The sequence below is a fragment of the Salvia miltiorrhiza genome, chromosome 1, assembly GCF_028751815.1.
Source record: "Salvia miltiorrhiza cultivar Shanhuang (shh) chromosome 1, IMPLAD_Smil_shh, whole genome shotgun sequence".
NCBI classification, from domain to species: domain Eukaryota; kingdom Viridiplantae; phylum Streptophyta; class Magnoliopsida; order Lamiales; family Lamiaceae; genus Salvia; species Salvia miltiorrhiza.
Genome location: NC_080387.1, coordinates 47241166 through 47301609, shown reverse-complemented (window position 1 = coordinate 47301609; position 60444 = coordinate 47241166). Strand labels below are relative to the sequence as shown.

General features: G+C 39.2%; 4 protein-coding genes across 12 annotated transcripts; 3 read left to right on the top strand and 1 right to left on the bottom strand.

Annotated features, from left to right (window-relative positions):
• Positions 1-17537: 17537 nt before the first annotated feature.
• Positions 17538-19802, top strand: LOC130987776 (protein STRICTOSIDINE SYNTHASE-LIKE 4-like). The gene is made up of 5 exons (XM_057911446.1): positions 17538-18031; positions 18117-18184; positions 18993-19229; positions 19299-19431; positions 19509-19802. The coding sequence occupies exons 1-5, from the start codon at positions 17669-17671 to the stop codon at positions 19779-19781; spliced, it is 1074 nt and encodes a 357-aa protein (XP_057767429.1). The 5' UTR covers positions 17538-17668; the 3' UTR covers positions 19782-19802.
• Positions 19803-21359: 1557 nt separating this feature from the next.
• On the top strand, positions 21360-23019 carry LOC130987758 (40S ribosomal protein S29). 3 transcript variants are annotated; one of them, XM_057911434.1, is made up of 3 exons: positions 21360-21598; positions 21675-21774; positions 22829-23019. In XM_057911434.1, exons 1-3 carry the CDS (start codon positions 21537-21539, stop codon positions 22835-22837), a joined length of 171 nt encoding a protein of 56 aa, XP_057767417.1. In that variant the 5' UTR covers positions 21360-21536; the 3' UTR covers positions 22838-23019. The 3 variants fall into 3 exon arrangements, 2 of the variants coding, with proteins under 2 accessions (XP_057767417.1, XP_057767404.1); XR_009089847.1 differs by having other exon boundaries at positions 21413-21598; positions 21675-22157; positions 22203-23019; XM_057911421.1 differs by having other exon boundaries at positions 21413-21598; positions 21675-23019.
• Positions 23020-23755: 736 nt separating this feature from the next.
• Positions 23756-29194, bottom strand: LOC130987736 (pentatricopeptide repeat-containing protein At1g71210, mitochondrial). Of its 7 annotated transcripts, none has more exons than XR_009089845.1 (5): positions 29043-29194; positions 26254-28955; positions 25975-26131; positions 24583-24978; positions 23756-24284 (listed from the first exon to the last, which is right to left on the bottom strand). XR_009089845.1 is itself a non-coding variant. In XM_057911408.1 (2 exons), the coding sequence occupies exon 2, from the start codon at positions 28951-28953 to the stop codon at positions 26320-26322; it is 2634 nt and encodes an 877-aa protein (XP_057767391.1). In that variant the 5' UTR covers positions 28954-28955; positions 29043-29194; the 3' UTR covers positions 26126-26319. The 7 variants fall into 7 exon arrangements, 1 of the variants encoding a protein (XP_057767391.1); XR_009089841.1 differs by having other exon boundaries at positions 24583-24869; XR_009089842.1 differs by having other exon boundaries at positions 24583-24869; positions 25989-26131.
• Positions 29195-44506: 15312 nt separating this feature from the next.
• LOC130987726 (uncharacterized) lies at positions 44507-52334 on the top strand. Its single transcript, XM_057911376.1, is given in 14 exon segments — positions 44507-45173; positions 46114-46266; positions 46390-46602; positions 46700-46789; positions 47068-47184; positions 47418-47687; positions 47971-48075; positions 48077-48128; positions 48803-48880; positions 49341-49441; positions 49807-49977; positions 51008-51082; positions 51482-51580; positions 51837-52334. Coding segments are annotated over 14 exon segments (2262 nt in total). The 5' UTR covers positions 44507-44780; the 3' UTR covers positions 52182-52334.
• The last annotated feature ends 8110 nt before the right edge of the window (positions 52335-60444 follow it).

The window sequence follows — 60444 nt, the reverse complement described above, 5'->3', positions numbered from 1 at the left end:
CTGGCGTGGAGGACTTCTCTGACGTGGATGACTTCTCTGGCGTGGAGGACTTCTCTGACGTGGATGACTTCTCTGGCGTGGAGGACTTCTCTGATGGGGATGACTTCTCTGATAAGGGTGACCTCTCTGATGGAATTGACTTCTCTGGTAAGTGTATCTCTTCTGCTATATTCGTCCCGCCAGTGGGGTCGATTCCTCTGATTTGTATTCTTTCCCTACTCTGCACATATTACTCTTCATCAACCACTCCCCCCTCTAGTCTGGTTGAACCGGGTATTCTTCGTGTTCAACCATTGTAGTATTGTTAAAGCTGGTGCTATGATGTTTTCCCTGATCCCTGCAAGTCATGAAGATATAAACACTCTAATATTTTACGAAAATAAAGGTAAGTCCTGTAAGTTGCTCTCTGGTGTTTTTGTCACTCCCCCCCTGGTCTGGCTAGTTCACTTCTGGAATAGTGCAACTAGTCAGAGGATTCGCCCGCATGGATGACGTCACCTGCATTAAATGCCTGCCTGATCTACAGTGCTTTTTCCCGTACCCCGAGGTTACTTTTTAGCCTTTGCGTCTTTTCGCCTTTCCGTAGGGATTTTTAGCCGTCGATTTATTTCCGTATGCCACGTGTCGTTCATCCCGCATGTTGGTAGTTGCCCGCGTATATTTTTACTTAGTCGATTCGAACTCCCATTTTTCACTATTCTTCTTCTCCAGTTTTCTCAAATTCTTCTATCTGCAAATTCCGGCGCTTTTCTCCCTGTTCCGGCGTATTTCCCGCGATACCTCCGCTCCGGTTTTTACCGTCCATTTTTCTCTGCCCTAGGTAATTCGCGCATCTTCTTCTTCTCCTGCAGTTTTGTGCTTGGTACAAGTAGTTTCGAAATTTGTTGGTGCTCTGATTGAGTGTGTTTAGAAACCCTAGGATTTGAAATTTTTCGACAATGGCCTCTACTTCCGCTCCCCAACCCTCGCGCTCGCCTTCCCCTCAAAATTCTTTATCTTCTTCTCCCCAACCCCAGGAACTCGAAAACCTTCCTTCCTCCTCTTTCTCTCACAATTCCCAAGCTACTCCGAGTCCCTCTCCATCTAAAAAGAGAACCCGAAAGACGCCCCAGCCTCCCAAGCGTGTTCCTGAATCCCGTCTTGGTGTCGCAGCGGTGGAGAAACTGAAGAGTAAATGCCGACACCCCGAAGGTTTAAAATTCGAAACCTTCTCCAAAGGTTCAACACCCCCCGAAAGCCTTCGCCATCCCAAGGTGATAGTCATCTGGAAAGCCCAAATAGATGCTGGCCTAAGGCTCCCTCCTCCTACCCTTCTGGTTGATGTTTGTAACCATTTTCGCATCCCTTTCTTTCAAGTCACCCCCTCTGCTATCCGAAGGTTATATGCCTTCCATATTCTATGTCGAGCTCACGGTGTTGGGGATACCGCCAAACTGTTCTGTCAAACCCAATCTCTTCGCATGCAGGGCAGTCCCCTGTATAGTTTTGCTGGTCTTCCCAAATATCCTACTACCTTTCTTTCCTCTCTAAATTCCCTTGATAAGGGCTTTCTGAGCTATTACTGTTATGTGCGCACCCTCTTCGGCACTTGGCGCGATTATCACATTTCGGAGCTGGAGTGGCATAACCCTCGCACTACTTATAAACCAGCCTCTTCCGACGCCCCCTCAACCCGTGATCTGAGTATTATAGCTCATCTTAATGCTATGAACGAGGCCCAGCCCTTAGACTGTAAATATCTTGTTGAGAACAATTCGGCTCTGGCACACAATGATCTATTTCCCCTATATCCAAAGAAATCGATAGGTAAAAAATATAAATTAGAAAAATATATTAACTTTTGTTACCCGGATGCTAATGATGTAGCGTTTTAAATTGCAGACATGTCTTGGAGAAAGAAATGTGGGGACAATTTGCCTGCCATTGCTCCTCCCACTTGTAGTGGGGAGCATGGTATCGGGGGTTCTGCTTCTGGAACAGGCCCGTCAGAACAGCCAATTGGGGCCGAGCTGGTCGCCCTCCCTCCTGTGGTAGAAGTCCCAGAGGGGAATGTGGAAGCCTCCCCCCCTTTGATGTAGAAGAGGTTGATGCAGGCGCCCTTGTTCATAGGAGCAGGCGTCCCAGTACTGATGGTGCTTCTGGCACCTGTGAAAGGGATATCCAGATTGTGGATATTACTGACGAAGTTCCTTCGCCTGACTCGGTCCCCGGTGTCACCCTGACTGAACTTTCTAAGAAAAGGAAGAGGGGTTCCCTGATCTCCGTGGGGGAGAAGGAGAAACAAGAAGGCCTGAAGAAGGTCGGTCAGTCTAAGGAGCCAGCGAAGAAGTCCACTGGTGGTTCGAAGGTCCTTCCTTCCACCGGGGGAAAGGGTAGGGAACCAGCGAAGAAGCCTGCCGGTGGATTAAAGACCCTCCCCTCTGCAGGTGGAAAAAGGCAAGGGCAAAGCTGTGGCCTCTGCCGAAGAACCAGAGGATATTGTTCCTGGGCCGATTTCGAGTCTGTCGGGGTAGGCGTTAGTTGATGCCTTGATAGCTCGTGTCCATTCCAAGGACCAGGAGAAAGTGGAGAAGCTAACCCGGGGGGTTTTAGTTACTCAGTTGTGCCAGTTGGCTCTTCAGGTACCTTACTTTTTATACTTTTTATCATAGTAAAAACGAAATTACTAACCTCTTTATTGTTCTGTCGGAATCCTTTTTGTCTTCTTGCAGGTGGAGGCTCGGATGTGGGGAGCTGTTAAGTGTATTCATGACTATGATATGTCAGAAAAAGAAAGAGAGAAGGAGCAGGCGGACATCGCCAAGCGTGATGATGATGTCGCTGGGGTGGTGGAACGTCTGAGTAAGGCTGAAGCAGAGATAGCTGAGTTGAAGGCTCAGCTGGCCCAAGCAGATATGGAGAAGTCTTCCCTGGTTTCTGAACTAACAAGGGTAACCAAGGAAAGTCATGAGAACCTGGCTAGGTTCAAGGCTGGATATGAGGAAGCCTACAAGGCGACTCGGCGTGATTGGAAGAAGACGCTCGTGGAAGCGCAGAATCGTGCCTACGTCCTGGGGGCGCGAGATCAGCGCCTGGAGTATTTCTTGTCTCCGCAGGGTCAACACTTTCTGGGGTTGATGCTGGAAGGCACCTTGGCGGCCTTCAAGCGGACTCAAGAATACCTGGAGGATTTCGGACCCCTCTTTGCCTATGTGATACAGCAGTCCGCCTCCAAGGCGTTAGAAATGGCAGGGGCGACCTCGGAGCAGCTCGCTACCCTGGATTTGCATGCCCTGATGGATAACCTCAATGATGAGGAAATAAATAAGCTGATGGGGATCCCTGCGAATTCTCCGAAAAAACCAGAATGGTGGTATCCAGTGCTGGAGAGGGCTATTCCCTATTTCGCCTTTGGGGTTGGGTCTGCTTCAGTGCCCTCCGCTCCATTGTATGCGCCTGTTGTCTCTGCTTCCCTGGCGGGCTTTGTGAACCGGCTGCGGGATCCCACCAACAAAAGTACCCGGAGTTTTTCCCAGTATGGTGTGGTACCTCCTCTGCCCTCTGATTTGGCGGCCTCTGTTTCTGAAGATTCCGCTTCCTCCTCCTCTGCGATGGATCAGCTTTTTTCCCTGTATCGAGATGAAAAAACGTTTGTACAAGAAGCTGTGAAATTGCTGGACTTGGGGGTCCGTCTTCCCGCGGTGAAGGAAGCTAGCATGCTGCCCGTGTTCGCAGAGGGAGCCGTTTCTGGCCAAGTCTCTTCGAGTGGTGTTCCTCCCCCGGTTTCATCTGCCTCTGCTCCTGCCCCTTCTGCCATTGATAGAGATGCTTCCGTTCCTCCTGCCTGAGTTAATAAAATTTTTGTAATTTTTTGGTCTGTATGAACTTAATACTTACCTCTTGTTTTTGATATGCAACTATGCCTTCTTGGCCTGTTTATATGAAATTTCTTCCCTGCTTGTACTGCTTTTTCCCTTTCATTACTTGTGTTGTTTTTGTTGTTTTCACGTTCATGTTGGATTTGTGCTTGGCCTGGTTTGACTCATTGTGCTCGTTGTCGATGTTTCTTTGACTTTCTCCTTCGAGATTTCTCTGGTTTCCGCTGTGGGGGTTCTGTTGATTCCTTCGGACAAGAGCTTTGGTTGATTCTTCTGGAAAAGATTTCACCGCCTCCTCTGACGAGGATTTGATTGATTTCCCCCGGAAGGGATTTCACCGCTTCCTCTGGCGAGGATTTGGTTGATTCCTCTGGAAAGGATTTGGAAGGCTCCTCTGGCGAGGATTTTGGTTGACTCTTCTGACAAGAGTTTGGCGGACTCCTCTGACGAGGATTTCGCAGACTCCTCTGACGAAGATTTTGATTGACTCTTCTGGCAAGAGTTTAGCGGACTCCTCTGACGAGAATTTCGCAGACTCCTCTGGCGAGGATTTTGATTGACTCTTCTGGCAAAAGTTTAGCGGACTCCTCTGACGAGGATTTCGCAGACTCCTCTGGCGAGGATTTTGATGACCCTTCTGGTAAAAGCTTCACCGCCTCCTCTGACGAGGATTTGATTAACCTTTACGATAGGGATTTCACCGCCTCCTCTTCCGAGGATTTGGTTAATTTCTTTGTCAATGATTTCGCACTTCCCATCCAAGCTGCTTCCCATCCAGGCTTGAGCACTCTGCGCGGAGCATGGAGGACCCGGGGGGTGCAACCAACTTTCGCGGCTTACGATTAAATAGTAACCCTCTGCGTGGAGCATGGAAGGCCCGGGTGGCACAACCAACTTTCACGGCTTACGATTAAATAATAACCCTCTGCGTGGAGCATGGAAGGCCCGGGTGGCACGACCAACTTTCACGGCTTACGATTAAATAGTAACCCTCTGCGTGGAGCATGGAAGGCCCGGGTGGCACGACCAACTTTCACGGCTTACGATTAAATAGTAACCCCCTGCACGGAGCATGGAAAACCCGGGGGGTGCGACCAACTTCCGTGGCTTACGGTTAAGTGCAACCTCTGCACGGAGCATGGAGGACCCAGGAGGGGTGCAACCAACTTTCGTGGCTTACGATTATGTGCAACCTCTGCGCGGAGCATGGAAGGCCCGGATGGCACGACCAACTTTCGCGGCTTACGATTGAAAGAACACCCTGCACGGAGCATGGAAAACCCGGGGGGTGTGACCAGCTTTCGTGACTTACGGTTAAGGACAACCTCTGCGCGGAGCATGGAGGACCCGGGGGGTGTAACCAACTTTCGCGGCTTACGATTATGTGCCACCTCTGCGCGGAGCATGGAAGGCCCGGATGGCACGACCAACTTTCGCGGCTTACGATTGAAAGAACACCCTGCACGGAGCATGGAAAACCCGGGGGGTGCGACCAGCTTTCGTGACTTACGGTTAAGGACAACCTCTGCGCGGAGCATGAAGGACCCGGGGGGTGTAACCAACTTTCGCGGCTTACGACTATGTGCCACCTCTGCGCGGAGCATGGAAGGCCCGGATGGCACGACCAACTTTCGCGGCTTACGATTGAAAGAACACCCTGCACGGAGCATGGAAAACCCGGGGGGTGCGACCAGCTTTCGTGACTTACGGTTAAGGACAACCTCTGCGCGGAGCATGGAGGACCCGGGGGGTGTAACCAACTTTCGCGGCTTACGATTATGTGCCACCTCTGCGCGGAGCATGGAAGGCCCGGATGGCACGACCAACTTTCGCGGCTTACGATTAAATAGTATCCCTCCCTCTGCGCGGAGCATGGAAGGCCCGGATGGCGCAACCAACTTTCGCGGCTTATGAGCGCTTCCCTCCCTCTGCGCGGAGCATGGAAGGCCCGGATGGCGCAACCAACTTTCGCGGCTTACGAGCGCTTCCCTCTGCTCTGCTGGAGCGTGATCCCTCTGTTTTTCCCTTTACTTGTTGAGAAGTCATTTTTGAATTTGAAAATTGGGGATTACGGGTATACACCCTACTCCCCCCTCTGGTGACATGTGCAATACTCTGTTATGAACATGTTGACCCAATTACTTCTTACTCCCTTCTCCGGCCCATGAATTCGCATAAGCCCATTACCTCTTGGCCCCTTTCTCAGGCCCAATACCGTCTCTATATATACCCTTCTCCCCTTCATGACCTAGCTCAGAATCCCTTTTTTTCTTTTCGCCGCCCCCAAACTGTTCTCCTCTCAAACCCTAGATCTCCCGTCTTCTTGGCTCAAAATACCTTCCTATCTTGGTTGTAACGCCCTCAGTCGGGGGAGCGAGTCCTCTTGCGAAAGTACGCCGGCGCCCGTTGGTGACTGAAAAAACAGGACTCCCCCCCGCCTGAGGGTTTTATCTCCGAGATTCTTACAGGAGGCTCCCCCTGCTCTTTTCCACCTTCTTCTCAGACCCTAGATCTCCCGACCCTTTGTCTCTCCTTTCCTGTATCTTTCCCCATCTTGGTTGTAAAACTCTCAATCGGGGGAGCGAGTCCTGTTAAGAGGTTGTATATTGAAAAGACAGGACTCCCCCCCGCTTGGGAGTTTTATCTCCAGGGTTCCTGAAGAAAATTTCCTCCCTGAAGCATTCCTAGCTTGGTTGTAAGGTACTCAAATAAGGGAAGTTCCCCTCAGAACATTCATATCCTTGAAGGCTTTGCTTTTCCCTCTGTGCTTCCGATGCAGGTCTCTAGCTTTGTGATTGTGAGGAGGGGACTTCCCGAATTTGAGAGCATTATTACCGATTTCCCGAGATCTGGAAGTTGATTGGTCTTTTCCTCCGTATTCTTTCCCTCTGGCACTTTGACTTGTTGCTTTTCTTGGTATTCTGCAGGTGTGTGGTAAATCCGGAGTAGATCTGAGGTAGATCTGGCATGAATATCTCCCAACGGAGGAGAAAAGCTTGAAGTGTTGGCACATGGGGGCGAAGTTGTCAGCTCTTGATGTTTTGCTTTCCCTTTGACCTGCTAAGAAGCAGTTTTTGTATTTGTTTCTTCCTTATCCTGCTAAGAAGCAGTTTGTATTTTGAATTTGAAAATTGGGGATTACGGGTATCCACCCTACTCCCCCCTCTGGTGACATGTGCAATGCTCTGCATGAACATGTTAAACGGCATATGTAACGTAAGAAAACGATAATTGAAATAAACAAACACAACACCAGGGAATTCCCTAGAACCACATATCTGTTTTATTGATATCATGGCCCCGGACCTCGTTAAAACCCCTGTGGGGAAAAAGAGTATCCGGTCTACAAGTGATTATTCCTGCTAAGAAGCAGTTATACATAGAACTTTTTGAGTGTGTTTATATTCCATGGCCTGGGGAGAGTTCTGCCGTCTGAATCCGACAATATGTACGCTCCGCCACCCAAGACCTCTGTTACGATGAATGGTCCTTCCCAATTTGCTTCAAACTTGCCCACTGCCTTTAATGCGTCTGCTCTTTTCAATACTAGATCGCCCTTGACCAGCTTCCTTGCTCTGACCCTTTTGTCGTACCCTGCTTTGATGACACTTTTATACTTTGTTGCTCTGATTTGAGCTTCCTCCCGCTGTGCTTCCACAAGATCGAGCTCTGTTCTCCGGAGATTGGCGTTACGCTCTGTATCATAGGTGATGATACGGTATGACTCCAATCTGGCCTCTGCTGGTATTACTGCATTGGATCCGTATACCAGCGTGAAAGGGCCCTCCCCTGTTGCTGTCTTCGGGCTAGTTCGGTAGGCCCAGAGAACAGTGTCTAACTCCTCCACCCATTTCCCTCTGGTCTGGTTCAATCTCTTCTTAATCCCTTCGCAGATTGTTCTATTGGCTAATTCCACCTGACCATTTGCTTGTGGATGCGCCACTGAGACGAAGCGCTGAGTAATATCCATTCGATCACAGAAATCTGCTATCCTCTGCCCTGTGAACTGAGTCCCATTGTCGTACACAATGATTCTCGGTATTCTGAATCTGCAACAAATGTTCCTCCAAATAAAGCGTTCCACTGTAACTTCATCAATCTTGCCCACAGCCTCGGCCTCGACCCATTTAGAAAAATAATCTACTTTTTTTTTGGTAAGAAAAGATTTAATAAAGATTAAAAGACGGTACCAGAGGTACCAAGGTTCAGTTACAACAACCAAACCGAAAGAATACAAGACATCCAAGATTTCAAATTCACATCACTCTCAATGAAATTAAAGATTTTGTTCCAGCTCCACATCCTCGCCTTAATCTCCATGATTGCTTCCTTGACGTCCCAATTTTTTCCTTCCCACCTACTCTCATTTCTCCACTTCCAGATCAGCCAACACGTGCAACACCATACAGCTTCTAACAACTTTTCCGACCTCTTCCCCTTTCCGAGCTGGACGAACTGAGTGAAATGTGAGGCGACACAAGAAGGGCGGATGAAACAAATCCCCAACCACTGAACAATACCTTCCCAAACTTTTACCGTCTTTGGACAATGAAGAAAGGTGTGATTTGCTGTCTCCAGATTCAGGATGCAAGCGTTGCAGCTGCAATCCGTTTCCTCCACCAATATATTTCTTTTTTTTAAATTGTCACACGTTGGAAGTCGGTTTCTCAACAGCCTCCAAGCCAATACCATTGCTTTGTGAGGAACCGCCATGCCCCAAACCTTTTGCAGAATATCCTCGAGAGGGGGTTGGACTATCACTTCATTCTTTGTCTCTCTAATGGCTTCGTACGCCTCCTTCGTTGAGTAACATCCGTCCCTAGCACTGCTCCAACTCCAGCTATCAAGGATTCCTGCGCTTGGAGCAAAGTTAGTGATAAACTGAAGGAAATCATTAACTGCTACCTTCTCTCTCTCCAACAGTTCCCTTCTCCAGTTAAACTTCCACTCCCATCGCCCATCTTCCCACTTCCCCATTTCACTAACCAGCGCTTCTTTGTTAGTACTCATGTGAAAGAGTCTAGGGTAAGCGAGTTTAAGAGGTGTCGAAGAAAAATAATCTACTGCCACGATGAGAAAGCATTTCCCTCCCGGTGCTGTAGGCAACTTTCCGACTATATCAATGCCCCATTTGTCAAACGGACATGCCGCGTACATGACACCCATAGGCTCCCCTGGTACATTGATTCGCCCTGCATATCTCTGGCAAGCTTCGCACTTGCGGACGAACTCTCTGGCCTCCTTGTTGATGTGAGGCCAATAGAACCCGGCCCGGATAATTTTGCGCACAAGATCCCGAAATCCCGTATGCCCACCACAGCAACCTGCATGAATTTCTTGCAAAGCAAAATTAGCTTCCTCTGGAGATAAACATTTTAGCAAAGGTTGAGTGAAAGATCGTTTGAAGAGTTGGTCGTTGATTAAGCAGTAGTTCTCATAGCGAGCCCTCTGATTGGATTCTCTGCTCAGCCGCTCCCCTGTCTTCAGAAAGTGTATAATCGGAGCTCGCCAATCGTCCCTGATCTCTACCGAGAACACTTGCGAAGTCTCCATCTCTCTGGTATCACAGAGTAAGATAATCTCATCGTTCCAAGTTTGCTCTACTGCGCTAGCCATGCGCGCCAGTAGGTCGGCCTTCGTGTTTTCCTCCCGAGAAATCTGTTCGAGCTTAAATTCCATGAACTTTTCTTTCAATTCGCTAATTTTGGTATGGTACGCCCTCATCCTTTGATCCTTGATATTATAACCTCCCGAGAACTGTTGGGCAACCAACTGGGAATCTGTCTTTATGATGACGCACTCGGCTTTAAGCTCTGACAAGATATGAGCCCCTCTGACCACGGCCTCATATTCCGCTTCATTGTTGGATAACCGACAAGTGAATTTGATGGCGAACTGGTATGTCCCATAGCCCGGCGAAGTGATATAAACCCCGATTCCACACCCTTCTTTTGTTACTGATCCATCCACGAAAGCAACCCAGAACTCTGGCACGGGACGCCGAGTTGTTTCTTGTAGGAAATCTGCCAGCGCTTGCGCCTTGATCGCCGTTCTCGGTTCATAATCCACGTCATACTCCCCCAACTCCACAGCCCACTTAACCATTCTCCCTGACAAATCCGGGCGTCCCAAAACTTGTTTGAAAGGTAAAGCAGTGCGCACCACCACCCGATGTGACAAGAAGTAAGGTCTCAGTTTTCTTGCCGTAATCATGACTACCAGAGCAGCCTTCTCAATCTCTGTATAATTCAATTCGGAACCTTGAATAATTCGGCTGACGAAATAGATGGGCTTCTGATGGCTTCCTTCTTCCCTGATAAGCACAGAGCTGATGGCATCCTCTCCCACCGCTATATATAGATACAACGTTTCTCCCGGGACCGGCTTGGTCAGAGTAGGGAGTTTCGCTAGCTACGCTTTAAGATCCTCAAATGCCGCTCGGCATTCCTCTGTCCACAGAAACTTACTGCCCTTTCTCAATACTTTGAAAAACGGCATGCTCCGCTCTGCTGATCGCGAGATGAACCTGCTCAGAGCAGTGATGCGCCCATTCAGAGTCTGCACCTCCTTGATTCCTCTGGGCGGTGTCATTTCCATGATAGCTTTGACCTTTTCGGCGTTAACCTCAATTCTTGCAGGCGTGACTTTATATCCCAAGAACTTCCCTGTTGTGACCCCAAAGGTGCATTTTGCTGGATTCAACATAAGCCGATGGTCTCTGACCACCGTGAAGATCTCCTCCAGGTCAGAAACATGATCCTCTGCCCTCACACTCCGAACAAGCATATCATCCACGTATACTGAGATATTCTTAGCAAGTTGGTCTTTGAAAATTTTTTCCATCATTCGCTGATACGTGGCTCCCGCATTCTTCAGACCAAACGGCATACTCAACCACCCATATACTCCACAACAGACGGCAAAGGCCGTTTTGGCGATGTCTCCCCTGTTCATCTTTACCTGATGATACCCTTGGTATGCATCCATCATGGATAATAAGGCACATCCTGAAGTAGAGTCCACCAATTGATCAATCCTCGGCAGAGGATAGTGGTCCTTCGGACAAGCGGCGTTTAAATCTCTGAAATCCACACACATCCTCCAAGTGTTTGTTTTCTTGGGTACCATCACCGCGTTTGAGATCCACTCTGGATATTGTACCTCCTCAATATGCCCGGCTTTTAGTAACTCATAGACCTGCTCTCTGATTGCAGCGTCCTTTTCAGCCCCAAAATTCCTTGTCTGCTGTTTCACCGGCTTAACCTTGGGATCCACATTGAGGCAATGTTCTGCTAATTCTCTATCAATTCCTTTTAGATCTGCGGTGCTGAATGCGAATACATCCGCATTTCGCCGAAGACAGCTAATGAGCTCTTCTCTGACTTGATCACTCATGGTAGACCCAACCTTTGTCTGGAAACCCTCTTTTCCTGGAAATAATTCAATCATGTTGCAAACATCGCTGGTGGACACCAGCGCGGTTTTCTCTGTGGAGTCTCTGTCTTTTAATAAATCCGCCAACTCTTGGCGCTCCTCTGTTGGGGCATGCACCTCGCCTACTTTCCCCTTCTTCCGAGCGTCCGACCCCTCTGTCCGTCTTTCCCTTTTCTGCCCCGCTGACTGTGTGAGCATTTGCACGTGGCATGCTTTTGATGTCGTTTGATCGCCACAAACTTCTCCCACTCTTCCACCCTCGATTGGAAACTTCATTTTTAGGTGAAACAGAGAGATAACCGCCCTGAACGCCGTCAAGGCGGGCCGGCCGAGTATGACATTGTACGAGGGTTTAGGCATATCCACCACTAAGAACCGTACCATCCTTGTTTTGTTGCCCGCAACTGTACTGCCAAGAATCAATGGCAGCTCTACATATCCTAGAGGCATGACCATTTCTCCCCCGAATCCAAACAGAGGGGCGTTTGTCGGCTCAATATGAGCGTTGATTCCCATATTTTGAAGACACTCCTTATACAAGATGTTTACAGCGCTGCCCGAATCTACGAAAATACGGTGAATAATGCAGCCGGCAATGTCTGCCGTAATGACCAGCGCATCATCATGCGGGTACATCAATGTGCGTATATCTTCTGCTCCAAAAGTGATCGCAGGCTCTTCTGCTGCATTCGTAATTTCCATGACCCTTTTAGGATAGTACCCTGTTTTTACTGCTCTGACGACTTGTTTTTTGGCCCGATTTGATGTGGGCATCCCGTTCTCTCCGCAAATCATGTGAACTTCCCTCCTGTATGGGGGGGAGGAGGAGCTTGCCTGTCTGCCCCCTCTCTGCGATTATCGCGATTGTCATCAAGCCTGCGATCTCTGTCGTTCCCCTGCTCTTGTCGCCGATCCCGGTTATTTCTTTGATCCCTCTGATCTCGCTGATCCCTCTGATCCCTCTGATCCCGCTGATCTCTCTGATCAGTCCTCCTCTGGCCCTCATTTCCTCTGTCAATGAAGTGGTCGAGATATCCCTGACGCACCAGTAATTTCAATTGGTGTTTAAGATGTCCACAATATTTCGTGTAATGCCCGAAGGAATTGTGATATTCGCACAACTTATTATTAGGCCCCTCCTGTGGCGGCCCCGTCCGATAGGTTCCCGGTGCCCGAGAGAACGGCTGATCCTTTATCAAATGAAAAATTTCTTCTTGTGGTTTATTCAAGGGTGTGTACTCGGTAAACCGCGTAACTTCATTCACTGTGCGCTGCTGTTGAGACGGCATTCCTCCCTGGGGTGGCAATACCCTGGGAGGCAACCCTCTGAACGGGGCCCTTTCCTGATGTCTCTGTCTTTCGGGTGCTTCCTCAGCTTTCTTGACCTTATGCTTATCATTCTCTACTTTTCTTGCCATCTTGGCATCTTCCAACTGCAAATAACCTGGCAACCTTGCCATAATGTCATCAAAATCCCTTGCTGGCCGAATTTGCAATTCGTCAAAGAAGATTCCTGGCCTGAGTCCTCTGACATAGGCGCAATTCTTGATTTGCGATTCTGCCTCTGGCACCTCCAGAGCAGCGAGATTAAATCTTGCTGTATATTCCCGCAACGTTTCACCCTGATCTTGCTTGATATCCATTAGCGAAAGAGCCGATTTCCCTACCCTCCGCGAACTCGCGAACTGACGTAAAAAACGAGTTTGTAGATCCTCAAAGGAATGAATAGAGTTCGGGGGAAGCATCCCAAACCACAACTGAGCCGGGCCAGTAAGCGTAGTTGAAAATATGCGGCACTTGATGCCCTCCGTGTACATATGCAACGTGACTAACCTTTCAAACCGATTGAGGTGCACTTCTGGATCGGTAGTGCCATCATAATCCAGCGAGATAGGCTTGTAGCTTCTAGGTAGGGTATCTGCCAGAATATCCTCAGAGAAAGGACTACGGTTGCTGATGGGGTGAAATCGCGAAGTCTTGGCCCTCTTGTTCCCTGTATGCCTCCCCTGCTCCCTTCTGTCTCTGGGCGCATCACGAGCGTGGCGCTTGTGGATTCTATATTCAGGTCTACCAGAGCAGTACTCCGGTTCCCGTTCCTCTGACCTCTCTGTGTAGCGCGATTTTTCTGATCGATGGGACTTCTCTACCCGGTGCGATTTTCCTGACCTTTGTTCCCTATCCTCCCTTCGGGATTTCTGCCTCAGTGATTCCTCCAGATCCTGGAGTTGATGTTTCAGCTGGGACACTTGGTTTTTCAACCTTGCTTTTTCCTTCGGTCTCCCCTCTTCAAACACCAGGGAGACGGATTGACTATCAGACTCGTCAACCCGCTCTCTTCTGACCACACTGTTGAGTCTGACCCGGCTCCCCTCTGGTCTTCTTTCCACTTCCCTGTCAGCCGGGTCCCCTTGCATTTCCAGAGGCATCGCAGCCTGTTTGTTGATTGCTAAAGTGTTTACCTCCTGGGCAGTTGGAGGTGGGGCCTCAGTGCCCTGCGGGTTTGCTGCTCCAACCAGGGGCGCTACAGTAGGCATGATAGACAGCATCGGCGTTCCCATTGCCTGGCGCATGTTAGCGTAACTGAGCAAGGCCATCATCTGCTCTGCTATCCCAAAGTTAATCGATCCCCCACCAGATGTGGGGGCCAAGCTCGGCACCTCTGATCCTGGCGTCACCAGAGCAGACCTCTGGAAGTTACCATTCAATCCCATCAGCGGAGTAACCGAAACAGCGGGGAATCCTGGTGGCGTAGCGAAGGTTGTGTTGCCCTGCAAGTTGTTGAACAATGAGGTAGGCACCTCAGTGGTAAGCGCAGCGGAGTCGAACTCCTTTTCTAGGTTGCGGTGTGCATCAGAGGATCCCATGGTACCTACACATAAACAAAGTGAGAAACCATTCTAACGACGAAAGAATAAACCCCTTATTACCGATTGGAGTCCCGATATAAGAAATCCCGGCTACCGGTACAGAGACCATTAAAAAATTCCCCACGCCGTAACTCTATACCCTGGGAAATAAACCCAGGGCATAGATTAAGAAAACAGAGCCCGGATAACGGTGGTTTCCCCCGTGAACCCCCACCAAAGTTCGGCGGAGAAAACAGAGCACCCAGAGAACCAAAATAGGAAATCCAAAGACAAGCAAAAACAGGGCAACCACCAACAAACTTATTAGCGTAATACGTTAGAAATGATAGATAAACGAGAGCTATGTAAGGAAACGAACAAGATTAACACGGCAATCAACCCAAGATTAACATGATCCTGTCTTATAATAATCACAAAGCCTATAAACAACAGGATTATCACGACCGTCCCCCAAATTATTAGCGTAAAGCAGTATTCAACGCATAGGACGAAAATTAGTTTAAGCAAGCATGAAGGACATCCATAATTATTCTTTTAAACGCAAATTATCCACCCATCAGCAACACAAACCTCATGATAACAACACCAAAACACTAATCGACGTATTAATCGGTGCGAAACCCGTAAATTAACAGTAAAGAAGTTCATGAAAAAAGAGACAAAGTGCAAAATAATCTTTCATCAGTGCAAAGCCCCTAATTAACAACAAAACCTCACATCCTCCCAAAAACAGAATAATACTCAACAGCCCACAAGCATAATTTAAAGATTATCGGAGAAAACATGAAGATCACCCACAATTATCCCGTTTATACGTGAAACATCCGTATACTAACAGCATAAACCTAAGATACCGGAGATACGAGATCAATCCACAGTTCATCGACGCAAAACACTAGATCCGTAAGAAAAAAGCACCCAACATAATCAAAACAGAGCCTCACACCACAATTTTCCCATATAAAACGTTAGATCAGTGAAGAAAGCATCAATTCTACCAGGAAACCCTTCGTGCGTAAACAATTAACCCAAACAAACGGTGAATAAACGTAGAATTCCCCGATTCACGATTTGTGCCCGTCGCCACCTTTCCCCATGCACCAAAAACATAAATCAACGCACATCACAGCAGATTATCAGTATATTAAACCAGAAGACGCAATTAACCGATTAAAAACAGCTGGGTGTCCGAATTATCGGTTCGATTGGTGCCAACGCCCGCAAATCCGATTGTAATTTCAGATCTGCGTACGCCGGCGACCGCGATCTCACGTCCTAGCCCAGTGACTTTCCCACAGACGACGCCAGTTGGTGTTTAATGAAACCAACACCTAAACTACGGAATGAAAGACGTAAACTATACCTAGTAAAGTTGATCGGAAAGGATGAAGTAACAATCGGAGAATCGAGCACGAGAGCAAAATATAACTGTAGTATTCAAGAGCAAATGATAGCGTAAAAAATGTAATACACGAGCACGAGGCCTATTTATAGATTACAATTGAGGGTAAAAAGGTAAAATCGATGCTAGTGCATGCGTTTGACGTGATTGAAGGGTATATCAGGAATTTCATCTTCACGCGGGAAAATCCTCCGCGTCTTTGGCGATCCTTTTGAAAGAGGCGATCTCTCTGGCACGGATGACTTCCCTGGCGTGGAGGACTTCTCTGACGTGGATGACTTCTCTGGCGTGGAGGACTTCTCTGACGTGGATGACTTCTCTGGCGTGGAGGACTTCTCTGATGGGGATGACTTCTCTGATAAGGGTGACCTCTCTGATGGAATTGACTTCTCTGGTAAGTGTATCTCTTCTGCTATATTCGTCCCGCCAGTGGGGTCGATTCCTCTGATTTGTATTCTTTCCCTACTCTGCACATATTACTCCTCATCAGATGTCACATAGCATAGGCAAACACCATGTTTGATGATTTGCATGCATATAAAGATTGTGGTTTAGTTGATGGAGCAAGTAAAATTACAAATAAAATAAATTCTTGATGTTTCAGAGAAGCTCGCAAATAAATTCTTGATACAAATAAATTACATATAAAGAAATAAAAAAATTAACATCATTACTTAGACTATTTTGGCAATTACGTCGGTGATTTAATTTTATGCACTCTCTTAAGATAATATTTTTGTTTTTGTTTTGTTAATTAGTGTTTCGGAGAAGCTCGCTAAGGCACAACATCTCACAAGCTAAAATTTGGAAAATTAAGTTTTTTTCATTGTACTATTATCTATCTATTAATCTATTAATAATTTATATATTGAGTATTAAACATAGTTTCCAGATCTGGAAATTATTGATTAGGCTGAAAGGACGTTACTATTTACGGAATCCGGTGTTGTTATTATATATTATATAGATTTTAAGATAATTAACTAACGTTCATTCATTTCATTAGGGTTTATAACTATTTTTTTATATTTATTTGAATTAATAATAGAATATTTGGATTAATTAATTCAGAGTTAGGATATAATTTTTTTAAATTTTAATTTTTAGTGATAAATATTACTAATTAAAGTTTATTATATAATAATATTTTATATATTTATAATAAATACTTATAAAATAGAGAAATTAAAAATAAAACACAATGATATACCCAATAAATTATGAAACAGATCATCACCTATTTTGGGTTAATGGTTCTTTCTACCCATTCCCAAAGACAAAAAAGAAAAAATACTCATTATAAAAGAAAATTATAAAAACTACCAATTTTGAGTTTGAAATGACAAAGCTACCCTTAGTTAATTCATAAAAAATGCTGAAATCGCAAACTTTGCTCGGTATGCTCGACTAATGCACGTCGAGCATCAGTGGTAAGTATGTCGAGCATTGCGTATTTGTGATAAATATATTAATGCTCGACTTCTACGAGTCGAGCAATAGTGATAAATACTTCAATGCTCGACATGCTCAACCATTGCGAGTCGAGCAATCGAGCATTTGTAGTCGAGCACTCTTAGAAAATACACTAATGCTCGACATTTATCGATTACAAGTCGAGCATCAGTACAAAATATATTAATACTCGACATAAGAGCAAAAATATCCTAAATGAGTATATTTATATATTTTATAAAAGATTAATATTTTTTATGTTTTGTCTTTTTGAATGAGTATATATCATTTTCGAGCAAATATGTTTTATTTGAAAAAAAATTATTAGTAGCTTTCGTGGGGCGTTGAATATTCAAGGAACGTCTTTCTCTTTGGAGACTAAGAAAATTTAAGATGACTTAAAGTGGTAGAAGCAAATGATATTTTATTTCTTACTTTATCAAGGACTGGAGTATAAAATATTAGGAACGCGGCTGATTGTGTGGCCCTAGAAATTAAGGAGTTCAATCAATAAGCAAGTATGTAAGAAACGTAACTACTTATTGGCTATATGTACGCGTGCAGCTAGAAATTAAAGGAAAGTGACCCCTCAGAATGCAGCTCAAATTAAATGACATAAATACAAGTAGAACAGTTTGTCCGATCCCATATTCCCCATGGCATTTCCAAGAATAATAGTAGTAGTAGTTTGTGTGGTGGCAATTGCTCTCCAACTAACAATATTTTCTTCATCTTCTTATCCTGGTTTTCTTGAAAGCTTGCCTCCTTCCTCCCTTTTACCTGCTCCATCAAACGGCAAATTACAGGATGTGATGAAGCTAGGAGAAGGGCTGCTGATGCAGCCGGAAGACGTCGCCGTCGACGAAAACGGAGTTCTGCACACAGTGACGAGGGATGGGAGCGTGAAGAAGATGCACAAAAATGGAACGTGGGAGAATTGGTGCCATATTCCCAGTGATAGTTTGTTGGGGATAACTACTACTGCAGCTGGCGATCTTATCGTTTGCGATGCTCGTCAGGTAACAATCACTTACAAAGATACTATAGGGCGTGTTTTCATATCTCTAATCCATTGTTTTGTTTTGGTTAATTGATGATGGACAGGGTTTGCTTAAGGTTAGCGAAGAGGGTGTGAAGCTTCTTACATCCCACATTGATGGTGCCAAAATAAGGTGACATTAATTGTCAAAGCTAACCTAGATTACTAGTTAATTAGTGCCCATACCCTTTCTTTATATGCTTATAGTACAAATGAGATCTTCTGTCCCAAAATATAGTGTGTACCACATGTACACTCTTCATTTCTTTATATTTTTAAATTATTTTTTATTCAATTTTAATTTATTATGCTTTTATATAATATAAAGATAATTAACAAGGGTTCACTCATCCGTTTAGGGTTTATAATTATTTTTTTATATTTATTTGAATTAATAATAGATTATTTGGGTTCATTAATTCAAAGTTAGGGTATATAATTTTTTAAATTTTAATTTTTCAATGATAAATACTAATTAGAGTTTATAATATAATAATAATTTTTATTTTTATAAAAAATAATTTATAAAACAAAGAAATGAAGAGTGGTACACATGGTACACACAATATTGTTGGACAGAGGATCCGATCTGGCTTATAGTATAGATGTCTTTCATGACTGAATTGCAGTATGAAAATTGGTGGAAATCTTAACGAGAAATTGAGAGAGAACAAAAATTTCTCCCTTTAAACGCCTTCTTTATTTTTCCTCATTTTCTATAAAAATGAATTTGACCATTTCTTATTCCTTATTTTCACCCAAGAGGACAATATTATCTATCTAAAAGGAGGAATTAAAAATGGTGAAATTATATTAATTTTGTAGAAAATAAGGGGGAAAAAAGATGAGATTTAAATGGAATTCTTTTTGTCATCTCTTTTTTTTATGATAATTTTATCAATCAAATATATCACACGCTAACTAAAAATTTATTTAAAAAGGTTCGCAGACGATGTGATCGAATCAGCAGACGGCACATTATACTTTAGTGATGCGAGCACGAAATTCGGGTTCCATAATTGGCAGCTGGATCTGCTGGAGACGGAGCCTCATGGCCGCCTCCTCAAATACGAGCCTTCCACAAACACGACTTCTGTAGTTCTCGACGGTCTCGCGTTTGCAAACGGCGTCGCGCTCTCTGCCGACCAACATTACTTGCTCGTCTGCGAATCGTGGAAGTAAGTCCGCTTCATTTATCAAAAAACACGACACGCTTTTTTAAACCTACGTTTCCATAATTGCATCAGGTATAGATGTCTGAAATACTGGCTGCAAGGACACAAGAAGGGAGAAACACAGATTTTCATTGATAAACTTCCTGGAAGACCAGACAACATAAATCTTGCTCCGGATGGCTCCTTTTGGATCGCATTGCTAGAGGTTTAACTACTAATTAACTTTATTACTTTCTTTTTTTTCTATAGATGAAATTAATTAACCTTATTTATGCATTGCAGAGTAATCCTATGTGGCCAAGATTCGTGTACAATTTGCCTGGGTTGAAATATGTGACGGGGGCATTTCCGGAATTCTTTAGCAAATGGGTGATTAACGTAGTTGAGAAAGCAATGGTGGTGAATGTAGGAAGCGATGGGAAGATGATTAGAGGGTTTGATGATCCGACGGGAAAGGTGATGAGGTTTGTGACTTCGGCGGTGGAGTTTGAGGGCCATTTGTATTTTGGCACTCTCTATAATGACTTTCTCGGAAAATTACCCCTATCAATATGATTCTCTATTGCCGCTCTTCAATTATATATACTCTCTGTGAACACAAATTTTATTGTATTCAATAAATGAAATACAAAAATATGTACAAATCCAAAATATATGAAATCCAAAATATATGAATTGAGATGAATTTATTGTGGGTTGCGTTTATCTACTTTAATCCTATGATTCTCCTCTTCGAACTTCTTCAAATCCTTGGAGGGAAATATAATTTCTTGATCTCCTTCCTTGATTCTCCTCTTCGAACTTCTTCTCCTCTTCGAACTTCTTCAAATCCTTGGAGGGAAATATAATTTCTTGATCTCCTTCCTTGAACTTGAACGTTGACTTGAATTAGATTTGATAACGTCAATCCAAAGGGCTTCCACCTTATTTCTGATTGTTGGAGATGACTTCGTCGTAGAGAATTACTAGCTCTCAAATGATTTCTGTCTCCCTTAACTCCACAAATGACCCATATTTATAGGTGAAGAATGGAGTGGACTGTGGGCTTTGGCCTGTCATATTGGGCTTTTAGGGCTGAGGTGACACGATTTGATTTGCTCCTCAATATTTGTATTTATCTACATAAAATATTTAATATTTTATGTAGATTTTCCACGTGTCAATTTTTGACTGGTCAATAACTCCACATAATCAAATATTAATTATATATTTATTTAATTTTGGAATAATATTTAATTTAATTCCAAAATATAAAATAAATATAATTTCATATTTACCTTGTAATTTTCACATGGCAGAATTTAATAGGCTATAAATTTAATTGCCTATACTCTCATTCTGCACTCATCAATAATCATGTTTCATGTGTCCAATTTTCATCATCTTTTGAGAAATGTAATCACTTTTTGTTTTCATTTCCAAGACTCTCAATTTTGGGATAAGTTTGATCTATATACATCTCGTCTTACATGATGCGGCAAAGGAATGAGTTATTTTGTCAGATTTTTAGATAGATTATTAGGGTTTATGGTTTTTTTTTTTTAAAAAAAATTATATTGAAAAATCTGATTATGATGAGTTGACTCATTAATCGGATAATTCATTTTTTCTTTCTAAAATTAAGGATTTTTAATAAAAATATTAAATGAATATTCTTTAAAGAATTTTAAAAACGAAAGTAATCCTAAATAAACCAAAAATATAATGTTGCTTGCGGAATGGACTGTGTTTTATGTGCTAAAGTTTGTTTATATGCACAAGTTTGAAACTTTGAACTGCATAATAACAAAATAAAGACTAATTCACAATAATAAAATCTAATACTATATAAAAAAACAAGTTAAAAGAAAAAAAAATAAAAATGAAATTTAAAAATTATTTTAAAATTAAGTTTAAAAAAGATAGAAGATAAATAATTGTTTTAAGTTTTAATTTATAAATAAATAGTATAATTTTTACATTTTAAATTTAATATTCACATAAAATAAAATTAAAGCCCGTATATTCATCTCTAAAAATTGTTTTTAACTTGATTTTAGATTGAAAGTTATTTTTTTAAATATATATAGATATAAGTAATTTTTACTCCATTAGTTTAATTAATTTTTTGCAACACATATTGAGGTTTGAGGTTAACGATATGATATAGATTTATTTTTGTGGCCCAATATACCGAAGCAGTCCAGTAGTCCACGAAGCTTATAATCAGCGCTTATAAGTTTCTGTGTGTCTTCGCCTCCACCAAGCTAGGGTTTCATTATATCATCGGCGCCTCTTCTCCAAAGCTCTAGATTTTCGGAGAGACGAAAGATGGGTCACTCTAACATCTGGAACTCGCATCCCAAGAGCTACGGCCCTGGCTCACGCACTTGGTCCGTTCAATTTGCGTTTTAATTTCCTTTTGTTCGATTTTGCTAAATCCCTAACCCTTTTCTTGTTGTGATGCAGCCGGGTTTGCGGAAACCCGCATGGAATTATTCGCAAGTATGGTCTCATGTGTTGCAGGCAGTGCTTCCGCAGCAACGCCAAGGAGATTGGCTTCATCAAGGTCGCTTTTTTACCTATTTTCCCCCCGTTTTTTTGGTTTAGTATTAAGTTTCTGAAATTAATATTCAGCTTTCATTATTTTTTTTTTATTTCTTGTTGATTCCATTGTTAATATGTTATATCCGTGTCTTATGGTTTCTTAATGCCGAGATTTTGCAATTGGTTTATCGATTTTCGGTTTGAGCGTCTCCTGTTTTAAAGTTATATTACGTTCGTAGATTTTGATTTGAATAGGTTGTTTAGATTTGTGGATTTAAGAGATGGTCATTCTATGACGATTGTCAATATTCGACTAAGAAAGAGTCTTTGGGTAGCTGTTTGCTCCTCTAATATCATGCGTCTTTGCTTCTAATCATTTGCTCATATCCACATATTTAATTTTTGGTGGTGAAAGTTTGCCCATCTACCTAAAATTGATTGAAGTTGTAGCGTTTTCACATAACACTTAACATCATAATTTGATTAACATGCCGAAGTTTGTCAATGCTGATGCATGTTTTCATGATATTAGTTTATATTTCAGGTGTTATGGTATTGTAATTGCTCAGGTTTCCTGTATATATTGTTGGAGATAGTGGCATGCTACTTATTGGTTAAGCTTTCATTTGTCTAAATGTTGCTGTTACAACTATACTATCGTAGTGATACGTAGTTTAACTAATATAAACTTAGTGCTCGTTTGGTTCAAGTAGATGAATGGAAAGGGAATGAAATCAAATAAAGGACTGGAATAGTGACAATAACCATTATTTTTATTGAGTGTTTGGTTTAACAATGGAAAGCAATCATTAATAAGGGATTCCCTTTCTTTTGTTTCCCCTTTCTTTTGAGGGGTAACAAATTGGGTGATTGGGTTATCCTCAAGTAAGGGTAATGATTATCTCATTACTCAAACCAAACAATAAGTAATGGATTCAATTACTTGATTTCCTTTCCAATCTCTAAAAACACCCAACACAACGTGGGCTTAAGAGTGTTTCTAACTGTGTTGTGTTGTAAGTCGCATATATGTGGTATGATACGTGCCAACACTGACACACTTTCTCCTTATGCAGTACCGTTGATGATGCATGGATGTTGAGAGGGCTTGAAGCGAAATTGGATGAATTAGGAACTTGTTTGTTTAAGATAAACATGGATTCTTCAAATTTTGGTTTTTGCTATAGTTGAATTTCTTGCAGACTATTCTGTTGCTATGTTAACGATAACTTATCACTTTTTATAGGACGTGCAGTCTTTATCTTTATCGTCTTGTTTACAAGGCAGTAGATATTTATGTGAGATTGCTTGTTTCTTGATGCTAAAAATAATTGGATGTTTTAAATGAGACGAGCTCTTAATGGAAAGCAACGTAACTTAAAATATTTTATTTTGTGGAAGTGTTAATAGACAATTGATGTGGCGGTAGAAGTATTGAATTTTCAGATTCTCTCCAACAAAAAATAGTTCTAGATGAGCATGATATGAGTTATAATAAAAATAGTTTAGTGCACTAATTCAGAAAAAAATGGTTTAGTGCATTATAATTGGAGAAAGTGTTTGAACATGGAAAGGGATTAATCTCCTGTAAAAATATTGAAATTATAGTACATTATTCATCAATTCTGTGGTTATCTATTTCTTTAACTTACTAATTCTATTTTAATCTTTTTAACTTTGCGGCATTAAACGCCAGCACATACACAATGTATATCTACACACTTATTTTTTGGGGACGAATTAGTACGTCAATATATCTTCCTGAGGCACGCCCCAGTACAATTACAATTCGGTACAAGTTAAAAATGTTAGAATAGAAATCTCTGAAAAATAAAACTATATGATAAATCATCGATCCTTATAATTATGACATTCTAAAAGTAAGAATTTTGCAAAATCAGAAGAAAAAAAAATTATTACTTGCAAAAAAACAGCTCTATAGATGTATAACTCAACTAATTACTTATTGTTGTACTAAAATTCGTGTTATCCACACTGGTGAGGAAGTATGAATTTACCCATACATGTCGGCTTTCATCCCTGAACACTTTTTTTTTTAATAATTCCTGGATCTTAGATTAAAACCAATGAGAGAAATTGTTACAGGTCAAATAAATAATAAACATTAATTTATGTTGAGCTCAAACAAGACAATACATGAATGGCGTAACAAAATAGAAAGCACGTAAAAAATCCTCTTTCACTGATTAATGTGAGCGTCCTCGTTCCCTTTGGCTGATTAAAGGTTCCTCCCAAGATTAAGAACCCTAAAACATCCCAACGCAGTCCACAACAGTTTACGCAAGATACTATCAACAGCCACCATATAGCGATCCCAACAATGCCGTTCTAAGCTGAGGAGGGCGTAAGAGAGGGCGAAATCGATCTCCTTCTTTTACTTGTGTTCCCCAGGCATCAAAACTTCCTCTACGCCTCCAGTCTTGAGATATCATCTCATGTCGAAAAGTGAGAGTCCATGAACAATGCATTCTGCCGGAGAAGACAAAAGCACAACCACCACCATCAAGCCAACTGCCAAAACAGCAAAAGAAGCAGACAGAAAGCCATCAATGAGCCTTCCTTATACAAAATCTTCAGGTAAACTTCTCCAGTAGTCAGTCATGAGGAAAGACGAGTCAGGACAGCAATACAGCACATACACCATGCATATTCAGGGGTGACAGTAAAATGATGCAAAACAGAGAGTTGGAGAAACGAATTATTCTTGAGGACACGAACCAAGTGAAGGATCTTGATAAGACATTGATGCCATCTTAACATTAAACATAATTGGTGGATGAGATTATAATTGACAATGGAGAGAATTTACCTCCTTGCTGATCTGCTGGGGTTTTTACCGCTTATAAACTCCATCTCAACTATGAAATAATGCCGAATCCAATGAAACTGGAGTTTCTTTGTATCTTTTACCTGCAGAGACTTCTTTTGTAACGGAACAGCAACGACTTAAGCAGATTCAAGAGCATCACTTATATTGCGAATGTGCCTTTTGCCCTTTCCTTCTTATATAGCACAATGGTCGATCTGTAAAACACTCCATAGCCCCCATGCTGATGAACTTCTCAATAGCTGTGCTGGCTCCTTATTAGTGCTAATCTAAACAAATAAGGCAAATCCTCCGTCATAAGCATAAATTAATGGAATACCTGATGACTGCCAGCAGTGGGACATGAATAAAATATGGAGAGAGTTGTTCTACCAAAAGCTGATAAGAAAAAAACATTTAACTATTATGACAGTTTATTATGCCATTGGATTTTAATAATTAGTTGAACTATCATATTTAACCATGAACTCAAACAGTTAGGGGACGTTATGTTTGGTGGATGGGATAGATAAGATTGATAGGAATAGACGATGATTAAATAATCCACCCAAAAGGGTGATAAATAATCATCCAATTGGATTATTAGAGTGCTGGCCGAGTGATTAAATAATCATCACGAGCCGAATCATGGAACCCAAACACTTGATTAAGTTGGATTATCTTATCGATCATGCTTTATCACTCAAACCAACTGCCTCCTTAGGGTCCCAGGTTGCTATATCAATACTTTGGAAAATCAAATGAAAATTTGAACTCTTAAAAACTAGATTATGTTCTGCAGAACTTCTCTAGTAAGATGGAATAATATAAGTTCTCTGGGGAAGGTTGAAGAAGTTGTTTAGCCATATGTATAAAAGCTTTGCTTTCCCCTCAAATAAAAAAGAATTGAATCTTCTCAATGCTAGAAAACTGCAAGGTTTCAAGCATGAGAATCAATGTAGAAAATAGGAAGCGCAAAATAAGACTATTTCACTATGTCCTAGCCCAAGCAGTAAGGCTCCACGTGGAAAATGCTGACGGCTAACACAAACCTGGGAAATCTGCTGGGAACTCCAAGTAATATATCACATTCATAAAAATGGAGAAATACTTTCACAAGCAGCTCCAACTCTACATGTACTAACCACTTTATCATAAATACGACATCTCTATACTTCTTTCAAACATAGACCACTTGAAAATACTGAACTGAGCTGTTAGGTGCAAATTTTATTTGTTAGCCATCCCGGTTCCAATTGAATCTGATTCTTTAACTTCTCCACTGGAGAATTACAAAGGAGAGTTTCGCAAGCTTATCAAGTATCCCCTTCTTTACCCTGAAAGAATAACCTTTATAACACACACATCATCTCCATACCATAATGACATAATTACCAATTAGTACTGACACTCAAGAATCTTCATCTTCAAGCAAAGCAAATTCAGGATCCCCTAGAAGTCTAATGACCGCCACTATTAAGAGATCTGAGGAAGCGGACAGGGGGTGGGGGTAGCAAGTTTGACGAGTCCAGGCGCATTATGATTCTTTTTCCTAAAAAATTATGAAGTAGCACATATATATGAGAAGTATAGAGTGTATTTTGCGGAATAACAGAAAAAGTAGCACAGCCACAAGTAAAATAGGTAACAAAAGCAAGAATATAAACAACTTACTTGGCTGTATTGAAGGTACTGTCTGTTATAGAACACTCTACGTGACAAACAAGGTTCATCTTCTATTCATTCAATACGTCTTCGGGGTAGCCAGTTGGGACTGAACCCCTGAAGGAGCATCTCATCTAACCATTTTCTAGCTTCTGCATCCCGACCTTGTCTGGCTAAACCATGGATAATTATATCGTAAGTCCATCTATTTGGTTTATATCCTTTTTTTCGCAGCCGATGGACTAAATTACTAGCAGATTCCCTTGTTTTCGCGATCAATCTTCTTAACATCATATTATAGGTATAAAGGTCAATTTGGAAGCATTGTTGGATTAGTGTTTCAATATCCTCATCTAAATAAATTCCTTCAATACTACCAGAAAATATGCCAATCAGGTGACCCAACATCCAACTTGCACTTGTGAGTTTTTTGTTCTCACTTGAAAAAACCCAAGCATCATATAATGACCTACTTCTCAACGAATGCAACAAAAACACATTGCCAATAAAGGATGAAATTTGACGACCAATTTTAGTCATATCATCGAGAAGATCTATAGCATCATCATACTGCCCCAAATCACAGTACAACTTGATAAGTTCCTCATAACATTGGAGAGATGGAGTTACCATGGCTCCATGCATATTCTCCAATACCTTTAATGCATAATCCAGTTCTCTAACTCTGCAAAGACCAACAATCATGGCATTCCACAGTTTTCTACTTCGCCATTTAAGGGACAAGTCGCAGAACAGCAACAAAGCTTCGGGAACTTTTCTGTTTTTTAAATAACTCTGCAATAACAGGATGCTAGCATTCAAATTAAGTCGAAGACCATCTGTTTGCATCATCTCAAGTAGCTGCACAGCCAGGTCAGGCCTACCTGCATGTCCAGCCCCATCAATGAAGATCGTGTAAATGTCAATCCTGGAAAACACACCGCGATGCAACTGCATTTCAAGCAATCCAAAGAATCGAGTTTCTGGGTTATCCATTTTTAATAGGCAGCAAATGACTCCTCTATACAATTTCTTGTTTGGCCGATAATTGCTTTCTTGCATCTCAATGAGTAATCTAACCGCTATATCTCCTCTGTCTGACCTGGTAAATCCGTCGATCATGCTACAGTAAGCAAACTTCCGGGATGACTTATCTAATCCGGTAAGCAGGTCGTGTAACATGTATGCTTCTTCAACTCTGCTAGCCCTACAAAAAGCTGATATAAACTTGTCGTATTCAAAGTTACGGGGCACGATTTTATTTTCCAAGAGGAACATAACCAACTCCTTCATCTTACTAAACTTGCCTTCTCTGCAGAGGGCATCAGTAACGATGGACAAGGTCCTTGCCCCAGGGAAATAACCCTGTTTCAAGGAGTTTTGCAAGACATTATATGATTCCATAACACTAGCTTCCCCCAACAGTGTATTTAACAGATAATTATAAGCCATACGGTTAACAGAGAGGCCAAACTCTGCCTTAGAGTTATACAACCCCATTGCAACGTCCAACAATCCTGCTTTACATAGAAAGCACAAGACAGCATTCATGGTGACATCATTAGGTACCACCCCCCTATTGGTCATCTCCACCAACAAATCATACACCTCTTCAAGCCTATTCTCCTTCAAAAGCCTGCAAATCAGCATATTGAAATGAAAGACATCTGGGAGATAATCATCAACCACCTTCTTATCCTTGAAAAACTCTAATGCATCATCTGTCTTCCCAACCTTGACAAGCTCGCTCATCCACGAACTATATAAATGCCCCTTCATATCCACTCCCATCGATTTGAACTCCTCTATCAACACAAAAGCCCTCTCAAATTGATTGTTCTTACACAATGCGGATATAAAGGTAGACATTGCATACCTATTCAATTTTTTCCCATCATCAGCCTTCATCAGATCACGCAGATACTCCTCCGCACGTTCTAACTGATTCTGCTTACAGTAACTCTTTAACATAACCGCATGCATGGAACTGTCCTCGCACCCCCGTGTTCTGGCCTCCCTCGCCAAACTCTCCACAAAATCATAATGACCATTATCAACCAGGGCATTCAGCAGCACATTATAGGCCATGCGGTCCAAATCATGCCCCAAAAACCGCATTTTACCAAACACAATGAGCGCAGTCTCGCACTGCCCTGCTAAAGAATAACCAATTACCAATATATTATGATACAATTTCTTACTGTTATCAGCGTGCTTCCCATAGTCCTGCAAAAAATCCAGCATTAAGCTGGTTAGCTTCGCCTTCGAAATGATTCGGAAAATGGAGCAGAACGTCGCTCTCGTGTGGAAGAAATTCGGCTGTCGACCCGCCCAATCGAAGAACTTCAAGCTGGTGAGAACATCCTTCTTGTTATATCTCAAAACGTCGAGAACTAGTTCCTCCGTCAGGCGGAGGTTGAAGCGGGAGAGGTCCGCGTCGGCGGCGGCGCCCTCCTGAGCGCGTAGGGCTTCCAAGATGCTATCGTAAAGTGGGATTTTCCGCGACATGAACCATTCTCTGAAGTAATAGGCGAGGTCGGATTGCTGTGTCTTGGCGACGGATCGATAGGTACTGGACGAAGGAGACAAAGAGGGAAGATGAACAGGAAGGTCTGCGGCGACGGATGATAGAGCCGCCGTGGTTGTGGCGGAGGCGGGAGCGGGGTGGATAAGGGATCTGGATTGCCTTGCATATCTGAGCGTCAGCATCCCTGTTAGATTAGTCAAGAAATTAGTAATGAGATTAACGGGATAATGGAATTTTCGTGGGAACGGAAGCCATGGGAATGAATAATTACCTTCCTCGTCGGAGAATGATGGCGGCGGCGGCGGCGGCCGAGGGATTGAGTAGAGAGCTACACGGAGAAGAGTGGAGGTTTAGTGAGAAACGTTGTTTTCTTTTCCTCCGTTTATTTTTTCCTTTTTGTTCCCCCTAATTTTGTCATTCATATTAAAGGATATATCATTATTTATCCCTTTGTACAAGGGTTTTAACGAAAAGGTCCATTTATTAACATACGTGTGAAAAAAGATACTCAAACCGTCAAACGTATAAAAATTGGACTATTTGTAAATCTTATGACATCCAACTTTTCACGTATAATACTAATGTCTATTATTAAATTGCATTTTATTAAAAAAATATATAAATAATCCTTGAAAGGCCGAGTCTCAATAAAACCTCCTTAAAAAAAACCTAGTAGGAAAAACTTTAAAGGAGAAAAATAGTACCGCCTTAGGGAAAAGGAAAAAGAGACAACAACCCCGACCTTTGGACAAATCATCACCCGGTGAAAGAAGCACAGTAATAGAAAATAGTGAGAAATGAGCTTCGGCCCGACCATCACCCCATGACCATAATTGTGCAAAAGAAGGAATAAGCAACAAAACAACACCAAGCAAAAAAAAAAAAAAAGCCACCTCCCAGAAGCAGTGGCCGTCCAACCAAATCAACCAACAAATAGCAACAAGCCCGTGAATTCAAAGGAGCCCAATATTCAGAATCCGCCGAAGTCTAGCATCGATCGATCGCTCGCTGGGCTGCGACAGTCGACAGAATAGCAACGGATAACCAGAAGGCACGAAACCAATAAAGCCCGATTGAGAAGAACCCAAGTTCCAGGGTACCGAAAACTTGAAAAAGATTTAGCTCGACGCTCTTACCAAACATCAATAGCAACCGAACCCCCAGAAAAGCATCGATCACCAAAAGAACATTGCACCCGCCAATTGCTTGACCAAACGCTGTAACCACCATCAGTTCTCAACGATAGCTGCACTTTCAACCCAAAAATCTCATATGCCAGTTTGGCGCATATAACTATGTGTAGTCATGTCAGCTCCAACTAGAGGTGGCCAAAAAAATCGGAACCGGAAAATCGGACCGTCCGGGACGGTTCTGGAATCGAAACCGTGCTCGGCCGGTTCGGTTACGGTTCGAATTTCTCAAACCGTCGGTTCCCGGTTCTGAACCGTGAAACCAGGAACCGGGATGAAACCATGCCTGAACCGCCTTGGAACTGTGAACCGAAGGTTCCACGGTTAGAACCGTGGAACCGTGGTCTTTATGCTTATTAAAAGTAATTATTGTCTTATAATAAGTAATTAATCACATGAAGAAATGTAATATTTCAAAATTATTACTTTTTTCACGAAAATTGTTATTTTTAGTCACGAAAACTTGTAATTTTAATGATTTGGTCAAGTAATTATAGTCGTAAGAAAAAAAATAATCATTGATATGAATAAAGGTAATATTTTTTAAAAATGAAAAAAAAATAGAAAAAGAGTAATTATTGACTTAATAAAAATTAATTATTCATATGAAGAAATGTAATATTTCAAAATTATTAGTATTTTTTTTTTCACGATAATTGTTATTTTTACTCATGAAAACTTGTAATTTTAGTTACTTGGTCAAATAATTATTGTCGTAAGAAAAAAATAACAATTGATATGAATAAGTATAATATTTTTAGAAAATATGAAATAATTGGAAAAAAAGAAAAAAATATAAAAAATGTGAAAATAAAAAATTAACGAAAAAAAAAGAAAATAAAGAAAATTCTTTACTAAAGTAATTATTATTATAAAAAAAAGTAACTATTAATATGATGCAAGGTAATCTATAAAAAATATTACTACATTTTTTCATATTGATAGTTATTTTTTATCATAATAATAATTACTTTGAAATAAATAAAATAAAATAAATATTATAAAAAAAGGAGAATAGAAATTAAAAGAAATGAAATAGAAAAAAATGAAAAAGAAATAGCAAAAAATGAAAACAACAAAGAAAAAAAAAAGGAAAATTTTTGAAAAATCAAACAGCAAAACATAGAAAAAAAAAACGAAAACAACTTAAAAGTGCTTCTAACAGGTTTCGAACCCACATTTGAGGATAAGAGAAGGACTTCATGTCCAATTCCAAATCCGTGAGGCGTGAGCTGCCACTTCTACATGCGTAGAAATGTGTGTCTTTTTTTCTCACTTTTGCAGGTCCTCTTGTTGCATGCATGGCAATTGCAGGTGTTGCAAAATTTGAACACTTTTTTTGGCCACCTCTATTTACATGTACATAGCACGTATAGTACATATATATATAGGGTTAGGTTCAATGAAAAAGGCCTAAATGTAAGAAAGAAGAAAGAAGTAATCTCATCCGTTGATCTTATCTAATCTAACGGACATGATTTATTCACGCCATGTTCAACAGATTTTTTCGTTGAACATTCGTGAACATATACAATATTTTTGGGGGTTCTGGGTTTCGACCCCCCATATGTTCAACGAAAAAATCCGTTGAACATGGCGTGAATAAATCATGTCCGTTAGATTAGATAAGATCAACGGATTAGATTACTTCTCTCTTCTTTCTTATATTTAGGCCTTCTTCGTTGAACTTTAGCCTATATATATATATATATATATATATATATATATGAGAAATATTATGCTACATACCTTATGTGAGCACCACTCATATTTAGCTCTCGTTAGCGTTATCTTTTTTTTTTTAGGCATTTATTTTTATTCTAATACTTCATATATTGTTATTGAGATCATTAATTTTATAAATTACATAAAAATCAAAGTTCGATTTGTTCATATTCCCTTTAACTTCGAATAATTAATAAAAGAATAAATTAGACTTTGATTTTTATGTAATTTATAAAATTAATTATCTCAATAACAATATATGAAGTACTAGAATAAAAGTAAATGCCTAAAACAAAAAGGATAACGCTAACGAGATCTAAACATGAATGGTGCTCACGTAAGGTGCTCACATAAGGTATGTAGCATATCATTTTATTTTAATAACTAAATATATTATAGCATATAAATCTGCATGAACTTACGTGGATTCATTTTAACAATTTAGCTAAGCAAACCTATCAATCTATTAAAGTGACTCATCCAGCCTATAGTTAGATATTTTAATATTGTTGAGCTAGTATAAATAGCGGTGAGCTGAGTGTTATTTTCGGCCACTCAACACCAAACATCTAAGATTAAAAACAAGAACCACCCTTATTTTAAGAATTATGAACCAGTAAAAATGCATGAATTTTATGTATAACACGTATGAATAAACTGTATAAAGGTACGAATTGCGAAAAATAATTTTTTGCTACCTTTGAGATTCGAACTCAGGACCATGAATTTATCCAACAAGGTAATGAATCAACCGTAGATCTTGATGATCTAAGGGCTGAAAATGGTTCATAATTTATATTTTAAGAAGCGTTCTTATTTTAGCATTCCCCTATATATATATAAATGATTTTCAGCCCTTAGATCATCAAGATCTACGGTTGATTCGTAACCTTGTTGGATGAATTCGTGGTCCTGAGTTTGAATCCCAAAGGTAACAAAAATTTATTTTTCGCAATTCGTAACCATGTTGGATGAATTCGTAACTCTGTTGGATAAAATTCGTACATTAAAAAACGTTTATATTTATATTTATATTTTAAGAAGTGTTTTCACTGTAGCCCTCCCCTATATATATATATATATATATATATATATATATATATATGTATATATATATATATATATATGGCACTTTATGTTGTGTGAGGATTGGATCGAATAGGAGAATTTCGATAAACTAATAGAGCGTCATAAAATTAAGGTGGGTTATATTTTCCAAAGTATATTTGAGTTATTAAATAAGTTCTGATGTTGTTTAAATTTAAATGTGGTATGTCCATGAAATGTTTTCACGTTCTCCAACTGTTTAATGCTCTTATATTAACAATTGTGGCCTTTAATGGGTATAACACACCTATTAAAAGTTGTGCGCACGGTCTTAATGTAGTGGATTGATCCCCACGAGCCTTATAGACGAAATGAGGATTTTGGGTTCGCCCTTAATCCGACTAGATGGTGTAGCTGACGTTGGTTCGTCCCGGGGTCCCATCTAGTTAATGAATGAATGAATGAATGAATGAATGAATGAATGAATGAATTGTTTACTTCTCAGGGGTCGCCCAGGGATTACGAATGAAAAGGATAAGGGTAACAGTGGTGCTACGGTATGACGCGCGCAAATGAATGAAAATGATTTGTGATTATAGAAGTTTATTTTTAAAACCTTCTATAATTCACGTATATGCATGGACTATCACATGGAAATGATAATTTCAAAAATACACGACCCACTAGGTACACTAGTACTCAGCCTACAAATCTTTTCATGTTGCTGAATTGAAATTTTATTGAGAGAAAAAGAAAAACGAAAAACAGAAAAACAAGAAAAAAAGTCAAAGAAAAAACCTTTGAAGGCACATCAGACGCAACAAAAACGGGCTTTGAAAAACATAACTGACAATTAAAAAGCCAAGAGCATCAAAATTAGTCAGAATCCATGATGTCCCCCCAACGTTGAGAAGAGACCGCTGACATCGCAAGACCGGCTGCATCCCCGGGATCGAAGATTGTAAAAGCGGTAAGATGAAGACCATTGGCCGTGGCTTCTTGGATCTTACTCTGGAAAATAGATAAATCCGAAGGCGGACTAACAGTGGAGCTCTGAATAGCAGGATGTCGTAGCCGGTGCTTTATAGAGGTATCAGAAACTCCCTTCTTCCCGGATTTTTTGGTAGCGCCCTTAGGACGCCCTCGGCCGCGCTTGCCGTCTGTCGAAAGAGCGTTATTGAGTTCAACCATAACCGGCGTATCCATTGGGCGATCATGATCAATAGGCAAAGAAGAACCATGCCCAGCAGTTGTTTGGGAAAATTCCACAATGGAATTGTCATGATATTGTGTAGAAACAGAGGTGGAAGATGCGCTCGGGGTGTGGCCGCTGGTTGGACTGATAGCCTGCTTTGGTTGCTGCCCGTGCTGAAAAACAACCCCGTCTCTGCTCAGCTCATTGTGAACATCAACTGTTTGAGAAAAAGTCCCAACCAGATTAGTTTGCCCAGCAGGTGCAGCGGGCTCCCCTGCTCTCTTGTTTCCCAAATTGGTAACGGCACCAACAAATTGTGGCTCCATCATCGAGCTCTTCCTGGTGTGAGTTGCCTCATTTTCAGCCGCCAAAACTTCCGTGAGTTGCTCCTCTTCATCCGACGCCTCCTCATCCTCCAAGATTTCAATATCGTTGTTATGAGCATTGGCTTCATAAGGGCTCGAAGAACCAGCCATCGTATCATTTTTAAGAACAGTCGACCCCTCCTCCACGTTCTTATGAGGACTCATATCGGCATTCTTCTTGTCCTGACACAGGCTCGTATCAGCCGTCTCTAACCGACCAACCTTCTCATCAAATTGGCTCCTAGATGGATCATTCACAGAGGCATGGTCAATGCTCTGTTCAATCATGTTATTGCCCTCAGTATTCTGCTCCTTGGCAGTATAATTAACGTCAACAATCCCCTCATTACATTGGTCTTCCAACTGCTCGTCTGGCAAAGCATCGAAAGAATTCATCGTGTTAACAACTTCCAGCTTCTCCGTCCGCTTCCAGCTCGGATGCGGTTTCACGAATTTCCCTATTTTATGCAGCTTCATAGTACCCTCCTCAGCTCCTTTTTTTTCACTATTTATCGCCATCTCATTCTTCCCCAAAGCATTTTGCCGACAATTATTTGAAGAGTGACCCACTTTCCTGCAAACACCACAATAGTATGGCAAGTTTTCATAAACAAACTCAATCTCAAAAGAAGAGGAACCTCTGTTAACAGTCAGGTTATAAATAATATCTTTTGTGACATCCATCTCAATGAGAACCCTTGCGAAATGGCCCACCGCGCCCAGGAAGGTCGAGCCATCAATTTTGATTGGTGTGCCCACCGAACGAGAAATTCCAATAATGAGATCAGGATGCCACAGCTCGTGTGGGAGATAATAGATACGCAGCCAAACCTGCGAGTGCGAGGCCGTTTCCTTATAGGGATTGAAAAGCGGCGTCCATTCTCGAATCTTCAAGATACCCGACTTTAACTTCCAAAAAGCTTTAGATTTCGCCTGCATCAAATCACTTTCCCCCGAAAATCTAAGCGTAAAGAAGCCTTTACCCAGCGGCACAACTTGCCACGGCGCCGAGACAGCCCAAAAGGCTTGCAATTCATTCTTGATATCATCTGCAAAGCGCGGAGAATCGCCTTTTTGTAACAATAATCGCGCATGGAGCGCAAATTTAAAACGTTGAAGTTGTTGATTGTAGATCTCATCCGGAACGTCAAAATAAGGGCGATTATTCTTCATAAACGGATGTAAGGAACAATAATCCTGTGCCAGGACGTCCGGAGGTTTCGACGAGATTCTCTGCAACTTGGATGCATAAGAAACCTTAGCAAGGCTAGGGTTAGGAGTTTCTTTCGAAATCATCTCCTTCGATGGCTGCCTAGCATGAGTAGGAACAGATTCTTTATTTACGTCTCCGGTGGATGTAACGTCAACAGTAACCTTAGAAGAAGGCTGGTGAGCAGCAATAGCCGGCCTGTTCGGTAAGAAATTGTTGGAGACTGTTGGAAAGTCTTGAAAGGGAACGGAATTGAGCGAAGAGGATGCCATAGCGCAGCCGCCGAAGAACCGACAACGGTCAACGGCGACAGATCGAAAACCCAACAGAGGCGGCTAACGCCAGATCGCGAGGTTGGAGAGTCCTGGAGGAATCGCCGAAGGGACGATGGAGATGGCCGATCTCGAACAGGCGGTGGCGTCGGCGTCGGCCGGGGTGAGGCTGCGGTTCTCTGAATCGCGTGTGGAACCGAAAGAAAGAACCCAGCAGATATCAGCGAGAACCTCGGCCGAGCAGCGGGATAGATCCGATCTATCCGCCCAAGAAAGCTGTAGCCATCGGCGGCCCGCGGCTGAGACACCAGCTGCGTCGGAGATGCTGCAGCAACTGCTACAGTGGCCGCGCAGCTGGGTTCTTTTTTTCCTTCTGCTACAGTAGCTCAAGAGAGAGAGAGCATCGCCCCCTTCTGCTACAAATCTTTTCATGTTAGTAAGATGGTGGAGATGGAAGCAACTGTGACGGGTTAGCTGCAATATTTTGAAATAACTAATATATTAGAAAGTATGTTATATATTTTGAGTATGTAAAATGCTAGTCAAAGATTATATATATAATATATGATATTATTATTTCTTTGCTTACAATTTATTCATTTATTTATTTATCGTTCGATGGAGAGTGCATGTAGTCGGCCCCTCTTGGACGCTTGACCAAATTCCTCATGAATATATTGGTGCTATGACAACCTCATGAGTGAGCTGGTCGGTAAACTCTTTTTGGTGAGCTAGACTCGGTTACCCCATCATTACTACTCTATTAAAATTGTTATTAAATGTCCGACTGTTTAGCCACACGTATTTGTAGACTAGTTTTAAACCACCAGCATGCTGAGCCAAATTTTCCGACTAGAATATTATTATTATTCCCCTTTCTTTTCCGCTTCTTAAACCAACCCCTAGTCATGTTCCGACATTCGTGCCTTCCTTCGGGAATTGGGGCGTGACAGAATAGCTGCATAAAAAGATACAAAACTCGAATTTATATAAAAAACAATAAAAATGATTCTTCCAAACATATCTTTATAGCAATGGCCAATGGTACTCTTCATAAGTGAAACACTTCTAGTCAGGTATGAACCAAGGTATATGAGATTTTATTGGGCAGAGGCCAATAAGGCCCGCATTAATTACAACTAGCTCCGTCACAAAGAGTTGAGTCATACATTCATAATGGAGTTTTAATTTGAGAGTATAATTGGGCAAAGGATTGCAAAAGGATAAGGGGAAGTGGACTCATGAAGACAAACTTGAGACACAAATCTTATGATAATTGACAATCATAACTCCTCTAAACGCCAACTTGAAGAGGCTATACATGTGGTCGAGGAGACCTAATTCAAACTTTAAACGGTAAAATTGATTATTAGTTTAAGTCCCATTAACGATGTGTGAATTGTATTTTATGTGGATATTGGATTGTATTTATTTGAATAATTGTTTTAGTTTGTAATTTCTAATAATATGATTATTATTTAATTAATTCAATTACAATACTCCCTCTGTCTCGCAAGAGTGTATCACATTTTCCATTTTCATTTGTCCCATAAAAGTATATCACTTCCATTTTGAGACATTACCCCACTTTCTCCTTTTAACCACAACCACTCATTTATGCATAACCCACAACTAATTCAACCATAACCACTCATTTTCACTCAATATTTCATCTACCAATTTTTTTCTTAAAACTCGCACCATCCCTTATGTGATACACTCTTATGGGACAGAGAGAGTATACACATATGTTGTATCTCTAAAAAAAAGAGGCTATACATAAGTCTTTCATGATGTAGTCTCCACATGAGTTTTAAAGGGCTTTGAAGATGTAATGTTTCGATAGTTTATAAGCTGTTAAAGTATTTTGATGATTGAGCTTATAAGTTATAAGAAAATTTGTGAATTTTTAAAAAAATGAAAAAAGATTAAACTAAAAGGATATATATTGAAAATAACAAATAATCCATTAATGTATTTATTTTTGTAAACTGATTGGGGCTTATAAAATTAAAAAAAAGGTTGAAATCGAACAATTTATTTTTTAAAAGAGGTGGTCTCATGTGCACCCGGGTGCAAAATGACACTAACACTTATACTAAATGATACTAAAACTAACACTAACACTATCTTGAAATGACAATAACATTATTTTATTTTACAAATGACACTATCATGTTATATAAATAACAGTACTGTCGTGAAATGACACTGACACTATATTGAAATGACACTAACATTAAATGACACTATCATGTTATCGAAATAACACTGTACATCCGGGTGTACAAGAGAATTTGTGTTTTTAAAAAGTTTGCCAGTTGCTGGGAAGTTAATTTGTCTATGAACCTATTTTGTCAATCACTTATCAAGAACTCATAAATTATATTAAAAGGCTTATAATATCGGCCAAACACTCTCTAACTTGTAAGAGCACCTCCAATGGGGCTCGATTGGACAGTGCGAGCTGCGTGCCAGTGAGCCCCCATGCGCTATGGAGTTTGGTGGCTCGCAAAAGCGAGTCGGCGCATATGATTTTATTAAAGGGGCGTACTATGCACTACCAAAAAAAAATATATATATGTTAAATGTTGTAAGGACTATTTTAGCATAATTTCTTATTATTAAACAAAAAATAGCCGATTGCAAATGGCTCTTTTGTTTTGTTTTTTCAAAATTACTCTATAAATCCCTCTTCATTACATTCATTTTCGCACGTCAAATCTAGGGGTGGAGCAAAATACTGAAAAATTGGTATACCGCACTTATCGTACCGAAAAAATACCGAAAATACCGAAATTTCGATATATCGAAAATTTCGGTACGGTATTGTACCGTACCGAAGATTTTTGGTACGGCAACGGTATCATTTTCCTCATACCGCGGTATACCGATATATACCGATACCGCGGTATATGCCGAAAAATCGGTATATACCGTTGTTTAGGTATATACCACCGGTATATACCAATAGTATATACCGAAAAAATCCGTATGCCATCTGAATCAATTATATATATATATATATATATATATATATATATATTATTAGTGGAAAATTATTTTTTTGCTTTGTTGAAAATGTGGAGTTTAATTGTTAGAAAGTTATTTGTATTTGTTTAATGAAATTTCAATATGTACAAATATACGGTATATCTTAATGATTTGGCAATTTAGGCATGAAACGATATAACAATAATTTCGGTAATACAGTAAGGTATGGTATACCGACTTTCGGTATGGTATACCGCACTATCGGTACGACAACGGTATGAAAATTCTCATACCAAAATTTTCGGTATGCCGATTTTCGGTATACCGAAAAGTACGGTACGGCAACGGTATGAAAATTCTCATACCGCAATTTACGGTATGGTATACGGTATGACGAAAAATTTTCGGTATACCGTACCGATCCACCCCTAGTCAAATCAAACTCCTACTCCACATTTCAATCCAAAACTCTATTATTCTTTCAACTCATCTTTCAACTTTTTTTCCAATTCTCTTGTCAATGAGTAGGAGTGTAAACCCGGGTAGAGGGTATCGGGTACACCCTCACCCGACCCGATACCTCACATTTTATAAAGAAGGTCGAGTGCAGGTCTGTAATTTCCTTAAAAATTGGGTATTGGGTACCCGCATCGAGTAATGCGGGTACCCGCATGCCTGATATTTTAAAATATTTATTTATTTATTATCAATTTAAAATAAATAAGATTTCTAATTTCCTCATCCCTTCCTACCCTCAGTTAGAGGAGTCGAAGACAGTCAAGTAAAGTTCAACACCATTTTAATTTTCACTTTTCAATTTCTCATATTCAACAAACAACAGTGAGTCGTCGAAGCTCACACACCCACACACTACACCGTTGTCGTCCGTCCACCGCTCACCTTCTCATGTTCGACCTTCTTCCTTTTGTACGGCTGTACCAGCACAGGACAGTCAGGCACCGCCGCACCAGTCTTCGTCCTCTGCCAAAGAGTCGCCACCGCCCATCGCCGGCAGCTATTTTCCGACAGTTTACTTAGGTAACATTTGCATTAGCTATTACCCATTAGCCCTAAAAAATTAATTATTTTTAATTTCGTGAAAATTTGAGAAATTATTCTTAATTATTCGAAACTTTGATTATGTCTTTTAATATGTTGAAATCAACAGCTTGTATGGTCAATTGGTCATAGTTGGCGTAAAAGGAAGGATTAGAAAACCATTGTTGAAGCACATAAACTGTTTAAGTTTTTTGGTTCAACTCTATTTTGGTGTTTGCTTATGATAGATTTAGAAAAATAGCGGGTACCCGCATATGCAATGCGGGGACGGGTGAGGGTATTGTTTTGGGGTGATTTTGCGGCTGACCCGCCCCAAATTTACAGCCCTAGCAATGAGATTTTGGCTGTCGAGGCTCCGAACGTTCATGTTGACATTCAAATGTTCCAACTTGTAAGTGATTTTATTATAAAATTGAAGGTTTATTTGTAAACTATATTTTTTTCTTTTTATTTCCTTTTTTTATTTTCTTATTTTTTTGTTTTATTTCTTTCTAAAATTGTGAAACTCGACTAATTATAAAATATTTAATATACATATCAAATTAAAGATCTCTATATTTTTTTAATTTGATTTATTTTATGTAAATATTTGATTTAAAATGTACAAGTTTATATTTATTTAAAGATTAATTTTTTTTTAAATATCTCTCATCTCTCATCTTTTTTGAATAAATTTAATTTTTATTTATTTTTTAATTTTTATCATTTTATTTTTATTTTTTTCATAATATCAATTTTATTACTATGAATTATTCTCTACTTTTTCCAATATTAAACTCAAATACATATTCTAGTTAAAATTATTTATATTATATCTATAAATATGATAATTGAGTTAGTATCAATTTTATATAGATACTCTATAAAATTTTAAAAATATTTTTTTTACATTAGGTGCAAATGCTAATTTTCTTAAAGGGGAATAAACTAAATTTGGACGTGATTTTATCACCCAAAATGAATACTAATGTCGAAGTTAGATTACTCAATAGTAATACACAAATCATATAATACTTCTTCCGTCTGTCCACAAAGATTATGTGTTTTTCTTTTTCGGAGACCCCTTTTATACTTTAAATTTCAGTCATACTCAATATTTATAAAATACTCACCATTTACTTTTACAATGTACAATGGGTCCAATACTACATTTTTAACACTATTAACACATCTATTATATAATAGGATTAAGCCTTAACCTATGTGGCATATCTAAAATCTCACCATTTCAAAATTTACCATATATAATCTTCATCATTTATTAATTAATTAATTAACTATTACATTCTATATAAATATTCATTAATCATAATAAATATAATTAATAATATATATATATATATAATATTAACATTACATATAATCTAAATTAATAAATGTTATAATTAGTATTGAGAGTGGTGAAAAAGTGAAAAGTAAGAATAAATAAAGTATTATTAGTGGTGGGGTAGTTGTCCAAAAATGGAAAGAAAGAAAGAGGAACTTATTTGGGGGACGTCCCAAAAAGGAAAAAGAGGAACTTATTTCAGGGACAAAGGGAGTATTATTTATTTTTTCTAGATAAAAATTAGATTTACATGTCTGATAAGAAAAAAATTATAATCTATATACGATAAATTATTTTAATTGAATGTTAGTGATTAGATGTATATTTGTTATTAATTTTATATTTCTCAATAGCGTACATATTATATGTATATGTTGCAATATATTATATTGTGTATATATATATATAATTTATATTCTTAATTTTCAATAAAATAAATTTTGAATTAAGTTTGAATTGAGACATGCACGTATATGTAAATTATAAACGGGTCCGGTCATTGATTTACATGTTTGCATAATAAGGCACAAATTCTATAAACTGATTACTTTAAAACAAAATCTTATTATATGTCTATCAAAATAATTAAAATTTTATTTTTATTTTTTATAAAATAAATCCATACATTTTATTTATATAGGGAAGAAAAATATATTTTTCATTTCTGCAAACTTTATTTGCTTCTGTTCGTCCATTACTACAACAACAACAACAACAACAACAATAATAATAATAATAATAATAATAATAATAATAATAATAATAATAATAATAATAATAATAATAATAATAATAATAATAATATCTATTCTATAATACGATTAGGCCTTAGCCTACGTGGCAGGCCTCAAATTCTTTCTTTTCAATCTCAATCTGCAACGTGGCATTTGAGAATCCAATTTATATATTCCCATTCTCACTTTTAAAACAAAAGTCAGGCCTCCCTCTTCCTCACGCCTCCATTTTCCTCACCCCATCGCCGCCGTCCCTAAATCAGGTCGGCGTCGTCTCCCCCTTCACTGTCTCTCTCTTCTCTCAATCCCTTTCTCTCTCTAAAGTCGATTGCACACTCAAATTGAGCCCTAATTCCCCCTTAAACTGCCCGCCTCTCTCTCCCTCTAAATTCAGGCGTCGCCGCCGTCCTAAGGGCGGCGTTGCTCCGCCTCATCTCTGACTTCCTCTTCCATTCCTTAATTAGTTCGATTCTGTTTCCACTTCTTAACCCCATGAGAATTCTCCATTCGAAGCAATTAATACAAGAGCCCTAAGATTTCTTTTTCCTATAACCCGTTGTCGTTCCTTCTTCTAAACTCCGGCGAAATAGTCGTCGATGAGCTTGCGGTTCGTCCGCTGCCGAGTCACCGCTGAGTTGAGCTGCCAGAGCAGAGATGCCAGAGCCAGAGCTAGCCAGAACAGAGATGCCAGAGCCAGAGCTAACCAGAGCAGAGATGCCAGAGCAAAGCTTCCAGAGCATAGCTGCCAGAGCAGAGCTTCCAGAGCAAAGCTGCCAGAGCCAGAGCTAACCAGAGCAGAGCTTCCAGAGGGCCAGAGCCAAGTTGCCAGAGCAGAGATGCCAGAGCTAAGTCATTAAAGTCAGAGCCAGAGCCAAGTCGCCAGATCCAGAGTCAGAGCTAAGTCGTTAGAGTCAGAGCCAGAGCCAAATCGCCAGATCCAGAGTCAGAGCTAAGTCGTTAGAGTCAGAGCCAGAGCCAAATCGCCAGATCCAGAGTCAGAGCTAAGCTATTGGAGCCAGAGCGCGGAGCCACACGCCAGAGACAATTCGCCAGAAGGCGGAGCTATTTAGCAGAGCGGAGCCAAAGAGTAAAAGTCTGCCCCAAGGAAGGAAATCCAGAGCTACTAGACAGAGCGGGATGATGAGGACATAATCCTGCTCTGTAATTAGGGGACAACGACCTGACAAGTTATAATCTAATAATAGCCTTAATTAGTTTAACGAATTTACTACTTTACCCCGACTGTAATGCCTATAAATACCTACGATGATGAAATAAAGCACACGCTCTCTCTTTTACTGCTTTAAGATCTCTTCTCTTTCCTTTCTCTCTAGAGTTTGAACTAATAAAAATACATATATAAATAAAATATCTAAATTGTTAGAGTTATGTTTGTTAGATAGTTGACAATTGGAGTCATGGTTGAATATAATTTCATATTTGATGATGCTCTCTCAAACTCTAGATGAGATGATGCTCAAAACTCCAGACGAGATGATGCTCTTTCAAGTTTTAGACGAGATGATTCTCTTTCAAGTTTCAGACAAGATAATGCTCAGAAGTTAGAGATGATCTGTCAAGTTTGCGACGAGATGATGCCCACAACTTGGTTGGTCTTAAAACTCCAAATGATACGATGTTCGATAAATCAGTTATGGTCTTTTAAATATCAGGCGAGATTATTTTCATAATTAGTTATGCTTTTAGAAGTTCGGAATTATATGATACTCACAATTCAATTATGATTTTTCAAACTCCATATAAAATTATGGTCAAAAGGCAAAAAAAAAAAAATTGAACAAAATTAATAAATCTTGTAACAACAAATGCAACAAATCAATCCGCCATCATACCTATGTCAGATTTATATGTATTTCTACTCTTTTTTTTTCTTACGCGTTAACTTTTCATAAAATTTCATATGAAAACTAATGGGTATTTTTATGATCTCAACAAAATTAATAATTTAATTGCTAAAAGTTGTTGAGATTAATATAATTTAAAATGTATTACTAATTTAATTTAATTTAATTAATTATATAAATAATTTACATAAAAAAATTATTTTATATAATTATCATAAGAATAACATAAAATATATAAATTACAAAAAATATTTACCCGTCGAATTTCGACGGGTAATACACTAGTCTTTTAAGTATTTTATTAAAATTCGTGTCCTCCACTCCACCACGTACTTTTTGTGAACGGAGGGAGTACAATATATTTGGATATTCAACTTTATTTTCTAGGCCTGAAAAGTGTGCCAATTATAACTATATTTCTAGTAACTAGTAATAATATTAGCTTTGTCCAAGATAGTAATTGCACCTAATCAATTAAATAAAAGAAAATATGGAATGCGTAATGAGATGGAAGATATTTCGGAATGACAATGAACGCAATGAAAGAGTAAAGTAGGAAATTATCGACAATTGTCTTGAAATAGAGGAAGCCGGCTGGCTTGGCTTCGACCTTAGCTGGCTGCTGATTTGGCATACATTGAATTCTCCAATTTAAAGGCTCTCAATTTGTGCGTTCGTCCGTATCTATTGGATACGCGACAACCCCCCAATGGTAACGGCTTTCTTGTACGAAGCAGATGCACTCGCATACGGCATCAAATGCTTGTACATTTGAGACATGAAACTCCCTCAGCTTCTGCACCCACGCAACGTACATGAATGCGTAGCTTGAACTCAAAGTGGTCTCGTCGCATGGGATAAGAGGTGGGCTCCACGTCTCCAACGGCCACCTACAACTCGGTATAATAAACGCCAAGACCTAGATCATCGGCTACAGTCTTCAAGGAAAGGAAATTCCAGCTCAACGGTCGCATTGCAGGTGATAATCGTCGGATTCCCCCGTTTTCGTTGCCGGAAACTCCCGCTATGGCGGCGGATTTCGAGGCCGCGGTGGAGGACGGGCTGCGCCTCTCCAAGAGGATATACTTCGGCAAGGACAGGGCGGTGGCGCCGCCCAAGCCCCACACGGCCATGGAGCGAGCCGCCGGCTGCTCCTACCTCCCTAATTCCCCAATGCTCTACGCCGTCATCACCGACCCAGCCGTCGTCGACAACCCGGACATGCCTAGCTACCAGCCGCACGTGCACGGCAGGTGCACCCCCCCGGCCCTAATCCCGCTCCAGATGAATGGGGTTTTGCTCGAGGTCGATTGCTACCTCGACACGGCGTTCGTCACGGTCACCGGCACCTGGCGCGTGCACTGCGTCATGGGGAGCCGCAGCTGCGATTGCCGGATCGCGGTTCCCATGGGCGAACAGGTACCTTAAATTCTACTCTGAATTTTTTATCAACGATTTTTGCCTTGCTTTCTCATTTTTACTCGACGAATTAAATTTTGAAACGTCAATTCGGAAATGTGTTATGCACATGGATGGTTGTGCCTGTTGTGGGTGTTTCGGGTGAATTCTTAGTGATATTTTACATTTACGTGAGCCTGTTGTGTTCTCGTAATGATTTTTTTCTTTCATCTTAATTTTAAGGAGTACTCATTTTCAATATGGTATGCTTATGTTTCGATCATGATTTGCGTATAGCAACTTGAGGGATGTTTGTATCAGCTCAGTTCCTGACATTTTATGGCCCCTAGCCAAAATAAAACATAAAGACTTGAATTTTTGTTAAATTTTCAAACCTCAAAAGATTAAGACAGCTCGTTGACGGTGAAAGGAGCCGGGAGAGCTTCTAATAATTTTTTAATCAAATCAAATTTGTAGGGGGCTTCTATCCGGGCCCAGACAAGAAGGAAAAATGCATAATATGCACTGCCAATCATTTTTCAGGGCCTGGTGGCTACATTTCTGCCCTATGCCCCAGGGCCTGGTTGTAAGGTTGATGCGTGTGGAACAGGTCTCTTCATTAATGATTAGAAATTTATGATGCCCAAGGACAGTTCTCAGTGTCACTTGGATTTAGTCAATTGTGGAAGCAGTTGGTTTAACATCACCTTCCATCACCTTTCATTCTGTTTAATCCATAGTTGAAGTCAGTACAGTACTAGTTTAACTTCTGGAAATGATTAAATTCTTTTTTTTTTGAGAGGGAAATGTCATTAAATTATATTTTTGCATGTTGACATCTACTTTTGGTTGCATCTCACTCTCAGCATGTTGGAGGTTGTAAAATATTTTGTACTCTTCAGTGCTTCCGGATGAGTTTATCTTTTCTTGGTTCTTAAGAGGGATATTATTTGGCTAACAGGGTTCAATTCTAGGTGTGGAGGTTGAGGTGCCCAGGAAATCGTATAGTACCGAATTCATTTCCGTGGACAATGAAAAAGGTCCAGAAAATGTTGGAAAAACTGAAGGCGCGGGCTTCTTGAAAGCCCATATATTCACTCTCACAGTCCCCCAGGCAAGTGTTTACTTCCTTTCTTTGATTCTTATGTTTTGTATATTCTCTCTGTGTGTGTACATGTGTTTGTGAGTATTTTCCCACTTATTCATTTTTGTGAGATATATGTCATTATCTTTTCAGGTTGATGGTGGAACCAATATATCAGTTAAACTAAGATGGTCTCAAAAGTTACTGTATCATGATGGCCAATTCACCTTGAGGATTCCATTTAGTTTTCCTGAGTATGTAACTCCTGCTGCAAAGAAGATATCTAAACGGGAGAAGATAGAATTGAATGTTAATGCTGGTCCTGAAACAGAGATTCTGTGTAAAACAACTAGTCATCCTTTAAAGGTACTATTGGTTTTCAGGTTCTCTTGGTAATCATGGAATAATTACGAAGGATTCCACTGAGCTTTTCTTTTTACCCTTTTGTTTTGTGACATTTTAGGAGCGACTACGACAAGCAGGAAAGTTGGGTTTCCTCTATGACTCCGAAGTTCTTTCATGGTCAAGCAATGATTTTATGTTTTCCTACACAGTAAGCATTCTAGTGCTTAATTTTTCTATAAACTATGATACTCCTCCAGCAATTTACTGAATTATTAAACTTTATTCTTGAAGGAGAATATGGAAGAAAAAGCTCAAATTTCATGTTACGAACTAGCAAAGCATGTGGTTTTATAAGATATATACTTTGAGATGAAAAAACTAAAATTTCATGTTACGAACTAGCAAAGCATGTGGTAATTATAAGATATATACTTTGAGATGCTTCCCATATAAATTTATATACAGTTCTAACTAATGGTTTTTCAGGTATCTACAAGTCATACGTTTGGCTCTGTACTCTTGAATCCACCATTGGCAGGTGATGTAGATCGTAGAGATATGTTCTATTGCTACCTTTACCCAGGAAAGCAGGAGAGTGCAAAGGTAAATTTATTATCCAGTCCTCTCATATTCTACAAAAATCTGAAACCTTTTGTAGGTATTGAGAAAGAAATGCAGTTTTGTGTATTTTAAATTCTCTGTATCAAATGCTTTTGTGCATTTTAACTTCTCACAATCTATTCACCTTCTTTTGTTTATTGCCCTTGCATACATTCAGAGTTCATCTTGTGCTTTGGGAATAACACTAGCTGACTTCCATTTTTTGAGTTATATAGGTTTTCAGGAAGGAAGTAGTGTTTGTTGTTGACATGAGTGGAAGCATGAGAGGTCAACCTCTCGAAGATACAAAAACTGCCCTATTTTCTGGCCTCGCCAAGCTTGGTCCCAAAGACTTGTTTAATGTAATAGCGTTCAATGATGAAACTTGTATGTTTTCCTCGATTCTGGAACCAGCAACTGCGGATAATATTGAAAATGTCAATAAGTGGGTTAATTCGAATTTTGTAGCAAGTGGTGGCACAAACATTTTGCTTCCGCTAAATCAGGTATTTTTCTTTCTTCTAAAACTATATGTGAATATTCATATCATTTCTTTGAGTCTCTAACCAGACATGGATTCAAATTTGCCCGATGTCCTACTTTCTTGACAATATGGAAGTTAATCTTTAGTAAGAATATGTGCTAAGTTGTGCTATAAGTTATATGTGGATAATGAATAGCAAAGTGCTGTTAGCAGAATTTGATGCAGTGAAATTGAAGCTTCCCTAGCTACTAAATATCTTTACATTGTTATGTGACAACTCTAACAGTAACTCCTTTTACTTTCAGGCCATCAAGATATTATCTGATAATCCTGATTCAATTCCAATCATTTTTCTTATTACTGATGGGGCTGCTGAAGATGAGAAAAATATTTGCGGGTACCGTGAGAAATCAGCTAAGAAACTACAAAAATATGTCGCCAAGAATATGCACACTGGGCATAGGTATGTATTTTATTTAATAACATTTTGAGTTGAATATCTCTAAAACTTTTAACTGGACAGGTGACCGAGCAAAGGCAACTTAACCTATTAAATTTGTGTATTGATACAAGTAGTCAAGCTGTAGGGGTGTGTAGATTGCAAGTTCATGATTGGACATACAAATGTGTTCTGTTTGGACCAGTTTAGTGATGTATGTGGTCTTCAAAAGAAAGAAGTAGTTAGAAGCCAGCTGCTTATCTCTGCTAATAATTGACAGCTCTCCATATTATTGAATTTCTTACACCTGGAAAGTCTCATTTGGGAACTCAACCCACACTTCAGTGTTACAAGAAGAGCTTTCCATACCTTGAAAAAGAAGGTGATTAGTTCATAAAAATTAATAAATTTCAATAATTAAAAACCCATGACAATTAAAAGTACTTTGGAGAAACCTTAGCTCTTGGGAATCTATAAACTATTGCCTAATTTATTTTTCTGTGCTTGACTGCTTGGGAATCTTACGCTATATTCCTTAATATGATTTCTTTCTAGCCTTTTTAGTATTCAGATACTAGATTTAATCATTTTGGAAATTGCGTTGCTTTTTGTGGTCTCATAATCTAAAAACCTTTCATTTTTGCTCAACATTGGTTTAGCTCCATGTGATACCTAAACAATCATTTTGGATTTTTTAGGTAAGTTTTGTAACCATTATTTTCTTCGGATGCTTGCAATGACTAGTCGCGGGCATCATGATGCTGCTAGTGATGCGGGTAAGTTCTTCGACCCCTGACTCATTTTCCTCTTAAAATAATCAGCTACAAGGAAATATTAATAATCAGCTAGTGACGTGGGTAAGTTCTACGGCCCTTGACTCGCAATTTCCTCTTCAAGTAGTTAGTTAAATTGATTTTCCACTTAGTAAGAAAATTGTCTTATGATGAAGTTGTTTAGTTGAAGTTTCACTCTTTGTCATTCTTAGTCGATAATGCATGAGCCATCCTTTTGATATTTGAAGCAAGCATATGCTTTTGACTACTTTTTATTAAAAATGTTCGATATTCGATTTTTAATATTAAACTCTAAGTGGTAGCTGGTAAAGGTAGTTCATCTTACAAGTTGTATTGTTCTATGATATTACCCTGTTCGTCACCCGTTCTTACTTCTATTTTTGTTTCTATTAATTTTGCATCACACGTTCTTACTTCTCTTATTGTTTCTGTGATTTGGCAGAATCTATTGAGGCTCGACTGGAAGGCCTGTTTTCTAGAGCGTCATCCATTTTTCTTGCAGATATTGCTTTTCAAAATCTTGATGGACTTGATGATCTTGAGGTATTGTTACTTGTTTTGACTTCCAGATGCATGCTTGTGCTTTTCCCGGTACTGCACTGTGAGTTTTTTTTCCAATTTCTGTTGAAATATAGCAGATTTGTTACCATGTTATATGGAGTTGAGTTCTACTAAATAGTTCTTGAGTGATATTATCATGTCAGTCTACAATTACCCAAATCTGTAATGCTGCTTACATAAACATACTCAGATGTTCTGTTTTTATGATGTGTTATTATTCTTTTTTTCTTTTATTTTTTCCATTCAGTTATATTCTTTATTATGATATTGACTACTACAGCCAATTCGTATTGCTTGTGCAGTTTCAAGTAAAGATATTTTTAACAAAGCACTACTTTCATCTTTAGGTGTTTCCTTGCCAAATTCCAGACCTTTCCTCTGAAAGTCCCTTGGTTGTGTCAGGCAGATACCGGGGAACATTTCCTGAGACCCTTAAAGTCAATGGTTGCCTTGGAGATATGACCAGTTTTACACTAGACCTGAAGGTGGAAGAGGCAAAGGAGATACCTACAGCAAAGGTGATAATTACTTTAGTGCATTAGTGCAGTTACAATGTGTATACTTTCAACGTGCATTAGTTCCGTTGATATTATTTGCTTATTTTGAAGTTAAGCAATTTCACGTTGAATGCAATTGACAGTATTATAAAGAACTTTTGACTGACATTCTTTATCCTTGTTAATCCCAATTTATTTCTGTTTTTGTTTCCAAGAGATATGCATGCTACTACTTTAATGATTATTGCCCTGTTTGGCAAGCCATATTTAGCCGCTGACATTTAAAAAAAAAATCTTGAAGGCTATATAACTTTCACATGTAGATTGAACGTGCATAAGTTGAAGAATATATAACCTTTTGTACTTCTACTGCTTTTTTATGTCAGAGATTGTTAGCAACTTAGCATATTAGGATGCATCTTTTTCGGTAATGTAGTTGTTTCTGTGTCCTTTTCAGGCATCTGATAATAATGATCCATCTCTTAAATAATACTCCCTCCGTCCCTCAAATAAGTTCCTATTTTTCCTTTTTGGGACGTCCCCCAAATAAGTTCCTCTTTCTTTCTTTCCATTTTTGGACAACTACCCCACCACTAATAATACTTTATTTATTCTTACTTTTCACTTTTTCACCATTCCCAATACTAATTATAACACTTTTTCACTTTTTCACCACTCCCAATACTAATTATAACATATTTTTCTCCACTAACAATACATTTTACCACTTTTTCTTAAAACCCGTGCCGTCCCCAAAGAGGAACTTATTTTGGGGACGGAGGGAGTAATGTTCTATCTTTAGGTACAATCTAGAGATAGTTCAAATGTGATTGATTCCTATAACTTCAGACTAATACTTTGAAAGTTAAGAACGAATTTAGTTTTCAGTCATGTCATTTACAACATCTTATGAGTTGTAATTGACAGATGTTTTCTCTATATAATGTTGAGTTATTAGTTTGTTTCATTGACCCTGCCAGATGATCTAAATTTTTCCTTGCTTTTTTTAGTTTGTCTTCTGTTGACATGTTTACCTTAACTTTTCTGGCAGATGGCAGCCAAGCATCAGATCGAACTACTTACAGCTCAGGCGTGGTTTTCAAATAGTCAGGAGCTTGAGAAGAAGGTTTTTTGAAATTCATCTGCTATTGAACTTGAAAATTTTGAATAACTAATATCCACTAGTATAAACTTTATACTTGACAAAAACCTGGGTGCTATTTATTTTTCCGACTCGATTAATCATACTCCAACTATTTGAGGGTATCAAATGGCAAGCTTAATCATTTAGACAATCTGGTTGTTACTGTTTATATAGTTGGTCCGTCCCAGTTCAAAACACTAGAGATTTAACTCTTCCCATTATTCACTACAATATATTGCCTAAAGATTGTAGAGACTGATGCTGTTTATATAGTTGGTCCGTCCCAGTTCAAAACACTAGAGATATTTGACTCTTCCCATTATTCACTACATATGTTGCCTAAAGATTGTAGAGATTGATGCTATTTTTCTTCATTGACAGATAGCAAAAATGAGTGAGCTGAATACCGTTGTTTCTGAGTACACAAACATGGTTTTGCTCGAGATTCAGAGAGGGAAAGCGAATACAGATACCAAAAAGGTGCGTCAAAATTATCTCTGTTGGGGAAAATGCATGCGTGATATGAGCCTTCCGGTTCCATCCAGTTTGTAGCAATGCAATCGTTGTTTATTTTACAGTTTTGTTTAAGGAATTAGTCCATGTTATATGCACCTTTTAGTGAATCATGTTCGTCATTGCCTTTTCTCAAAATCATCATAAATCAGTCGAGTCTTATGAAGAATAGTTTCTCACACTTGATGGCTTTCTACAACTCAAATAATGGGTTGCATTGCAGTCCTCCAGAAAAGGTGACGCTCATCAGAAAGAAGAGCCTAAGCCAAAAGTGATCTCAACGATGCACAACATCGGGCTGGGGTATGGCAGTCTGAGCGCGACAGCTGAGAACATCCCTTCAGGGTATGGGGACCCCGATGACCCGGATGGTGCAGAAGTATTTACGAAGTCAGGTTGTGGGTGCTGCGGAAGATGTTGGAGGCACTGCTGCTGCATGTGCTGCATCCAAGTATGCTCGCGGATGAACGATCAGTGCGCCATCGTCTTCACTCAGTTGGTCAGCGCCTTGGCATGTTTAGGCTGTTACAGCTGCTGCAGCGCATGCTGCGGTGGAGAAGAAGGATGAGAATTTGGAAACGGAAGTACATAACAAAAACTTGTATATTTATATCTCTTGTCTATAGATATATATATATATCAACTGAGACTGAGAGGAGCTGCTGTTACAGAATATCAAATTATAATCTTATATATTTATAAGTTAAATCTTGGCTGATAATTATCTGCTTGTTAGATGATTTTTCAGGGCTACCTAGTCTTTTACGTATATGGTTTCTCAGAGGCTCATATATGATTTAGACTTACTGTTTGTAAACTGTTAAGAGTAGAATCATAGTGGAAATGTGTTGCATCACTCACGTGATGACATTTTACATTTCAATTTAAATGGACGTGATTTCTTTTATTTTATCGCACATTACTTGGTTTTATCAATTCTAACTCTAAATTTTGACGCCTTTCCACTGGCAAATGTGGAATGCATACAAACAAGGGAAAAAATGGCATTCTTTACACATTTCGTATTTTTTTTTTCGTGAGCCGCCTGCATAATTTGCCAAAATAATAAAACATACAGACATGAACTTGAATTTTCAATTTCAGTTATGGAAATTTAGAGGGGAAAATGGTGGCATGAATTGATGGTGTAGAAGGCTGGTTTGGGATAAATGTATGAAACAAAAGGTTAACTAAAATAAACCGACATAAATTGGTGGTAGGAAGCAGTACGACTATATATGGCATTTCAGTTGTAATTGTTTGGTCTTTTAGTGAAGCCTAATTAGCCAACCCAATCACGAGCCCTAGTTTGAGATGCCACTCAAATTTTGGATTCACACTCATAATGTTGCAAAGCAATAACGTGGGATACACCTTTTAATAATTTAAATTTACCTCGTGTGAAATTATATTACCAATACACATGTAACTTATCATTTCGAAATAAATAATTCAACTTAATGAGTACCCTATTAATTAATTTCACTCAAACTTATTAAGAATAGTGCAAATAAATGAAGTCAAGTAATCCTCGAAAAAACATTCAAGCGATGCAAATTTCAATTCTTAAGCAGCAATATCTAAAAATTAAAATAAATGAAGTGAAGTACTAAAAAAACTGAAGACTGGCTAGATTTATTAGGAAGAATCATATGTTTTCGATGGCTTCAGTTTTTTTTCAAAGGAAAATCATATTTCAAATTTACAATTCAACAAATCATTTTTGTAGTTAGAACTGGTATATGTATTCAGCTAAAAGATGAAATAAATCTCATCCTAAACAAACAAATAATGGCTGTTAATTTAATTGTAATAGTATTAATGAGCAATTAATTACAATTTTGAGCGGGACTCCCCCTCTTGTGAGAGGTGTTTAAAAATCTATTTTAAAGACAAAAAATATTAATGTCTCGATGTTTAAATAGAATACCAACAATATTTCAATATGTCAAAAATAACAATTTTGCATCCAAGTTATATAATAATAATAATAATAATAATAATAATAATAATAATAATAATAATAATAATAATAATAATAATAATTCAATTACACACATTTTCGGCACCAAAATATTAATGTGGCATATGGGTTCACTCGGCCCCACTGATGGAAAGGGGTACCCAATTCATACAATTTGATCGAAATCCGAGAAAATCAAATTGATAAAACAAGTTAGCAAAAAAAATTCTTACATAAAGTAGGCAACAAAAACACCAGTTAATTAACTTAATTAGTAGTTAATGGTTGCTGATTTGATTCCATAAAGGACGTTTATTTTGAGTGATATGATAAATTGACAAAAAATAATATTCAAGTTGATTTATTATTTGTTTTAATGAATTGATTAATTTTGCACTTATCTTACTATTTGATCCTTTAAATATTTAATTTTATGTTTTTATCAATCTATCATATTAAAGTAAAAAGCATTTTGTACATGTATCTATATATGCGGCTAATATTAATTCTACCCATAGTTTTGAGTCCTAATACCATGGATCTTCTTACATTTTTAATACATTTGTTTCCTTAATTTCTTTTTATTGAAGTTAAATGTACAAAACATCTCAGAAGATCAACAACTAGACACAAGCTCGTTAAAATCCCTAGAATCTCTCATATCAAAACGGGGAAATAATATCATAGGGAAAGGAGTATTTTATAATATTTCAACATTTGAAATTTTACATACTTGCGTGTGCGAAATTACTAAGTAATGCTTGTGCTATCATTATTGTTAATAATTGTATCCTATCAATGAAAAAATAAGTTTTATTTTCTTGCGGACTTGACTTCGATCGATCCAATCATTGATCACACTGGAACTGAAATCACAAAATGCGCAAATCAATTTTCAATCCAATATTGATATGATGTTGCAGAGTTTGAGTTCCCTGATTATTAATTCATGGTAGAATTCCGACACAAAATCGATGTTGAATTTAGAAATTGGCTTATGAATTGTACATATATATCTTTTTTATGCATCACTTGATGGATTGAGTGCCCTTATTTAAAATGAGAACGAAGAGTAGTCATTCTGATCAATGCCTTGTTGTGAAGATCTATAATGAATATATTGTCTTGGTAGATGAATGCATGCAACATCTGCGTTCGAATTATGGATGAAGCAAAAATTTCATTTCTTGTGAATGTAATAAATTTAATTGTAAATGAAACAGTTTTATACATCTAGCTAGCAGGGCCGGCCCTAACATTGTGGGGGCCCTAGGCGAAAGGAAAAAAAAAAGGCCCCCTAGAAAATGAAGCTTCATAATTTTATAGCAAATTTGAGATAGCTGCATATATAACTAACATTATTATAAAGTGCAATAAATCACAAATTAATGATCAAATAATTATAGAAATAAAGTAGATTTTTAATATTTTAGGAACAAAATTATCAATAACCTCTTCAAGAATACCCCTTGTTTAAAGTATAAAATTGCTAATACATTTAACCTTTTTTTGAGATATAGTATAATGCAAATATATACTACTATAATTTTATTGATTTTAATTTTAAAAAACTTCTTTCTATTGAAGTTACAATAACCAATATAGTCTTTTTTTTAGGGGACAATAACCACATTATAATCTACAATATTCTATATGTAATAAAAATATTAGAAAAATAATCGAAAATTTTTAATAGGATTAATATTAGTGGACTTGTATTTATTTTGGGGCCCCCTAAATTTAGGGGGCCCTAGGCCCTTGCCCCTTTGGCCCTATGCAAGGGCCGGCCCTGCTAGCTAGTACAATGTTCTTACGTTCTCACGATTAATGTTGTTCTTTTAATAACCAACTTATATTTACATAATTTGAAATTTAATAGGGAGCATTAGTAATTGGACCACAGAATCAAATCACAACACCAAAACCCTAAAATAAGAGTTGTTGATTGGTGGAAGAGTGTTGGTTAAGATGAAGAAACATTACTCCTTTTGGTTGAAAAGGGACCACAAACTGAAATCTGCTCCAAGCAACATATGCTGCAGCACGATTGGAGGTCCAGCCCAGATGATATTAGTGGCTAATCACTGAAGATTAACACATTAATTAATGAGTAATTATTTAAAGTGTGGTGAGCATGGAAGCGAGCAGAGGAGCTGTAAAATGAAGGAGATATGTAGTGAATTGGGATGTATGCATGAAACAGTTGCATGGGAGAAAGAGCTTCAAAATGGGAAAAGGGGCTCAGATTTTGTGAAGAATGTAATGATTCTCCGACGAGGGAGGAGCTTTTGTCCGGCCGACACACGTGTTGCCGCGGCGGAGTACGATGAGCGTTCATCAGGGCGCCGCCTTTCGACACGTGTGGCGGCAATACAATATGGAGGCGGGGCCCCATGTGGGAATAGACATCTTCACGTGCATGGGCCTCTCTAATATCTTGTAGGCTACACCCATGGATTTATTTCTATTTTTAGGGACTTTCAACTTTTCAAATCAATCATGCATACTACCTATACTTTCTTCCTCATAAAATAATCCTCATACCACCCAAAAAATAATTCTAGGAGGAATTTACACCAACTGTAATGAAGGTGACTAAGTATGTTATGAGTCACGAATTTTATTGAAGGTGACTAAATATATTATGAGTGTCTCATAAAATTTTATGAATAATATTAATAATGATAACTAAATACTCCTTCCGTCCACGATTTAATGCCCCACTTTGGTGTTGATACAGAGTTGATACGGAGACTAAGAAAGTTAAAAAAAGGTGATGTGGATGAAATTTAAAGGTAGTTGACTAAAGTGATAAATGTGTTGTGAGTGGGTCCACTAGTGATAAAGTGTAGTAAATATAGAATATAAAAATGATAAATGTGTTTTAAGGTGGGTCCATTAGTGGCAAATAGTACTATTACATTCGCTCTCATACTTTATCATTTTTATACTTTATTAACTACACACTTAAAATACTACTCCCTCTGTCCCGCTATTCATGGCACGTATTCAATTTCGGGTTGTCCCACTAATAATGGCTCGATTCTATTTTAGGAAATAATAAGGGATAGTTAATCTTAATTAAAGCACTAATTAAATGCCTAATAAAACACACCATTTCCCTCTCTCTCTCTCTCTCTCCCACTTCGGTCTCTCCCTCTCGCCGCCTCCACCCTCCTGCTGCTTCCACCATCCAGCCTCGCCGTCGCCGCTACCTTAGCCCCTCTCTTTACTTGAAGTCCGGCGACTGCATATATCTCGCAGCCTCCGCCCCTCTCTTTACTCGAAGTCCGGTGACCTCCGTCCTCTCCCTCGCCCGTCTCCACCTCGCCATAAATTAGGGCTCGTCTATCTCTCGCAGCCTTTCTTCCCATGGTCGCTTTTTGCGAGGTATGTTGAATTTGTGGGATCTGGAGTTTTTGAAGTTTGTTGGCCATGGAAGTTTGAGATTTTGAATATTGTTCGCAGATCTAGTGATTTTTGCAGATCGTTGGCCATGGAAGTTGCAGGGGGAGGGAGTTGGAGTTATGAAGATTGTTGGTCATAGAAGTTTGAGCTTTTGAATATTGTTTGCAGATCTAGTGACTTTTGTAGATTGTTGGCCATGGAAGTTGCAGGGGAAGGGAGTTGAAGTTTTTGAAGAGGGCTGCCACGAGGTTGCTGTTCTTGGCGGTCGATGCGCCGGCCACCGGCATCCGGCGGCAGAATTTTGGGCGGTGGAGGCGTCGGCCACTGGGCGACAGTTCTTGAGATTGGAAGAGAAGTGAGGATATACTTGATTTAAGATTAATTAAACATAACATTAAGACATTAAGCATATGGGTCACTCTTAACTTTAGTTTTCTAAATACCCGTGCCGAAAAGAAATGAGCCATTAATAACGGGACGGAGGGAGTAATCTGCAACGGGATGAGATTCAGTATCCCACAATTTTATGTGTGCCACTGTATCCCATGCTTATATTTATTATTTCAAAAATATTTTTTATAAAAAATAAAATTTATTATGATACTATGAATTATATTTAATTATTTTTCTAAAAAATTAGAAATTTTTAAAAAGTATATACCATGACTTTGAATTTATCAACCTATTATTAGCTAATAAAAGTGAAATTAAATGATAAAAAATAATTATATACCCTAAATTGATGGAATAAACCCTAGTTAATAATCACAAAATTAAACTAAAGAATATAAAGTTGAAATTGAAGAAAAAATATATAAGAAAATAAATAAAATTGAAAGTGGAACACAAAGTGGGACATAAAGTGTGGTACACTGAATCTCATTCCATCTACAACTCCTTAATTCTCGTGCTGAAACCAAACGTGTCAAGATTCGTGGGACGGAGGGAGTACAAGTTTGAGACTAAACTAAAGTTTAATAAAATTAATTTTTACTTATATTTGAGATGAGTATGAATACATAGATTTTATACAGGTATGCATAGCTGAACTATGTTAAGAGCATCAGCATCACTCTACACGATGCGGCCTACTCGAGTAGAGGTGGCATCGTGTAGGGCGATGCAACCCATGCTCACTCGAGAGCCCCGCGATAGAACGGGTGCCTCACGTTCTCTCCAATTTCGGGCACGTGTTCTACACGCGCCAATTTTTTTTTAAAAGAAAAAAATTAAAATTCACCGATTTTTGCAACGGCTATTTGCCGATTTCCATTTTTTTAATAGCCAACGGCTATTTCAGCCGTTCAATTTTTTTTTCCTATCTATATATATCCCTACCAACACGTTCATTCATACACTAATTCTGCTCCTTCAAATTCCCCAAATTTCTCTTTCAATATTTTCTTCTTTTCTTCTTCAAAAAATGGCGAAACCCCAACACGATGCTATGTCTGATTCATCCGACGGTGTAGCTCAAGCGATCATAGACGAGATCGAGTTGCAGAAACAATTGCTTGCTCAAATCTACTCCCAATCGGCGCCAGAGCCGGGACGTGTTAAACGTCCCCGGTCTTACGTCCACCGTGATCGTGAGGATGCCCATTTACGTCTTATGCAAGACTACTTTAACGACAATCCGACGTACGAACCTACATTTTTTCGACGTTGTTTTCAAATGCAAAAGGAGTTGTTCTTATGCATCGTTGAGGCTGTTCAAGGTGAAGATACTTACTTCCAGATGACCACTGATACAATAGGTCGGACTCTCTCTCCGCTTTGCAGAAATGCACATCGGCTATCCGCCCATTAGCCACCGGCGTCAGTGCGGATACTTTCGACGAGTATCTCAAAGTCGCCGACTCGACCGGGCGTGTATGCCTCAAGAAGTCTGCAAGGCTGTTATCCGAGCTTTTGGAAGCCATTATCTGCGGCATCCAACGCCGGAGGACATCACACGCCTTACTCAGATGCATGAAGCGCGAAACGGATTTCCCGGGATGCTCGAGAGTCTTGATTGTATGCATTGGGGGTGGAAGAATTGCCTGAAGGCGTGGCACGATGCATATACACGCGGTGATCAAGGGGAGCCAACCTTGATCTTGGAGACCGTTGCATCACATGATCCGTGGATTTGGCATGCCTTCTTCGGTGTCGCTGGTTCGAACAACGATATCAACGTTCTCAACTAGTCGCCTCTCTTTGTCGACGTATTGGATGGAACGGCGGCGCCCGTGCTCTTTCAGGCGAACCATCGCTACCACCAGATGGGCTACTACTTGTGCGACGGCATATATCCGGAGTGGCGTTGCTTCGTCAAAAGTCCACCAATGGCGACCAATCCGAAGGAGGCGAGGTTCAAGAAGATGCATGAAGGAGGTGTTGCTCATTCAGTTGCACGCCGCGCTTCAACGTGATTTGATAGAGCATGTTTGGGCACGTTTCAAACCTTTAGACCAGGAATAGTTATTTTTAGGATTTGTTTTTATTTTATTAAGTTTTATGTAATATTTTGGATTTCAAAATTAATGCAATTTAAATTTGAAGTAAATTGTAAGATTTAAATTTATGCAATTAAACTTAAATGAAAAATGGAAAAATCAAAACTAAAAAAATCATGTAGGCAATCATGTTAACCCCAATGCGGACTCTTTACTCAATGTGGTCCCCCCTTATCAAGTAAGCTGTCATGTAACCTCAATACGGATGCTCTAACCTCACTGCTTGGATTCATCGTCACACTTCATCACAATCAACGATTCCGGATAGCAGGATTCTATTCAAATATAAAATTATTTTCTTAATTTCTACTTATAAATTATAATGTAAAATAATATCCAAATATAAAGTTATATTCCATCTGAGTTAGAATTATAAACTAGTTTTATAATAATAAAACAATAAAATTAGTTGGTAAGAGTCAAGGTGGCTCCGCCCGCTGTGCATATATTCTTGAATTGGAATGGGGATATATAGATAGGGAGTTGGGGGCAGTTGGATCATATATTGTACATGCATCTATATATTTGTATTATGGCTCAATCTTGAATCAATATAATGTATGTGTGGGGTGGTTACCTGCAACCCTAAGTTTTGTGTGGCATTTTCCTCTTGTTCTTTTGAAGCGCAAAATATAGCACTCCTTCCCTTTGCTAAGAATATGTCATTTTAGTTGGGTACGAGTTTAATAAAATGATTAGTGATTTTTATATAGTGAAGAAAGGGTCCTACCATTTTTATATGGTTAAAATTAAATAAGAAATTATTTGTTTGTAAGTAATGAGTATGTGTATTAATAACTTTACTAAATGAATCATGGTTCGAATCCCTATCCTGTAGGTGGTGAAAATTATATTTTTTTAAATTCATAATTTTTCACAGCGAATTCATAATGTATCATAGTGAATTCATAATTGAGTACTCATTTTATGTGATAAGTGGGCTTTGTTACATTTGTATAATA

Coding starts and splice junctions, on each gene's coding strand:
- LOC130987776 (XM_057911446.1), top strand. CDS start 17,669: ATGGCATTTCCAAGAATAATAGTAGTAGTAGTTTGTGTGGTGGCAATT. Junction 18,185..18,992: donor ATTGATGGTGCCAAAATAAG/GTGACATTAATT, acceptor TTATTTAAAAAG/GTTCGCAGACGATGTGATCG. Junction 19,432..19,508: donor TTTGGATCGCATTGCTAGAG/GTTTAACTACTA, acceptor TATGCATTGCAG/AGTAATCCTATGTGGCCAAG.
- LOC130987758 (XM_057911421.1), top strand. CDS start 21,537: ATGGGTCACTCTAACATCTGGAACTCGCATCCCAAGAGCTACGGCCCT. Junction 21,599..21,674: donor GGCCCTGGCTCACGCACTTG/GTCCGTTCAATT, acceptor GTTGTGATGCAG/CCGGGTTTGCGGAAACCCGC.
- LOC130987736 (XM_057911408.1), bottom strand. CDS start 28,953: ATGCTGACGCTCAGATATGCAAGGCAATCCAGATCCCTTATCCACCCC.